General features: G+C 45.8%; 2 long non-coding RNA genes across 3 annotated transcripts; both read right to left on the bottom strand.

Moving 5' to 3' along the window:
* Nucleotides 1-27,516: 27,516 nt before the first annotated feature.
* LOC132655986 (uncharacterized) lies at nt 27,517-46,999 on the bottom strand. Of its 2 annotated transcripts, none has more exons than XR_009593940.1 (4): nt 46,796-46,999; nt 39,714-39,860; nt 34,482-34,669; nt 27,517-28,136 (listed from the first exon to the last, which is right to left on the bottom strand). It is a non-coding gene; the product is annotated as an uncharacterized LOC132655986 (long non-coding RNA). The 2 variants fall into 2 exon arrangements; XR_009593939.1 differs by lacking the exon at nt 27,517-28,136 and adding an exon at nt 32,473-33,798.
* A 1,682-nt stretch (nt 47,000-48,681) lies between these two features.
* LOC132655757 (uncharacterized) lies at nt 48,682-67,369 on the bottom strand. The gene is made up of 3 exons (XR_009593574.1): nt 67,184-67,369; nt 61,990-64,362; nt 48,682-51,804 (listed from the first exon to the last, which is right to left on the bottom strand). It is a non-coding gene; the product is annotated as an uncharacterized LOC132655757 (long non-coding RNA).
* Nucleotides 67,370-72,089: the final 4,720 nt, after the last annotated feature.

Below are 72,089 nucleotides of genomic sequence, written 5' to 3'. Positions count from 1 at the left end.
GCCACACATGTTCAAGCAGACAACTACAGGGTATCAGAACTCTGGAACTGGAATTAGGGAGTTGTGAGGTGCCGTGTAGGTGATGGGAACTGAACCCTGGTATTCTTGTTGGAAATCAGTTCAGGATAGCAAAGAAGGAGACCGCTACTCCAACGGAAATGTCTGGACAAGGCAAAACTTTGCTCCTGGTCAAGAGGACATGCGCTCCCGTTAAGCCTGAAAATTTCGAGGAGGAAGATCAAACTGACGGCTGTCCAGTTGAATCAAGCCTTTTAGAATACTGTCCGGGGAGGTGGACACTGCCCAGGCCCATACTTGGGATTCTCAGAGAATGGCACTCAGTTAGGTTGGTCAGGTGCTTATGAAGGCAAAACCCACAAGGCTGTGGTGCTCCCCACTTCTGTCCAACGGGGGGAGCATTTACCCTGACATACTTGTTCCTTAGCATGTGTCTCCTGCCGAGGTGAGATCGGGCACATCCGTGCAGTTGGGGCAACCAACCTTGTTTACTGAAGTGAAAACACGCGGCTTGTTACCCTCCATCAACAACAGCCCCAGCAATCCAGGAAGCTACATGTCCTTGGGTAAGTGCTGCTTGCAGGTTAACTTTAACCCTTACACTCCCAAGAGTGAGCACACAGAGACAGGAAATAAATGTCTCTAACTCGGGTGGTGTCTATGTCTTCTCTGTGGTGGCAGGGGTGGGACCTCCCAGATCTTTGAGTATCGTTTAGTTTTAAAAGAATAAGTGCAAAGGTGACACTGGGAGAAAGGATGAGCCATTTTGATCTGAGAACAGAGCAAGACCTTTGTACAAAAAAAAAAAGTTTTTACCAGTTTGGGGATAGATGAAAATATTTATATAAAAGTTTTTCAAGGTGGGAGAGACAAAAAGCTCTGAATTTCTCATCATAAAGTTTTATAGTATCTTATAAAAATGACTCATATATAAAATTTCTTTTAATTAGCCATCTGTCCATCCTTAAGAAGCTATTTTTAAAATATTCAACCAAACATCTGGGATTCAAATTTTTTAGCCCTGTGTTTATGTCCATAGATATTCAATATTTAAATTTTATGTCTTTTTTTTGTTTGTTTGAGATATGGTGTCACTATGTAGCTCTGGTGGTCCTGGGTCTGTAAACCAGGCTGGCCTTGAACTCACAGAGATTTGCCTGCTTCTGTCTCCAGAATATTGGGATCAAAGGTGTGTCCTACCAAGCCCAGATAAAATTATGTTTAAACATTGGTTCTTGGTCAGCTTATTTCTCCTCACTAGAGACTTTGTTGCCATGCAAAAAGGTCAATTTTAAGAGCATTTTAAAGACAATTTAACACAACTAGTATAACACTATAAATGTCAGCATATAGGAAGAATAAAAAATTAACAAGACTTTTATATACATTCAGAATTTAGATACATTCCTTATTGCCAAACACTTTAAATTATAAAATTGAATAGATTGCAAGAGATGATTGCTGTCTAGCTAGAGTATAGCTGTGGTTAAATGGAGTCAATTGATATTTGAAAAGAGGGATGTGAAAGGATAAATTGTGGGAAATTTCTTGAGTCAAAATCCCACCACTACCCCAATCTAGGAAGGATTCTAGGGGAAGTGTTGGTATTCAAAAGGTGCTGGCTGCTGCCGGAAGGACCCACAGCACGTCCTGTAGTTATTTTGAACAATGCACACACACACACACACACACACACACACACACACCCACACACACACACGGGAATAATCTTGTTGTTTCATTGGTAAAGGAGGTTATTGTGGTTAAAGAGTCCCAGAAAGTGACTTAAAAGCTACTGAATTTGTTAAAACGATCCTAAACACTTTCACAGATCCAAAGAAGAGTTGGCCAAGTTGGCCTGGGAAAGCCGAGGCATTGTAGAAATGCAGGCACCGTGCCAAATAACTGAGCCCCAAGGGCCGTGGTGGGAGAAGGAGACACAACACATAGAACAGTGGGCACCTCAAGAGGAAGAAGACACGTAACTTACCAGGCAGCCACCACGCGACGTGTTCAGACTCGAACTCACAGCCTCCAAGCTCACTGGGAAGCACACAGACACATACATGCAGAGGCATACACACTTCCCACAGCTTCTGGACGTAGTAGCTGTAGTTACCCACAGTTGTAGGGAAAACTGTTTTTTTTTTTTTTTTTTTTTTTTTTTTAAGACAGCTGTTTCTCTGTGTAGCATTGGCCGTCCTGGGCTTGCGCTTGCTTCATAGACCAGGCTGGCCTCCAACTCACAGCCATTCGCCTGCCTCTTCCTCTCTGAGTGCTGGGATTAAAGGCTCATGCCCCCTGGCCAGGCTAAACTGTTGATCTTTTAAGTCACGCAGAAGACAAACGGTACAGTTGGGAGCCATCGTCTTGGTTGTGGGCCTACCTTTTAGTTTTCTGAGCTCTTTGTGCTCTCATAGGGTTTTGTTGCTTTCTTGGGATGTTTCATTTCAATTTGAAGGACTCTTCCTTAGATAGGGTCTTGCAGGACAGGTGTGTCTAGAAAGCTGACTCTTCTTCCTCCAGCTTTGCAGTGTGGTGGTTGTTTTTAAAACTGCTGTAGGGTGTTTGTTGTTGAGGATCAGCCCGAGGCAAAACCCAAGGCTGCACCTTTCCTCAGTTGTTTGTGGTGACTTTTCAGTTCCTTCCTCCCTCGCTTTTCCCCCTCTCCTTTCCTTCCTTCCTTCCTTCCTTCCCTCCTTCCTTCCTTCCTTCCTTCCTTCCTTCCTTTAAAATGAAATTTATTTTACTTTTCTCTGAAGACGGTTTTTCTCCAACCCTTATGATTCCAGCTGTGCTCTTGGGCTTTGATGGAGGCTGTGGGCATCACCCGTTGGTCTAAATTTCGCTCGAGATGCCCTGCCTTTCCCAGCTTCAAGAGCTGGCTTTTCGACCTCCGCAAAGCATCGGAGAATCTTGCTCCACAGACAGCCTCTGTGGTGTTGGGAAGGATGAAGTCCCCCTGGCCTTGTCCCTGGGCTCACACCAGGAACCTCTGACGCAGCACATGGGCTGTAAGTGGCTGTGGCCCCCTTTTGGCCTGACCATTGCTCCTTCTTTGCCTGTTCATCTTGGAGCCAAGTCTTGACAGAATTGGATTTAGTTTCTCTTTGATATGTGGTTGCTTTAATCTTTAAAATGGAGTCTCTAACTGGGAGGTGGGGAGAGGAAAACAAAGCGGGGGCAGTGGTAGAGAGGAGGGTTCAGGGTTCATAGCAGTGGGGACAAAGATGTGGCCCAGTGGTCACAACCTCTTTATCTAAACCTGTGCGGTCAGAAGCAGAAACCAGAAATTAGAGTATAAATGTGGATATGTGCAGGATGAGGGTCTCTTTTGCACATATCTTTGCAAACTGTTGCTGCTGGTTAATATACCTGTTACTGTGCTGAGAGCTGAGACGGACTAAGATTAGTGACACTTATCATCCTGCCCTTTACCTAAAAGTTACTCCCACAGATTCTATCCTCAAGATTGTTCTGTAGGTAGGAGACTGGAACCTGCCACTTCATCACCTTCCTAGATTCGTTTTACCCTCTTTGTTTTTGAAGGTTATATTTTCAGGAATAAGGTATTTCTTTGCTCGTTTGTTTAGACTGGGCCGCTCTAAATAAATATCTCTATAGCCCAGGCTGGCTTCCCATCTTCCTATCTCAGCTCCCTGAGTCCTGGAAAAAGAGGCATACACCACCATGCCCAGCGAAGTATGATGTTTTCGCTTGGCTTGTGGCTTTGTGTTTTCTTTTACCGTTTTGAGTATCTCATCTTTATCTCGTGTGTCCTTCAAGACTTGATAAACACATTGACAGTCGTGTCTAGTTCCCATGTATGGGATAAGGTGGGGTTTGGTGTTGCTGCTTTCAAGCTGCTTTAGTCTCTGTCTTAGTCACTGTTCTATTGCCGTGAAGAGACACCATGACCAGGGCAAGTCTTATAAAAGAGAACATTTAATTGAGGCTTGCTTACAGTTTTGGAGCTTTAGTCCATCGTCACGGTGAGAAGCATGGCACATGCAGGTGTGGGTACGTGTTGTGCTGGAGCAGTAGCTGGAAGTTATATATCCAATCCACAGGAAACGGGGAGAGCGGGGGAAGAGGAGGAGGACGAGCAGAGGGAGAGAGAGAGAACCGCTGTTCCTCTGCTCCTGGCTTGGGCTTTTGAAACCTCACCCCATGTGACGTACTCCCTCCAGCAAAGCCTCCTAATCCTTTCAAAGAGTGCCACTCCCTATGCATTCAAATATATGAGCCTCTGGAGGCCATCCTTATTCAAACCACCACAGGCTTGAGACAATTTATGACGTCTTTCTTTTGAATTCCTATTACTTGATATCACCTGAGCCTCTGGAATCTGGATCTTCCCTCCCTAGACACAAGGAGTGTTCAGCCATCATTTCTTCGGGTAAAGCTTTTACCTTGGCTCTCTTGCCTCTTCTTTTAGAATATCCTCAGTGCACGTGTCAGTCCACTGACCCCCGCCCCCCAAGACGTCTTCAGTCTTTTCTAAGAGAATCATGCTCAGATAATTGGTTTGTGTTTGAGTGCACTGGCTAGATCTCCCGGATGATCCAGTGTCCTTTCCAGACTCGTGAATTTTCAGCTCAGTTATTTGTTCTCCCATTTCTTTTGTACTTTTTAAATATTTTCTCTCCCTTTCTCGAGATTCTCACTTTGCTCATGCATGTTTACCTGACCTCAATGAGAACATTTTTAAAGGGTTATTTTTAATTCTCTTTCAGCTAAATCACATGATTCCATTTTATTGAGGCCATTCTCTCCTTATTTCATCTCTTTGTTTGGAGTATCTTTGCCCATTTCTTCTACTTCCTTACTTCTATGTTACTTCCTGGGCATTGGCTAAAGTCGGCAACTCCATGAGGTGGTTTTAAGTAGGAACCTCGCCCTCCCACCCTGCTCCCCACCCCCACTAGCTGTCCTGGAGGTCTTTTAATCCTGCAGCAACTCTGTCTTTCTCCAAGGAGAGGCAAGCTACTGTGGCCCTTGTTCATTTTCTGTGTTGAGCCTGGTACTAGGGCAACCTGATGGTGTCTTCCAGCCCAAGCCACTGTCCTCACACTGGGCCCAGCAGAGCTTTCAGACTGGCAAAATGTTAGCCGCTGATTTTGGGAAACCTGAAGAACTGGGATCCAGGACGCACAAATCAATTTTTTTCCCCTAGATGTGCAGAGTAGAATTAGGATGAGTGTTGTTCATCAGCCCAAGCCCGCCACTTACATTCTCCCCAGGATCGCTAGTTTGTGTCAGACTCATCAAAGCTCCAAGCCTCCAGACAGAAGGCAGATTTTTTTTGGGGGGGATGATGGGGGTGGTGGAGGAAATGGGGTACAAACCAGTAACTTCCCTTGGTGAAGCTCTGGGACACCTGACATACACTGTTGTTCTTGAGACAATGTCCATGGCAAGAGGGTGCCTCAAAGCTTCTGCTGATTTCTCATAAAGGATTTCTGGGAAGTGTTGCTGAATTGTAGTGTGGGGTAGTTGAACTGGGAAAGAGGACAGGTGGATGACAATGAACAAAAAAATCTTAGCTAGAATATATAACAACCCAGAGGAAACAGGGGCTGTTTTTCATTCCAGAACATACCATGCTGTCTTAGTCAGGGTTTCTATTGCTACAGTGAAGAATCATGACCAAAAGGAAGTTGGGGAGGGAAGGGTTTATTCAGCTTATACTTCCACATTGATTTTTATCATCAGAGGAAGTCATGGCAGGAACTCATACAGGGCAGGAATCTGGAGGCAGGAGCTGATGCAGAGGCCATGGAGGAGCACGGCTTACTGGCTTGCTCCTCATGGCTTGCTCATTCTGCTTTCTTATAGAACCCAGGACCAGCAGCCCAGGGATGGCTCCACCCACCATGAGCTGGGTCCTCCCCCATTGATCTCTAATTTACAAAATGCCTTGAGCTGGATCTCATGGAGACATTTCCTCAAAGGAGGCTCCTTCCCCTCTGATGATTCCATCTTGTGTCAAGTTGACAGAAAAGCAGCCAGTGCTGTGGATAGTAAGTTCAGAGTAGCACGTGACGCTAGAGAGACAAGCAGAGGCATAGTGATGAAAATGGAGTGAGATCTCCTATTCTTAGGACAAGGAGGGTACTTTTAAAGCATTTCAAATACAGGATTTATGGCCAGATACTTCAAAATTACTCTAGGGACCAACATGGCGCATGAGATGGTAGCAGGACAGACATCAACTAGAAGAGCAATGGCAGTAAAGAGACTTGTTAACGGTGACCCAACACAGGCGGTCAGAAGTACATGTTGCTTGACACAAGAGGAGAAGGGAATAGGGGATAGAGCACTATTAGAGTCGGAGGATGCCATATACTGGCCTGGGAAAGTCTTGGGACGGTGTGGCTCGCTGGGAATAAGACAGAATGGACAGGAATAGTGACTCCAGCTTATGGCGTGCTGTGCTTTAAGGAAGGCAGCACTGAAAGGGGAGGGTCCAGCACTCATTACATGTCTGATCGTTGGAAAAGAATCTGGCACGGGGATGTATGTTTGAGAGGCAATGAGAAGAGCGAGGGGTGCTTTCAGAACAGCGCTCAAGAGCACAAGCTCTGCTCTCGTTTTGATGTGGCTCGAAACTGTCCTGCCATAAAGAATAGGTTTTATGAGTTGCTTCGCTGGGTGTTGGGGGGGCGGTTCTGATGTTGATTCTTTCATGAACCATGGCTGGTGAGACTCACTAATATAATCAGCCCAGGAGAACCAGAGCAGAGGCTTCCTTCCCCTTACTAAGCACTGCTAACACTCAAAGTATTTCTTTTCCATTTCCATCATTCCACAGGCTCATTTCCATCTCCATATCTGGGCCCTCAGTGTATCATCTGGACCATGCCCGTTTTTCCTTAAGCTTGGCATTGGACGGCTAGACTGCTAACTAAAGGGTTAACATTGACACCCTGAGCTTCTGGTGGAGCCACTGAAACCAGAGATTACATTTTACAGTCATCATGGAGACTCAGTGTCTTGACCAGGCCTCACAGTGACTGGCAAGGTCTCTGGACATCGTCGTTGATGACACTGAGGTCATGAGTGGAGAATGAGCCTCCCCCCCTGGTTTTTAGAATGTGGTGTGGGTGGCAGGCAGGGCAGGTTGGAGGCGAAGACAGATGGTCTAGAAGTTCTGAGTGTTTTAGAGGGGCATTCTTGCAAGCTCTCTGGCCTTTGGGACCTCAGACTTGTGGGAAAGATCCCTAAAGTTCTTTAGACAAATCAGCCTCGAGTTTCGTTTGTCATCCTCCTTGGGATACACTGATTTTTGGAACTTAATAATGATCACAGCTGGAGGAGGAAAAGCGTTGGCGGAGGGGAGCGTTGGAATTGTGTAAGTTGTAAGAAATGGACTACATAATCCAAACAGTAGTAAGGGAAACAAACTACTCTCTGTGCCTGAGTTTAAGTTGACAGATGTGTGCGGTTAAGAGAGTTCACAGGATCAGTTTCATTTTCACTTCCTTGTCTCCACTTTCCAGTGGACCCCTCTTCCACGGTTGCTAGACAATTACTAGAAACTACAAAGTCTTCTGAGCTGAAATTCCAAGGTTAAAAAATAAAATAAAATAAAATAAAAATGGAATCTTTGCTGTGGCATCTCCCCACGGAAGTCTCGCTGGCCCCGTCCGAAAGCTTGTCAAGAGCATGGGTAGATTAAAGGCTCTACGGTGAGGTCAAAGTGCAAAGCTGCCTTGCAGGGAACCATGCTTCTGCGGAGTGAAGTGTAGCTTCAGCTCCCAGAAGCAGGGGAGGAATGCCACATCACAAAAAAAAAAAAAAATTACGTGATCATTTCTGCTTTCTTCACCCATGGCAAACATTGCTAATCCCTTACTGAACCTTTTATTATGGGTGCGCTTGGCCGTGCCTGCCGCTGTGGCATTGTCAGGGTGGCGCTCAGGGCTGACACTGTAGGACGGCGTTGGTCTGGAAATAGAAACACCCAGAAAGGTGCGCTTTTCCTCACTGGGAGGTCCAGGCGGGAGCAGTCTCGAGTTCTGCAATTCGCTAGCAAGGCCAGAACTAATCAGCGGTGACCACGTTTGGTTACTTTATGTATGTTGGTTTGTTAATAAGAACCATGTTGTTTATAGGTTCCGAGAAGCTCCATGAAGTTGTGGAATAGCAATAAGTTTATTCTTTTCAGGGTGATCATCAAGAGCTTTGGAAACATTCTGTGATTTTAGAGGGTACAATATGGCCAAAATGATCTTTATTTTTCTGGAAAAAACAAAAACAAAAACAAAAAACAAAAAAACCAAAGCTAACGGAATCAGGCTCAAGCAGACTGGTTTCTCTCAGGGGCCCTCACAGCCGGGACTCTAGGGATGCTGCGCCCGGCAGCCTAGGCTCCTTACGTGAGCATGGAGCTTCTGAACTACACTGGTGTCCCTAGGACCCTGCCCTCCATGCTGCCATTCCAGAGCTTCTTGTACAGGTGCACTGGCTAGAGGGCCCCGCACCAGACATTCCCTTTTGTGATTTTAAGGCCTAACTTCCTCGGTCTCCTCTTAGATGACCTTTAGAAGGTCCCAGTCAGAGCAGGCTATTACAGCTCCAGCAGGGATGTTAAATGGGTCTTTGAAGAGAGTTTTGTTGTACAGGAACTGGGGAGAACATTGGGACTGGGATGCCACAAAAGGAGGAAAGTGTCCAGAAGGAGGCTGCCCAAGACAAATGGCCTTTCCCTCTTCTTGATGGGGCTTTATCCGGCAGCCTTGGGGAGGTAACTTGAGATGACCATTGACACCCACCACACCTCAGATATTTGGGAGGCTGACCACCGTAGAACACACTTTTCAGTGGAGGAATCTTACTTACTTAACCATATGAAGACCTTTCATTCTGTCAGTCCTGTGTCATGTCTGAACTGTGGCTTTCCACATGTGAAAACGAGGCGTTTGTCCTCCAATAGATCCGGGTTTATGCCAGCCCTCCCCCGACTCTACAGAAGAGACAGCTCCATCCGAGTGCACAACTAGAAATTACTCCAATTAACTGGTCTCTGCGATGTTTACACTACCAGGTCAGGCACTGAGGCATGGGGAATGAGCAGCAAGATGGAGGCCACCCTGAGATTGGTCTCCCTGGAGACCAGAACCATAATTACTCTGATTGGCAGTTACCTCAGAATGAAAAGGAGGGAGGGTAATCTCCCCCAACAAAGTGTGGGAGATGGTCCAGGGAGTGCTGTTATCAAAAAAACAAAACAAAAAAAAGGTGCACGGGCAGGGGGAAACAAAGCCAATGGCTGTCCCTGTTCATGTGTCTACAAGACAGTTATGTTCAAGATGTCCCCACACAGGAACGGCCTTAGGGACCGAAGGATTGCTTCCGGAGGATGAACAAATAATCGAGATCAATTTAACTCCACTCAACAAAGACTTGGCCAGTGGATGTCTCTGATCACTAAGTTAAATGTTTCACAGAGAAAATGAGGAGAATAGCCACTGGACCCGGGGAGGTGCTGCTCCTCTGAGCCGTTCGTTGTACAGCATCTGCACTCAGTGCCTGCTGGTTATGCTGGGTGTTGACCCTGTCATCCAGGGAGCCCCGCCCACCCCCAGTGTCCCGGGAAAGCTTACACATGCTTCCTCTTAGCTTAAGTCATGTGATGTGGTGATAATCCTTCAGGTTCTTTGGGGGGGCAGGTCAATAACCTGCTCACGCAAACCATCTCAGCGGGCTCTGGGTTCCCGCTCAGTGGGGCTAGCGAGGGAACCAGCATCGTGGCGGTGAGCAGAGGAAGTCACAGTGGGCGAACTGGCCTGCCTGCCCTGGATCGCGCAGGACTCTGAATTTTTCTGAGTGCATCACAGCAAGCACTCTTGCTTTGTGTCTCCTCTGTCCCTTCCTCCTTCACCTGTGCAAGATTCATCTTTGGCTCTCCTCCACCCATCTTCCTTGGCTTTCCAAAGGCATCATTTGAAGCAGGGAGTCTCAGAGTTCACTAACAATCACAATTTCCGCAGGAGACTCAACGTTCCTCCCAACGGCTCTCCCTGGTCCTCATCCCAACTCCACCTCAGTTCTTTATACGTTTTGATACAAGGTTCAGAAATCAGCTTCTGGCATAGGCTTGTGGAACACTGACGACGTTGAAAGGATGAGGAGATGTGTCTCCTCATCCAGGAGCCACAGAAATTCATGAGGAAGGATGGGCCGCTGCTACCCATAGGCTGACCAGGGGAGCGCTCAGCTAGACAGGTGACCCAGCTCTGTCTGTTGCATCGCTTCCTCATGCCATCCTCTGGGGACTCTTGAGAGGAATCTGACTTGATTTGGAAGCCCAAGACGCCAACAGCTGGGCAGTGAGTTTCTCAAACTGGACTCCACAGACCTCTTCGGTGTGTTGATGGTTCAATTGCTTTAAGCTTTTAGGTTTCACCTCAGTAATAACAACGTAACCTTGTTAAGAGCTGGGGTTAGTTTGTGGGATTAAGAAAACACCCCTTCCACAAAGCAGCCTAGTAGATTTCCTATTAGGTCATTGTTTGAACTGGGGAACAGAATGACTAGCTGCCCCTGGAATAAAAAAAGATGATGTCTTCAAAACATCCACAGAGGAGAGATAAATATTACCTCCATTGGAGAAACCTGACAAGTTGGAGCAGAGAACCGATGATAAATACGGGCTTTGTTTAAAATTTAATTAAGCTTCCAACTTTCTGGTCTGTTCGATGGTAAATATTGAATGCACTAGTGGAAACAAATTCTACAAGTTTATAGTTGGAAGATGAATAACTCTAGGGTAACAACGAGTCCTGGGTTTGGATTTGATGGACGAACACCATCTCACAAAAGAAGGTGGCTCCCTGTCCTGGTGGCGGCTGTCTCTGAGGTTTAGCGGCCAGTCCCAGCCTTTTCTTTTTCATTGTGGACACCGCTGGACTTGCCCTCGCTACTCCCAGCCTTAGGATGAATTTGGGGACTGAGTGCTCCAAGGAATTCTTCCCCAGCAGAGGACTGGGGACTGAATGAACCCTGCCAGATATTTCCTGTCAGCCCTCAGCAGCGTTTTCCCATGTTAAACCTCCCTTTTTATTTAGAAGTAACAGCCAAAGTAATCCTTCCTACTCACTTCATTTGACAGTGCAATTTAAAAATACATTTCCCGGGGGGGCGAAATATGCCTGATAAATGGAAAGAACTATCTTTTAAAAGGGGAATTTTAGTGCACAAACAGCTGGCTTCCATTTTTGGCATTAAAAGGGAACAAATAAAATGACTAATCTTGCTAGCTATTAACATTAAAACTGCTGACAAAGATCTTAAGTATATACCTCGCCTCTTCGGTAACCCTGTAATTGCAGCTCTGGCTAAGCACGCACGTGCCCACATGCATGTGTGCCCACGTGCATGTGTGCACATGTGCAGGTGTGCGCCCCTGCCGCCCCCCCACATACACACACAGCGCTCACCCGACACCCCCCAACCCAAGCGCACTTGTGCCCTCACACAGCCTCACACAGAAGCACAGACTCTGTCGAGCATGTTTCAGAGCGTGTTTTTACTGTCCACTCTCGCCACTGCCCTCTTCCCCATGGATGCATCATGCTGACGGCCCGCGTCCTTCAGTGGCTCTGACGAGCTCCACGTGGTTTTTAATAAGATGCCTGTATGTAGTGCCAGTCACAGCCGATGATATTCTGAACCTATAGGGATGGATAGACATGGATCAGAACTGGGATGTGATCCACATATCCGTGATCAAAGCATCGTGTCGAGCTGCATTTATTCTTATTTGTTTTTCCTCCACAGTGACCATGGGTTGGGGGGTTCTGACTAACATAATAGGATCCTAACGAGAGGCTGAGCCAGCGTGGCCTGAGATGCTGAGAGAGCGAATGTCCTCAGAGAGGTGGGAGGCAAGCCAACAGAGGGAGGATCCGGGGCTGGGGAAGGGCCCGGCTCAAGAGGAAGGCTTTCTGAATTCCTCTGGCCCAGACCCTCCCAGGTCTGGCCTTTCTCTCTGTTCTGGAATGGGAGGTGGACTTTTGTCTGTGAGCTTCAGCCAAGTTTCATCCCCCCAGGCACTGACTTCTGCAGAGAACTGAACCAGCGCCAGTAAGGATGGGGCTCGGCGGTTCAGCTAGCCAAGCAGCGCATCCACAAGGACACGCGGTCTGGGGATAGTGGCTGTGGTTATAGGGAGGGAGCACTAGCACTTGGGATACTGTAGCACCTGAGGTCTTCAGGTTTTGACAAACATCTCTTCGAGTTTGTTGCAGGAAGGAAGGGTGGTTGTGTGAGCGTCAGTCTCATTTAGCTGTAATTGCCTTTTAGCAAAATAATGTGACTCATACGGCCCATAGGATGGGACAGGCTCTGTCTTCTCTTCTTTCCTGGGCGGTGCCCACCTCACCTTGGCCAAGAGGAAAAAAAAATCATTTGGGTGATGGGTCAGTGCCCTTCTGCCAAAGAAAAAGGGTGAGTGTGAGGGGAGGTTGGGGGAAGGGATTGTCTGTAGACAGATAGTGATAAGCCAAGCAGCAATAACGGATAGCATTGATTTAGCAGTAGCTAAGCAGCTGCTGCTCTGCATATATTATTTCTCGCAGCACCCGCCAAAGCAGCTATTGAAATAGCTGTTGAAAGACTAGAGACAGGAGCAAAGCTCGGAGAGATGAAGTCACTCATCTGCCGGTCTGTCTGATGTCGGTCCTACAGGAGTTTGAGTGCCGTTGGCTGCTCTTCTAGATTGAGACCCTAAAAATAAGGGAGAACACAATAAGAAAGGAAAGAAGCCGGGTGGTGGTGGTGCATGCCTTTAATCCCAGCACTTGGGTGGCAGAGGCAGGCGGGTCTCTGTGAGTTCGAGGCCAGCCTGGTTTACAGAGTGAGATCCAGGACAGCCACCAGGACCGTTACCCAGAGAAACCCTGTCTCAGGAAAAAATGGGGGGGGGGAGAAGTTTGTTTTGGGGATGGAAGACAGAGCAAAAAGAATGGACAGTCACCGTGTCAGCTAGGATAGGAAAGGAGAGGTACAAGATGGACAGCCAGAGGAGGAAAAGGCAAAGCAAGGCTAGACCCTTCTGCTAAGGGAAAAATGAAACCTGGTTGGAAGATAAGGGTTAAAAAAATGCACCTTCTTTCCCCAGGATTACCTGAGTTCAAAAATGAGCATTCTCCAGAGTTCAGAAAGGGAAACCGAGTGTCCTTTGGCTATTTGGTCATGCCCCTCTCCCCAAGCAATGTACTTATCAGTGCCAGCATTCAAGAAACTGGACACATCATGGACAGGACTAAATTCATTTTTCTTTCAGTAGGTACACATGTGCAAGGCTGCAGGCAACAGCTGACAGGGCCCCTCTCTGGCCCTCCCTGGCCCTCCCTGGCCCTCCCTGGCCCCTCCCTGGCCCCTCCCTGGCCCTCCATGGCCCTCCCTGGCCCTGTCTTCTGGCCCATCCTTCTAAAAGCTGACCTGTGGAGACAGGCAGATCTAGGGCTATGTACCACACACTCACTCATACATGAGGTTCTGAGATATGAGCTCTTCTCTTGGGGCATTTATGATTTTTATGGGAAAAAAATCATATTGTATTGAGAAAAATTTGTGGAGACATACCTGTGTTCTCCTGCTTAAATGAGAAAGTCCCTGAGTTTCTCTAATTATATTGGACTACAGACTACACATCTCTCCGTTCACATACAGTAAGCAAGGGCAACCCAGGCATGCAGTTTTTAGAATAAAGAACGACATCTTATTTCAAAAAATGGCCACAAACATTTTCAATACTTAGGATAATTTTATAGGAGAAAGGTATCTATAGGAACATACTGCTTCTGCCGGTGGGATTAGTCAAAACTTAGAATCATTGTATCTTAAAAAAATAAATAAAATAAATAAATAAAATAAACCTCTTACTTTCATTTTACATGTGCAGGTGTTTTGCCTGCATGCAAGTCTGTGCACCATGTATATGCAGTGCCTGCAGAAGCCGGAAGAGGGCGCTGGATCTGCTGGAACTGTAGTTAGAGATGGCCGCCGTGCCCCTGCTGCGAACCAAAGGCAGCAGCCCGGCAGAGCTCACAGCTGCAGAGCCACCTCTGCAGACCCCAAGTTGCTGGATTTAATTCTTAGGTTTCCTTTTCCCCTCTCTGGAAGTTTTCATTTGCATTTCTCTGCTGACTACCTTGGATTTTCTCTGGTTAACTGAAGCTGTGCATTCTTGCCTTTCTCTCTACTTTTAATTCAATTATTTACCGCTCCCTTGATTTGTATGAGCATCTTACTTATGAAGACACAATCCCTTGATTTGTATGAGCATCTTACTTATGAAGACACAATCCCTTGATTTGTATGAGCATCTTACTTATGAAGATACAATCCCTTGATTTGTATGAGCATCTTACTTATGAAGATACAATCCCTTGATTTGTATGAGCATCTTACTTATGAAGATACAATCCCTTGATTTGTATGAGCATCTTACTTATGAAGACACAATCCCTTGATTTGTATGAGCATCTTACTTATGAAGACACAAATCAATGGTCAGTTTCATGTCTTGCTAATATTTCCTTCCCATCTGGTAACCTGTCTTTTTACTGTTTTTAGTGACTTAAATTTAGAACTTTCCTTTTTTGTGTCATCTTACTTAGCAATATTTTGGGGGCATCTTGATTAAAAATCCACCCTTAACCCAAAGTCTTAGAGATTTTTTCTTGTATTTCTTTCTGAAATGAAAAATTTTGTTTTCCTCAGTAGATATCTATCCCGTCATCCAGAAACCCCTCACATCCCTGCCGTGACACACCGTTTGCTGTGATCAGAGCCCCCAGCTTACTTCTCTCCGTCAAAAGATGTGTCAAAAGCCACAAAGAAGGGCATTTGGCAGAGTCAGCATCTGTTCACCAAGAAAGCTTGGAATAGACAGAGAACTCTAAAAATCCGACTTAAAAACTCGGCTAAGGATCCTACACCTGTGCTGGAGAGGCAGCCCGCGTGCATGCGCCCGTGTGTGCGTGCTTGCGGGGAATGAGCGTGGGGACCCCGCTGTGAGGGGGGCTTGCTCTGGTGAGGCCTGGCACTGAGAGACAAGCGCAGCCCTTGCTGGCTGGCAATCTAGCCAAGCTGGTAGTCCCCGGCTCAGTGAGAGACCCTGTCTCAAAGAATAAGAGGGAGTGTAACAGAGGAAAACACCACACCTAAATCTCTGGCCTCCACACATGCATGCACACGCACATATGTGTGTGTGTGTGTATGTATGTATGTATGTATGCATACACATATAAGTATATATGTGTACATATGCATACTGTATGCATGTATGCATATACTATATGTATGTACACACACACACACACACACACACACACACACCACATTTTCTCCTCACACTTCTACAGTTAATATCATAGTCAGTGTTAGAAACGGCAAGGTTTCTGCTGAGTATTGCTGTGACTAGCACCACTTACGAACAAAAACATCACTGTAAGACCAAGACCTCACAGGCTTCACAGAATGAGCTCACAGTGTGCAGCAGACACGCATAGAATACACAAAACCGTAAAACTCTCAGGAAATAACACAGGAGAAAATTAGAATGGCTTCGGATTTGGTAATAATTATTTTTAGGTAAACCACAAAGCTATGGACATAGGTGGAAAAACTCATAAGTTGGCCAACAATAAAGCTGAACACTCCTGTTCTGTGAGAGACTGTGACGGAAACGAGGAGGTGAATCACAGCTGGAAGAGCCTGTTTTCAAAAGATGGACTTGGTAAAAAGCAAAAAAATAACAAAAAACGAGCACATAGAATGTTTCAAAGCTCAAGACAAGAAAACAAACACCTCAGCTTTAAAAGTAGCCCCAGGATTTTGATAGATATTTCGTGAAATGTGCACACATGTATATACGCTGTATGTGTATTACATGCATATACAGGTGGCCGCCACATGTGAGATGCTTTACGTCACTCGGGGTCAGGGAAATGCGATCTTAACCAGTGGAGTATTGCCACACATCTGTAAGAATGGTCCACTCCAGAAAACTGACAGCACAAATGCCGAAAGGATTAGGGACCACCACGGCAAGTGTTGGCATGGCATGGAGATGTTGGTGATGGCATGGAGAACAGTACCACATCTTTGAAAGGCTGTTTGGCATTTCCTTACAATCTAAACCGACTCTTACCATGATATCCACCAACTGCTGTCTGGAATTTGCTCAAAGAAGATGGAAACGTCTAGGGCCACAAACACCAAATGACCTTCAGGATGCGCACATATAAGCAGCGATATGTCTCCACAGTGGGATGCTGTCAATAGAACCATGAAGCTATGAGGAATCTTAGATGTGTTTTTAAAAAATTGTATTCATTTTACATCCAGATCATAGCCTTCTCCCTCCTCTCCTCCCGTTTTCACCCTCCCCTTCTCTTCTTCTATTCCCCCCTCCCCTACTCCTCAGAAAAGGGAGCCTTAAACCCCATCAGGACTGAGCAAATCCTCCTCCTCTGTGGCCTGGGGAGGCAGCCCCCCCACACACACAAGGGGAAGTGATTGTAAAGCAGGCAAGAGTCCAAGTCTGAGACACACCCCTCTTCCCTTTTCCAGGGGACCCAAAGGAAGACCAAGCTGCCCGTAGGCTCCGCACATTTTACGAAGGGAAAGAATCCAGTGCTGAGCACCCAATGACAGATCAGGTTAGAAAGGGACCAACAGGCAGGACACACAGGGTGCCCAGAAACCATTCCGTGTCATGTCTTCACAGGGGATATGTAATAAACACTGTGTGGACCCACGGAAAGCACAATGCCAAGAGCAAGGCCTCGTATAGACCATAGGTTTATACTGGGGGGTGATAAAGTGTCCGTGAGGGCTCATGGACCGTAGCAAATGTGCCCCCGTGAAGGGTGTGCCAGTGAGAGACTGTGGATGGGAGAGCAGGTGAGGACGGGCTAGGGGTCTGCATTTTCTGTCCACATTTGCAGTGAGCTTGAAGCTAGTCTAAAACAGTCTGTTTCGATAATGTCCCTCTCCAGAAGTGTGACTACTAATGGTGTCACGCACACTCATCCTTCTGCCCATAGACTCTCTTCCCAGTCAGCTCGGCTTCCTTGGCGTAAACTCTTCATACTAGTCATTTTCCTTTTTTACTTTGCTGTTTCATTTTTGTTCTTAAAATGGATTTTTAAAGTTTTAAAAATAGTTTTGAAAATGTGTGTATGAGCGAGTGTATGTGTGTGTGCGTGTGTGTATGCATAGCGGTTCTGCACGTGCATACACGGGTGTTTGCATGTACACTGGCCCCGTGTTGCCCACGTTGACACTAGATGTCTTTTTTATTGTTGTCCACCTTGTATACCAGGGCGGGGTCTCTGGAGGAATGTAGCTTGCTGTTTGGTCTATTGAGTTTTCTCGAGATTCGTGTACCTACCTCCCCCATACTGACTGACAGGTAGCTGCCATGCCCTCTTGGCTTTTTTAAGGCGGCTCCGGGGATTCAAACCTCCACCCCACACTTACTCGGTGAGTGCCCTTTGCCTGCCCAGCCATCTTGCCAGCCCAACCCTATTTGTTTCTACATTGCAGGCCTTCCTTCCGGGTTTGGAATTCTGTCTCTCCAGTCTCATTTTGGACCTGAGAACTGAGGTCATCCTTGTGGGGTGCTGTGGAAGAGATTGGCTCTTCTTTTAGCTCACCCACAGATTCTCATCACCCTGGTCTTTAGGCACTTGGGTTTACTCAGTGTCCTTCATCCACAGGAGGATTCCATGAGTCCACACCTTATGGCAGATACCAGTTCAGCTAACTGTGGAGAGGCATTGGGGGTGGGCATGCTACTGTTTTTTCATTTTCATTTCTCAGCTTCATAAGTATAGTTTTTTGGTTTGGGGGGGGATTTTATCCTAGCCTCTAGCTTCTGTCCTCTGCTGGGCAGTCCGGTGTTTAGGAGGTGTTTGCTCCACTTTCTGCTCTCCAGTGAGAGGGGCAGGCACCATGGGGTTGTCTATTGCTGGTAAAGGTGTGAAGCTGGTTTATGCTCCGTTCTGTGTCTCCCTGCAATGCCTGGGTATCGTCTTAGGAACTTAGGAGGAATGTTAGAGTGACTTTGCTTCCTCCTTGACAAACGAGGCTTGGTTGTAGCCCTTTCTGTTCTACCGCTTCCTTGCCTTCATCTGATTTCCATCTCCCAAAAGGAAATAGTGATGCTCACTCAATTCTCTTTGTAAGTTCTCGCTTTTTATTTCTAGCGAGAGGCAAAGAAAATAAACATGTGATTTTAATCCACTGTGCTTCACCATGGATAATATGCCTGTCCTGTGTGTGCATACATGAAGAGAATACTTTTAGTGTGTTGAAAGATCAGGAGAGAAAAAAATGTGAAAGGAAATATGCCAAGGTTTATCTCCAAGCTGTGACATTATTCATGATGGTTTATTATCATCTCTAAAAACCCTTTAAGCATTTTTCAAATTTTATCCAATTAGCAGACAGTAAGAAAACTTAAAACAATACTTAAAACATCCTGCCTGCTCAGCAAGAACCATGAGCATTAGCGGCCTAGAGGAGGAAAAGAAGCTCATGTTTTCCAGATCAAATGTTAAAGTGTTAACAGCAGATGAAATGCAGGTGGTAGAGAAATGAATTCTGGTCTGCTACGAAGTGGTGGTTTTCTCTTCGCTGTTAGAGTGAATTCAAACCCTGTAGTGGGTGATTGCACTGTCCCGCTTGTAATTACAGAGGCATGGCTAAGGGATCTAACGGAAGAGTGTGTTCTTACAGTACAGCTTCTGCGGCACTGGGGGATGATCTTCAATACCTCGCTGCAAGCCAGAACCCTCCACAGTGTTCCTGTTCCTTGAACACGTAGCTCTGATGGGTTCTTGGCAAAGAAGTCATGTGATTTCAATCTGCCCTGCTGAACCACGGACAATATGTCTGTGGCTGACAGTCCGAACACACTGCTTTGCTTTCTCAGGGAACATATTTGGAAACTGAGATTGTGATTGTACTTCAATGAGGAAATTCAATTAATTTTTTGGTTTGCTTTCAGTGAAGTAAGAATCCTTGGAGGTTATTTTGACCACAAAGCCCCTTTTTCAAAAGACCACGTGGTTCTCATTGTTACTGTAGATGCCAAATGTCAAGTGCCCCATGGCTACTGTGTCTGGGCAATGATGATGTCTTTAGGTTTTGTAAGATGTAGAATGAACCCCACACTCGGTTTGCTCAGAGGCAGGAGGAAGGTCAGCTCTGTTGGCCACCTCACCCTCTGTTCTAGTGGCCAGGTCAAGGTATATTTTATTGCTGCCACATTGGAAAGAGGAGGCGCTGTCTTGTGTTCCTTGTGTTCGCTTTGATTTTCTGGGCACATCTTCGGAGATTCCTGGCTGTTTTCCGGTAGCCACAGCCTTTGTGAAAACCTGCAGCATCTTGTGGAAGCCTGTCGGCTAACATACGTTTGTAGGTACAGGCTATTGTCAAGTCCTGCAGCTGGAGCCCCGAGATAGGATGCTTTATTGTCTAATTTCCCAGCAAACACAGTTTTAATGAAAGCAATCACTCAGGAATTTTCCTTATCGCGTTCGCTTTCTATGCCCAGACCACTTTCATGAAAGGAAATGGGAAAAATAGTCTGGGAATCTAAAGTAAACCAGACTTTATGTGTTGATATTGGTAATCTTGATGGTGTGTGCCCACGTATTGCTGGGAAATCGTCGGCAATCCTATCGGTTTTCATAGCGCTGCGCTCTAGGGACTTCCATGGTGGAAGGCACTAGGAGATTGGAAAGAGCTACTAGTTTCCGCCCTGTGTCTGCGCTGTTGGCTGTTACTGTCAGCATGGCTGCTGTAGCACCTTTTATTGAGAGCTCAGTACCTGCAAAGTTTCTGTGTCTGCTGTCAGGACTTGGCTCCACTGTAGGGGCTGGGGCGTCAGGGAGTGTGGGAATCTCATGCTTCACCAAGAGGGATGGAGTTCCGGCGAGCCTGGCAGGGAGCTCAGCGCCATTTTCCATTCCAAACCCATTCACAGTCGCCGGTGACCTATGTAATAATCAAACGCCGGAAGTGGCTGTGTCTGCCGGAAGTGGCGCTCTGGGCACCCGGAAACTTTACGCTGCAGAGCTTCGTTTTCTTTCATTACAGTTTGTTGCAACTGGGTCAGCCAGAGGTGGCTTGTATTCCATTACCCATCAGGTAGGGACTGAGGTTTGACAATGGACACATCAGTTCTTTCAAGAGAGTGGCATTTTGAATCTCCACAGAGTGGCTCTGTGGCCTAAGACAAACTATCCATGGCTTTCAATGTATCTGGTCTTGATCTCCTTAGATTTCTAGTCTGAAATACTATCTTGTATTGTTATGGGTCTGGAAGAATGTAAGGGCATTTGTTTTCTTGGTTTAGTATGGGCCCATGCAGAGGGCACAGGGAGGAAAGACAACCTCGTGGCTTATTTTCAGCTCTAACCCAGCAGCTGATGAGTCACTGCCAATGATATGATAGATTTTGCTCAGTTTCTCTTCTTTGGCAGATGCAAGAGGCCATCTTGGCACAGGGCTGGCTTGATATGCAAAATCCTACATACCTGTCTTAAGTTACTGCACACTCATGTGGGGAGCAGTGTGTCCCTTCTGAAAGGATGACCCCTTTTGGAAGGTACACAGTCCAATTCTGTCTTCCTGAAACAGCCTCACACACACTCAGTGAGTTTCTGGGAGGCTGAGCCGAATCTGTTAAACTTGGTTACTGTCTGAGACCACCCATCTTCACGGTTACCCTCCTGGCTTGTGAAATGCTGCGATGATGGAAGAAGAGTCTTCTACTCAGGCCCTGCTAAGGTCTCACCACTTCTCACATTAGCAGATAATCACACGTTAAGTAGTTCAACAACAACAACAACAAAAATGTAGAATTCAGGCCCGCTTAATCAGATGGGGTTAAGAAGCTGAGTTGAAAGCCTTCTTAGCTTTTAAATGTGAGACTTTGTTTTTTTATTTATAATTAAATAATTTATTTATTTTCAGGGTCTTGTTTGCTTTTGCTTTGTAGACAGAATCTCACACTATTGTCCCGAGTTGTCTGAAAATCACTGTGTGGTCCACACTGGCCTTGAAATGATGGTACTCCTCCTGCCCCAAATTTCCAAAGTGCTTGTATCGCAGGCATGAGCTGTGATGTCTGTCTGGAGTCATTTCTGTAAAGACTGAAAGATGTCTACTTTCAAATGATCTCAGCATCTAGAAGACTGCTGGCCTCCTGGGGTCTGAAAACCGGGGTTGGGGGGTGAGTGAGGGGTGGCAGCTGTTACAGAACTTGGGAGCACATCTCAGCAGCATAAAGGGCCCCATAGTCAGAAATGTATTCCTTTTCTGGCTCAATGTTTTGCACCTGGAATGTTATGCAAACATTGTGGTGACGAGCTTTGTGTGCTCGTCAGAACCTCTCCTGTTTCCAGTTATGTTTGGAGTGGGGCGAATGGATTTGTGCGCTTGCGTGTCGATGGGCGCATATGTGTGTGCGTGTGTTTTGGAGGCCATAGGTCAACACTGGTTTTTTCCTCAAGCTCCCCCACCCACCCAGGCCCCTGTGGCTTTAGACTCTCCTGATGTGCCTCGATCAAGTGTTGGTACTGACTGGACAACAAGGTTTGAAGACGAAGACTAACTGTGGCAGCGAAGGAGTTAAGGGTCATATGTGCCAAGCGGATACGCCAATGATTTCTGAAACCACCCCCCTGGTTTCAGAGAAACCACCCCCTCTGTAACTTCAGAGAAACCTTTGACCTATGTTCCCTAAGTTCCTGAAGGTCATAAAGTGTATCTCAGGAGGGGTGTCGTCCCCATGCCAGGCCTGGGGTGTAGCCTCGGTCACGAGAGACTGGAATGGGAGCTGCAATGAAGCTGAGTAAACAAACGACAGTAGCCCTTATCTTCCGAGCCTTGGCTGCCCTCATTCATCTCTTGGAACATCCTTAGAATTTATTACCCTAGTTCACCTACCCTTTGGTCCTGCCATTGTTTCACAGATGCACTGTTCTTTGTCTGAAACCACGAAATAGCTCCATTCTATCATCACTTCTCCAGCCCTTCTTCCCTTGTAAAGATCTCCAGGCTTCTGCTTTTCTCCTGTTCCTTAGGCTTTTGATTAATTGCGTTCTCTATCGATTTTCTCCACAGTAGGGTATGTGGTGGTGGTGAGGGGTGAGTCTGGGAAAAGACAGCTGTTGGGATGTCTGTGGCTGAAAACGAAAGATGAGTGGGGCCTGTTTCATCATTTATTCAACAGGCGTTTAGTGAGAATTTACTGTGTGTGAAGTACTTAGTTAAGGGATGGTGTCTCAGTGTTTTATTGCTGTGAAGAGACACAACAGCCACAGCAGGTCTCACAAAAGAAAGCATTTAATTGACACTTTCTTATGTTTTCAGAGAGTTAGTCCATTACTGTCAAGGTGGGGAGCATGGCGGCACTCAGGAAAATAGGGTGCTACAGAAGTTGCTGAGAGCTACATTCTGACCCACACACGTACAGTCTGAGCACAAGTACTTGGGTTTGGCTTGAGCTTTTGAATCCTCAAAGCCCACCCTCAGTGGCACACTTCCTCCAACAAGGCCACGCCCCCCAATCCTTTCGAATAGTGCCACTGCCTGGGATAAAGCATTTGAATCTATGAGCCTATGGGAGCAATTCTCATTCAAACAACCATGGCTTCTGGGACCCCAGAGCCGAGGTCATGTCCATGGATAGCTCAGTACTGTGCAGAAGTGTCACAGTCATGCCAGGTAGAGACAGTGGTGGGATCCCAGGTGGGCTATTGTGGAGAGGAGCAGAGCCAAGATGGTGGATGTTTGATTTGGATTTACAAAGCAAATAGAAATGTTTGCCTAAAGGGCAGTAGAGAGAGGCAACCACGGAAGGGTATCCTGGGCAAAGGGCACAGTCCTAAGAAGGAGCTTGTGAGTAGCGAGTGAGGAGTACTAGGGAGATGACATTCAATGGTGTCACCGAGTCCCTCATGCTCATTGTGGGGTTAGGGATCATGGGGCAGTTCTGACCAGAAAAGGGAGGGACTAGACTTTTGTGATTGAGAGGTGCTTCTTGGCCACCTTGAAGCTGATGGACAGAAGACTAATTTGAAAGGAGAGCGGGGTATCACTGTGATTGATTCGTGTGTAAGCACACACTGCTCCCTTCACTGTGGAGCAGAATGGGGCCACATAACTGCTGTGTCTACAATATGCAAATTTTAAGAGAATGTTTTGGATGTTTAGTTTGCCTCTTTTTTTTTTTTTTTTTTTTTTTTTGAGACAGGGTCTTGTGTAACCAAGGCTGGCCTTGAACTTACTGTGTAGACAAGGATGGCCTTAGACCCCTCATCCTCATGTTTCTGCCTCTAGAGTGATGGAATTACAGGCGTACATTTAGTTCTTACGATGTAACTCAAAGCCTCGTAAAAGCCAGGAAGACCTATTAAGAAAAGGGAATCCAATGAGTTAAATGCCAGGTGAGTGACAGTTTTATGCACAAGTGTTATTATTTGATGCCAAATGTCTTTAGGCTATTTTTAGTCCATTTGAACATCCCACAAACACAAGACTAATAACAATGTGAACTTGTTTTTATTTTATGTGCATTGGCGTTTTGTCTGTGTGTATGTCTGTGTGATTGTTGGATTGTTTTGAGCCTCCATATGGGTGCTGGGAATTGAACCCAGGTCCTTTGGAAGAATAGCCTATGCTCTTAACCACTGAGCCATCTCTCAGTTCCCACCAATGTGAACTTGCGTTAAACCCACTCTAAATACTCGCCTAGTACTGGGATTTAAGGTAGGTTTTTCTAAAAGATGTTTTCAAAGAGAGCTAATGAGAGGGTTCGATTTTACTAAAACCTTGGACTTGAGACATCCATTTAGATGTAGTTTTATGAATATGGTGTGACATCCAAACCCCAAAGACACCATTCTTGACCAAAGATGCCATTTGTCTTCAGAACGAAGAAGGGTCCTACTTATCCAGGGCCTTTTTTTTTTTTTAACTTTCTTGCCCTCATTTGGGCCATTTCCGTGACTCAGACTCAGAACAGGGAGTGCTGGGGCAAGGCTCCCGTAGCAATCCATCAAGGTCAAGGGTAACAGGCAGATAATAAAAAGTAAGTATTTAAAGGCAACAATCTTGCAGAAATGAGCGCAGAGAGGCAAGCCAGATCATCTCGCTCTGACTGTGAGGTGAAGACAGAACAAATGGTGGGGCTTGGGTCAACGTTATTAATAGACTGGGGATTCCAATGAGGAGCACGCTGACTCTGGGCGTGGAGAACTAGAGCTCCGGTAAGCAGCACAGCTTCAAAAACCACCTTCAGCACAGAGTGGCTCCCTGCTACCCGCTACACTTTCCTCCTACCTCATTTATGCCTGGGCCGGCCATCAGCTTATTCTGCCTTGCGTGTTGGACACACGCTTGCTTGTCTCCTTCCTGTTGGGGTTGAAGTCGATGTGGCATAGAGCAGCCTTTAAACAGCCCTGAGTGTTGCCACTCCCATCCCATTGGTTCTCAGTAGCCAGGGCTTCTAGAGAGTAGGTGCTCACTAAAATGGCAGATGATAAGGTCTGGCTCTCGACAGCTTAGATTTCTTGGTTCTGCTGCTTAGACATGCGGCCCAAAGACAGTTCAATCCTTCTCTGTCTGAATTCTTCCCATGAAAGGAACTTCTGTGGATTTAGTTTTATTTTTTATTTATTTTTGAAATATGGCTTCACTCTCAGCCTAGACTGGTCAGAATGCAACTTGCAGCACAGGCTGGATTAGAATTTATGGTAATCCTTCTGTTTCAACCTGTTGAGTTCTGGGATTACAGGCCTGAGCCACCTCATCTGGCTTGAATGATGTACTGTAAAAACCCAAGGATGTTGTATAAAATGTTTTTTCTACTGTCTACTATTTAACATTGGTCCACTACTGTTATAAATACCCACACCTTTAAGAGTATAATAAATGGAAAACGTTGTCTCTCTCATGTAACAGAAAGCCACTTGTGACAGTCTTCTTTAAAACTCTATTTGGGGTGTTTAGGCCTCTACCTCCCTTCCACCAACCCCCAACCTTAAGTAGAAGAGAGAAGGTTACTGCATAGAGGGAACCCAGACCTCTTTCCTTCTCCCGGTTCTTTTAGAGTCCATCCCAATCTCCGTCAACTGCAGACGCAGCTAGCAGGCTCCTCCATGCCGCTGTGCCCCAAAGCGTTTCTCTCCGTCTGTTTGCTCCAAACCACCACACCGCCTCTGGTCTCTGCTTACTGCTCCACGCCACACACCAACGCTGAAGGCCACACCAGATGCCCCACGGTCTCTTTCTTGGCCTCATATTCATACTCTCAGAGTCCTAGACCACGCCCACAGAATCAACAATGTAGCAGCTGAAGAAGACACCCCATAGCCATGGTTAGAGTAGCCAATAAATGATGGAAGAAGGGTACGGCTTCTCAAAAAGCCTCACGCTCACCTTGGACACACAGGGTCTCCTTTTGGATTAGCAGACATGTGTTTTTGTGTGTGGTTTTGACAGCATTTCTGTATTTCACACACAGCCTCAATGGTTGATGACTGGAAAGGCCTGCACTTCCTTGGGGTCTGTGATGTCGCGGATAGCAGCCCTCTCAGTGTTCTGAATTGCTGGAGTCAGGGAACTCTGCCTCAGCTTTGGGATTCCTGTGCAACCTTCGATAGCCTCTAATTTCCTTCTACTCACACCAAGCTGCCCCCAGAAAGGAAGAGCCAGAGAATGAGCTTTTGGGGTGGTGTTGTGTTCCCTCAGGACTTTGCAGTCTCCTGACTCATGTGCTTTTCATTTGGACTTCATGTCATCCCGTGAGCTGGATTTTCCTCTCCTCTCAAAGAGGGCGAACACAAGGCCAAAGATGTAAAGATTGCCCAGCTCATAGGTGAAAAGACACAAGTTTGTTCTACACCAACAGCTCCTCTCCACTTTCTGCTCGGCCGCCTGCACACGCAGGCAAGTTACCGGCCAAAGGCACCAGCGCAGCCTTGGGTTGCTCGGTCATGAAGTCAAGATAGGATTTACGTTGCAGGGTTTCCGTGAGAATACATTTACTCAGGTGGTTACCTAAGAGTGTTCCTGTCTACCCATGGGCAGTCACTCAGGCTAAGTGGAAGTTTCAGAGGGAGATCTTAAACAGACAACCTGGCTTTCCCACGGCACCATTGCAACAAAAGAGAACTGATGCAGAGCAGATGCACCTCTAATTGTGTGTGTGGTGCACAGCGCAGGGGTGGGGGTTCTCTAGGAAATGCACCTTCGGATGCGGCTGGTTGGCAATGCAGGAAGCACACACTTCTCTCGTGGAGGAGCCCAGCTCTAGACGGGAGGCAGGCAAACAAACAGCAAATCGGTGTGGTGCATGGATTACAAGAGCTATTGCTTAGGAAAGGACTCCATGGGCTGGGCTTTAGAGGTTCTATGAGAGTCAGCCAGAGGGGAGAGGGAGAAATGTGTGTGGGACCACTATGGGCAGGCAGGAGGATAGCTTTAAGGGGGATCCTGCACGAAAGCAGGGAGGGCCTGGTGAGATTCTGGTCCTAGGCCCTGAATGCTGCACTAAAAGATGTGGATGGTGTCCAGAAAGTAATGGTCCAGTCCCCGAAGACACTATTGAGGGGGGCACCAGGGCGCGTTTTTGTTTTAGAAAATCCACATTAATGGGGAATGAGCAAGATGGTTGGAATCTGGAAAGATGGATACACAGAGTTAAAAGGTTTTAATGGTAGTTTGGGGGTGGGGAGAAGATATGAGCCTGAGTAATTATAGCAGAGACAGAGAGGGGAAATTGACTATGGTTGTGTTTCAGAGGACAAGGTCATCAGACTGACGGTCAGATCCACTCTAGAGGAAAAGAAGAAACAATGTCTAAGATGAGTCCCTACTTGGAGCAAGGAGATAATATTAGAGGCAGACACACAGTGTCTCACTTGAAGAAATTCAGTGTTGAATAGGAGAGGGAGAAACAAGTTAAAAAAAAAGAGCAAAGCATGAGTTAGAATTTGGGAATTTCCAAGTCTATGTTATATGTGTGGCAGTCTGAAAAATGCTTTGCACAGGTCATCCCATTTTATATTTACACCAGTCTGCAAGACAGCCATTCCTAGTCGTTAGCTGTGTGTGGGTATGAAGCCTTGGATGGGGTTTGGCATGAGTGTTGAGGCTCCAAGTGACTTCTCTTCTGAATTTAGTTTTCATATATATATATATATATATATATATATATATATATATATATATATATATATTGAAGCCTGAATATCTACATCGGAAATTCATCCTTTCCTTTTTTTTTTTTTTTTATTCCAAAGAAGAGGCCCAGAAAAACATCATTAGTCGTTTGCCCATGAAAAAGACTCACTGTCTGAGGTCTGGTCTTGTTGGAGACCAAGGCAAAGGATGAGTGAAACGTCAGTCTTCAGGGAGAAAGGCAGGAACATACAAATTACATCAGGTTAACCATTCTTCCAGCTCAGGTTATTTAGTAAAGTATAGGCAGACAAGAACTTAATTCATAAGTTTGTTCTTTATCTTTTGTTATAATTTGGGCTGGCCAGAGGAAGGCACAGCACCCAGGTCCTGAGCTCTGGCCTCTGGATATCCAGCTGTTGCTCCTTGTGGCAAATCTGGGATAATGATGGATCTTCCACTGAGATTTGGGCATCTTTAAAGCTATGCCAGTGTTAAAAGGATAAATTATTACTTTTGTTGTTATGGTCATTGACCTAACTTGGGTGATGGGCAGGATGCAAGGCAAGAGGATAAATGGGCACCGCCCAAGACAAGTAAGCTGTCTGTTTAAGTTACCTGAAAAGTAAAACTATATGTGAGGTGAGGACTCTCATGATCATGTGTGTTGTTTTTTTTTTTAACCATGTATGGAACATGCAGTGACAAGAATGTGTGTGATGTTGTCGGTCGGGCCACTGAATTCTCTCTTCATTGCCTCCCGGAGTCTTCAGAAGTTTCATTCTCTTCCCTTGCACAAGTGGCAAGAATTTTTGCCTCAGGAATGTTTGGGGTCCTCTCTCCTTGACGCTTTATTAACTATACTCCTCACTCATTCCTAGAGAAGGGCGTCACCTCTCTTCCTGCACAAAGGAGAAAGGCAAAGGTGAAACATCTAAATCTCTAGTTGTTATTTTTAAGGACTAGGGCACAGCCAAAGGGCTGAGCAGCATCAGGGTGACCTATGCCAGGTACCCTTGAACTCCGGATCCTCCTGCCCCCACCTCCTAAGCGCTGGGTTTATAGGCACATGCCACTGTTCCAGGCCCAAATCCTTCATAATTGAGGAACACGTTTATTCAGAGATCTAGCAAGTATGATACAGTCTTGGTATCCAGTAAGCCTACTTATAAAAAGTACTTATAATCTAAAGTCTACTTATAAAAAGTACTTATAATCTAAAAAACCCCAGAATTTTTGTTCAAAGCTTACAGAAAATTAGAGCTCCTTTTCTTCATAATCATCATTATTTTTTAAGCCATGCGGTGGTAATTAAGGTGAACCAATACCCACAGTGGCCGGTATTAAAGGGTAAGCTTCCTTCCACATCCCTTGTTTGTCCTTTTGCCACTGGTTGCACTTTCCGTTCCTTCAAAGGCCTACAGAGATGGCTCGCAACTTTTGATCATCAAACCAAAGCTCCTTATGAGAATTGTTTCTTCGGTGTAACACAAGACATGCTGTGGGTAATTTGATCGGCTCCGTCATTTCCATAATTAGAACAAGATCATATCTTCCTGAAACGTGTGCTAGGCCCACTGTGGAAGCCACACAGAAGCGATGCCCACAGTGTGGCCCCAAGCCAGCTGTTGCTTAAAAATATTACGCACGTAAGTAGGCACGTACGTATCACCTCTCAAAGCTTTCCCACCATCCCAGCAGGCCAAATTTGCCGTTCTGCTCCATGCTTGGCTTGTTAGTCAGTGATGAACAGCATGCAAGTCAGGGCATTTCAAAGTCTTCTCTCAGCTCAGTGGCTGTGTTGTGGATGCCCACCCACAGGGGACACCCACCCGTTCCTGCGACCCTCACGGTCAGGGGGGCTGTGTTGCAGTGCTCAAGAAAGAGGTGCCCACCACACATGAGATTCTGGTCAGCCTTCCCCGGCCTCGCTTTCCTCCCAGCCACACTCCACACAATAGTTACAATAAAGTCCCTTGCACACAGTCATCATGTCACTCATTATTGTCAAGTTGTGAAATTTAGACATCTCAGCTACCCTTATCTCCGGCTGCCCCGTGGTTGCCCAGCAGCAGCCTGGTTTGTACGTGAACCCCTTAGGTTTTCAACCTTCCCAGTGGCAGCCAACATGAGTTCCTGCCCTTTTTCCCCCTTAGACAAGAATGAGAACTCTTCTTCTCCATGTTCCTGATGTCTCCCTGCTGGTGTTGAATGCCTTTGCCTAACCATTTAAATGCTGGAGAAGTAGGTTTCTAAGTTCACAGCAATGTCAATAGGAGTTTTAAAGACTCCGCTGTAGCCACGCTGTCCTGACACAACTCCATGTTTGAGAATGCTCCACGCTTCCTTCCAGGTTTTCCCATGTGTGTTGTAAAGTTTGCATGGCTGCAATCCATGTAACTTGGGTGATGCTGCCATCCAAAATAATTTTATAGTTGTTTTTCCATGTGAACATTTTTAGTATGGAGGTCCTATACTCATCTGTGGGAAACGGTTGATGGAGGGAAGGGAATAGGATTTGTAGTCCTATGGGAAAGCCGCACAAAACTTTTGAGTCTCAGTTCTTTTCACGTGTGAAGGACGACAAAATGTGTGCGAGGCTCACTGTAGTGTGCCTGACATTTCACAAATGTGTCTTCTCATTTATTAGCTACTTTGAGTAATTTGATTTTATGGCTAATGGCTTTGGAACTTGCCCGGGATGGTTTGATTAGACATTCCCAGGACACCGCTCAGCTCCTTTAAACTACTGCTGTCACCTTTGGGTTGTTTGGTGTCACTTCCTTCCTACGTCCTGTATTGAAAGATAGGCACAGCCTGCCATGGGTTTTCAGTGATATGTCAGGATTGTTTCAGTTGGAATGGCTGTGAAGTTTGTATGCCCCGAGGCCTGGTTGTCTTCATTGAAGTAGCCAAGATGGGAAAAACAGGGTTAACAAAATTTCCTTATTCCCTTTATCATTTCTATACACCTGCCAGAAGGCAAACTTAGCTCTCGGTCCTTCACGCTTCACATTATCTCAAGTTCCTTAGTGCTAAAACCCACCCCAACCAACCAACCAAACAACCAACCAACCAAACAACCAACCAACCAAATAAACATCCAACCAACCAACCAACCAACCAACCAACCAACCAACCAACCAAATAAACATCCAACCAACCAACCAAACATCCATCCAAACAGTCAAACACACACACACACACACACACACACACACACACACACACACAATCTCCTAACTACAGACCCTGCCTCCCTCTGCCCTCTGTGCAAACTAAGCTACCTTGGACAATATTGTAGCCTTTATCAGACCCAAGTATGTCCACTGTTTGGAGTATCTGCTCAGGGCACTTACATTTTTTTCTATTTGTGGGAGTAGCATTTGATCTGAGGGGCACTGTCAAGAGCCTTAGTGTCATCCTGACCTGTATAAATGCCCCTGTTTTTGATATGATACTGTGGCGGAATGCTGAGTTTTGGTCTTGTCTTTATGTCAGCCAACTGACCCCTATCCTTCTGGAGAAAGGCACACCTGCTCACAGCTGGCACTCTCATGCCAAGTCTAGGACATTCAAGTCAGGCTGACTCAGGTATATTCTTATCTTTAAAGCTAATGTTTGCTATTTTAGAGCTACTCATTTTTTTTCTTATTTCCAACATGAGGATTAATCACAGCACCGCATGTAGTTCATGGGGCAAAAGATTGTATCTCTAGAGGGAAAAAGTATCTGATCCAGGAATTCTATCCCATCATCTCCACTGTCACTCTTGTTCTCCAACACCCCTGTTGACAGTTGCTCCAGAGCTCTTTGCATTTTCAGACAGAGTCTCCTTTAGCCCAGGCTAGCCTTGAACTTGCTATGTGGCTGACAATGACCTTGAACTTCAGATTCTTCTGCCTCTAATTCCCAAGTGCTGGCATTAAAGGTGTGTGTTACCTCACCTGAATCATATTTCCCTCAAAGCGGCACTGCGTTCATCAGTCAGTAGTAGGATAATGAAGCTGTATGTCGGTAGGAGGAGGAAGTCATTCCTGGAAACCAAACCCCAAGTCTCTCAACTGCTAGGTGAAGATTCTACCCCTCGTCTACCTAACCAGCCTGTGTAGGAATTCTTTATGTCAATGTGGCCATCTGCTATTTTAAGAAATTATACTTTTTTTAAGAACACCCCCCCCCAAAAAAAAGAAAAACCTTTCTGTCTGAATTCTCAAAGCGATTGAGGAAGGCTTTTGTGATGGTTGCTTAATCTTCAGCTCAAAAAAAGAAAATCTCGACACCCTGAAAACAGCAAAAGGCACCCTCCCCGTGTCAACCTGCCCAAATAGGTCTGCTTTACGTGTGCTCTCTTCTTCCACCCCTGACAGCTGGTCTGCCTGAAGCTAGGAAGCAGCGTGACCCAAGATGACAGGGTGTGTGGCTCTGAGAGTCCACAGGACACAGCCAGTTCAGATCTGGGCTTTCCACCTTCAGAGCCGAACTGATTTCATCTTGAAATGCTCTGAGTGTTAAGCAGAATCATTTCTTGCAGGGCAAGGTTCTATCACGCCTGTAAACAACTTCCTGTATGCTGACAAAAGCAGTACACTTTCCTATTAAGCTTGAGGGATGGAGCCTTGTGTTTAGGAAGCAATTATAAAATCACCGTAGAAAACCCCAGGACACCAAATTCCTCATTGCAAAGAACTGGATATTTTGTTTTGCTGTAGTTGGGACTTCCACCGGCGCCTGTCAAGCAGAATTTATCATTTAGGTATGGAAAAGGATAATGTCACTGGGAGAAGAGATTAAGTCATTGAGACAAGCAACAGCAAAACCTCTACAGCTCTTGACAGGCCCCAGCACGTGCCATGGATGGGCAACACCACATGCGTGCTCAAGCACGGGCAGGGCTGGAACCCTGCTTTTCCTTACTGGCTGTGTGTATTCACTCCCTCTGTACCTTAATGTTCTCACCTGTGGAATGGGGATAGCACTGCTGTTACTACCTCTCTCGGGGGCTAGTGCAATGGTTAAACGAATCAACAGCTATAAAGTGCCGAGAATCCTGCTGCGGCCTAGAAGAAAGGCGACGAGCCAGCTGCTACTGTCACCACAGATAAAGGATGTCTTTACTTGCACAAACTTAGGACGCATTGCATTTATGATATAGAGCATGAGGTTTTGAGACAGACAGTGCGGAATGGCTAAACTGAGCCGATTAGCATATATTACTTTACAGATACTTTAGTGGTGGAACATTTAAAACCCACGCTCTCAAGTAAACAAAACTTTCACTATTAATCATATCCGCCATTGCTCGAGTGACTTTTTATTGCGGTGTGATAAAATGCCATGACCAGAAGCAGCTGGAACAGGAAAAGGCTATTTCGGCTTACGGTTGTACCTGTCATACAGGGTAATCAGGGCAGGAATCTGGAGCAGAGGCCAGGATGCAAGTCACTGGCTTGCCCGGCATGGCTTGCCAAGGCAGCTTCTTCCTTCTACCCAGTGCTGGCTCTGATCAAGGGGTTCTGGCATAGCCCCCCGAACCCCAATCAATCGTCAGTCAAGAAGATGCTTTACTGACTTGCCTACAGGCCAATCTGATGAAGGCGTTTCTTCAACTGAGGTTCTTCCTCAAAGAAAACTTTAGCTTCTGTCAAGTTTACAACCAAACCAAACCAAACCAAACCAAACCAAACCAAACCAAACCAGAACAAAAACAACGAAACGAAAACCATCCAACAAATCCCAATAAAAGGAAAACAACCAGAACAACAGATCTCTTGGAATTTTCCTCTTGCCCGAGACTTTTTTACTCTTTGTCGGCATCTCCTTTATTCTCCCACATACTCTGCTCCAGTTCCTGCACCCAGCATTCTGCTCACCGTCTCTATGACTTTTGTTTTTTGGGTTTCACGTGATATTTGTTTCTGGCTTGTTTCATTTAACGTGTGTGCTCCAGGCTAGGTGTACAGGGTTGTCAGTAAGCAGGCCTGAGGGTCTTCTTGGGAGAGTTGTTCAGTCTTGCTCTTTCTTCTCTGGTTTTAAATACGTGCCGACATTTCTCCAGCCTCACACAGTGCAGATTCGGTTGTGTCTGGAAATCCTAAGTTGAGTCACTGTTTAAAGTGACAAAAGTGTGCTGTATTGTGGGAGTGCAGTCTGTGTCAGTCCGTGCTCACACACGGGTTAGGGAACAAATGAAGGTGCCCAGTAGTGAAGACATAGCATTTCCTAGTCTCATTATTAGGCTTTAAGCCACAAGCGCAGCAAATTGAGGTCTGCTCAGCAATGAAGCCCAGTGACCGACATGTGACACGCAGTGAGCATTCAAATATAGTTGTTAAATGGACAGATGAAGGCGCAGCTTGGTAATGACTCTCTGAAAGTTACTGTGGTTATGTGCTAACCGAGAAAGAAGCCCATGTGCAGTTAATAGTGTTATTTACACTCGTCCCCCCCCCAAGAAAGCAGATTGCTGATGGAGAAGTTGAGGTACAGTAAGGACTCTTAACCCAGCAAAGAGGTGGGCTTGAACCAGAGCCTCCAGTCCTGGGAGTCCCAGTTTGCATGTTTCTAGAAAATAAAAAGGGATTTAGAGAATCAAAAAATATGAGGTGGCTCAAATCTGTAATCCCAACATAGCGAGGTGGAGGCAGGCACTCAATGCACATAAGCAGCACATCACATACCACACACACACACACACACACACACACACACACAGATACACACACACACACCACATACACAGGAGCACACACATATTTGCGCACACATTTGCACACACAAACAGGACACACACACATACACACACAGGCACACACATATGCATCTTCTCATTCTCATTTTCCCTTCAGGAACTTGGGATCTATAGATGCAGAAAGGGAGACAGGAAGTTGGTGTGTGCTCCCCTGGAAGAAACTCAGATATCCAAAGATGCCTGCAACACAGAGCCCTCCTCCCAGAGGCTGGGTTGCCATGACATTTCCTGGAGTTCTGATAAAATTAAAGTGTACTGAGCCCCAGGAAGCTAAGTGTCTTAAAAAATAAATGCAAATTAATTGTAAAAAGTGGGTTTCATTTTACCAAACACACATATAATGTGCTTTTATCATGTTCCTACCTCACTCACTACCTTCTCTTGTCTCTCCTCCTCCTCCCTGGACCTCTTTCCTCTTCCCAACCTTCTAATGACAATTAAAAATTAATGTAGCATCTTGTAGACTGTTTACCAAGTAGGCAAATGGCTAACTTACCTCGCTCCTGGATTAAGGTAGTAGAGCCGATTTCCTCCTTTTGATGCATTTACAAGCCACACTCTTTGGTTGCCCTTTGTCCTCTTTGACCCTCAGTCATCCTCTGATTTTCTGTAAGCTCCAAGAGCATACTCAGACACAAATGCCCATGCTCTCCTGCCGCTCTTGATACAGGAGGATATGGCTTCCTGAGAGAAAGAGGATTCCTTAGACACTTGTTTTTCACAGAATCTAAATTCCATGTAATCAGAAAGAGGTTTTTCTGTCTCTAAAATGTATAAATCAAAAACACAACCTATCAACCAGTCAACCGATCATTCAATCAATCAGACAAACAACAACAAAATCGAAGTAGGTCAGCAGAGTGCTGGTCTGCGTTGGCTGGTGGGATTTGATGCTACGCAGTTTTAGTAACTATTGTTGTGGCATTTACCCCCAGCTGGTAGGTCAAGGCAGAGGCCTGGTTGTCTTCTGGACAGGCTGCCTCTGTTCTGGAAGGCTCCACAAGACCCTGATTAGCTGGAATGCTTCAAGAACGAAGATTTGCGTTTACTTAATTTTGGTTAGCTGAGGTTTAACCAAAGGCTGGCTTGAGTTCTTGATGGAAAACTTTCTAAAATTATTTTCATTTTTTTTTAATCAAAAGGATAGGGCAGTGGAAAAGTTTGTCTCTGATAGTTAAGGACATTACAAGTCTCTTGGGATCATTTTCCAGCTACTAAAAAAAAGTCACAGCTAGAGGGGTGATTGGTGGACAGCAATGTGGAAACTAGTTAAAAATGAGATTCCTTGGGGACTTTTAAAGATAGGTCATAAATCATACTTACTGATCCCTTACTACTTTATATGCCTCAGACCCTTTTCTTTAGAAGCCTGTATTTGAGGGAGGGGTTTACATTGTTATTGCTCAATGTAATTACTTAAAAGGTATCCAGAAACTGCTACTAGAGCTCAGAGCAGAGAGCTGTGGGAGTCTGGAGATGGTCAGGACTATCTTCCTTGGAAGATGGGCTGGTCCAGGATGCGGGCAGGAGTGCACAGTCTTTGAGGATACAGGGACCTGGCGTGCACATCTACCTACCAGGACAAGGAGATGCTGGTGGGCTGGGGCCAGAGAGCAGGGCTGGAGCAGGCTGGGAAGCGTTATTCTATAGGTTCCATTTAGTAACGCTTTAAACAGTTAGATTCGTGTTCTGGAATGTTGGCTCTTGTGGAGGTGGGACAGAGCTTTGGGAGAAAGAGACAGCTTTGATTAACTACTCAGTTAATATTAAGAAAAAGCTTTCACTGTTTTAATATTTATATATTGACCTGAGTTAAAGTTTGTAATTCTGTTTTGATAACATTTATGAGTCACTCTTTACTTTAAGTGTTGGGAAACTGAGGTACTTCAGGCAAACCTGAGTTTTGTTTCTTTTTTTTTTCTTTTAAGTCTTGCAGGTTCTTGCAGTTACTGCTAGACCATTCCTCCCCCAACTATTACAGCACATTTATAATATAATTAACTTGCAGAAATCCATATGGTTTTTGTTACAAAGACTAAAGGAATGTGCTTTTCATAACAAATGGCATATGGCCTCCAATCCCACTCAGCTTGCGTGTTTTAACAATGAACAACTACATAAATTAGATGCCTCGGGTCAGCTAGCAAACTGAAGCTGACTTTCTTTCACTCTCCCTAATTGCAGCTGCATTTCTGACAAATATCAGGGAGATTTCGGCAGGCTGTGGGTGTAAACACACATAGCGTGGTTTGAGCAATCTGTTTCTCCCACGACCTTTGAAGTCAGCCTTTGTTCGTACCCCCATAGTGGTGGTAGCCATCTAAACTCTGATTTGTTGTTTTAATGCAGCTTCACGCTTTGGAAAAATTTAGTTGACTTAAGTGATACAACTACAAACAAACAAACAGACAAACAAAACCAAAACAAAACACAAAAACCAACCAAACAACCAAAAAAAATACACATTAAAATAAAGAAGAACCAGTGAGCTACAAGTTGACTTTGTGCTTGTTCGAATAGTACAGGGAGATTAATTCATGGGAGATGCTTCCATGCTGGACAGACTTCAAGCGGACATGCTCCTTCTTGATCTCTGGAGTTATTTAGGAATCCTCCTGTTTGAGGTGACAAGGCTTAGGACTCTGCTTTCTTAGTCCACACGCTACCTCATCCTTTTGTTGATTTAGCAGGTTTTCCGATGGAGCCTGAGAATGAGCCCTTTGCAACTTTCACATTATCATACTATAAAATCCACCAGCGATTATTTGTACTTGAGGTCAGTGACATTATCCCATTGGAATTCCCTGGACTCTGAATTTATAAGATAGTCCAAACTGCTTTTGTCTGTGATGGAAAAACACAGCACAACAACTGCAGCCAGTCGGCTTACGAAGTATTTGAGGTTCAAATTTAGCTACACACATACTGGAACATTGCTTGCTTTTAAAAAGTGCTTGTATTTATATTACACTAATAACATATTTGATTTAATTAAATAGAAGTGCATCAGCAATGAAAGGAGATTTAAAACAGATACAGTTCTAAATTAAAGTAAGCAAAAAAGAACATGTTAATTAATATTGAGATATATAAGCCTATTTTCTATTCAAAAGTCCATTTTTAGGAATAAAACCACATAATTTAGGACAATTAATTTACTAGGCATAAACCCAATGGCTCAAATAATAAAATGTTAGTGTCTGTTTTCTATCTGAAATGGCATAGCTGGCTGTTGTGTTTGTTGACTTACAGTCTAGCTTATCGTATATTTACTATAAAGTATAGCCCTTTGTGGGCAAGGCATAATTTCTCCTCTCATGAGCTAATAGCTTCCACAGTTTCTCCTCTCACAAGCTAATAGCTTCCACAATACTCTATTTACAGATGGTAGACGCAGGCAGTTGGTGACCCAGAGGCCCATAAACTGGACCCTCACAATTGTCATGGACCCCAGGGCATCTCTAACCCAGGACTGAGAACATGAAGAGTCAGAGACTTTGCCAGAAACCTGGGTTTAGCCTGCCAAGATCTCCCTGGCATTTGCCAGAAGCACAGAAATGTGTGGAAAAGAAGTAAACCCGGGAACTCATTTCCTCCTTAGCAAAATACTTCTTCCTTCCATTTTCTTTCCAAAAGGTGATCTTGCCCCAAACTAAGAGAAAAACCAAACAACAAAAACAAAAACAAACCAAAATGCACCTCAAAATCCTGTTGTAGGTTCACTTCATAGTTGAGGGTCAGGTACCAGTATCTGATACTGATACAAGGTCGTCAATGCTAAGCACTAAGAGTCTACAAAGCATAAAACCAGCTTGTCAGCACAAAAGTTATAAACAAACCAATGCCACGGACCTCTGTGGAAAGCCAACAAACTGGAAGAGAAGCAAGCAGGATAACATTTATTTGCTAACGACTCACTTGGAAACGGGCATAAACTGCTCTTTTTCTCAGCTCTTACAACTCACTCATATTAGGATGGCTGCTGACTTGCTGACAATCCCCACAGCGCTTCAGAGCGTGCCAGATAGCTGCGCCAGCCTGGCTCGCTGTGCGGAGAAGACAGGTCAGAACTACTAGCAGTTGGGATTCGTGGCTGTTTAAGCAATGACCCTTTCGGTATTGAGCAGACATGGCCATAGAAAGAGGCACTTGGCTTATGAAGTTGCCTCGTGCGTGTACTAGGACATTTGAATTTCACAGTCTAAACAAGTAATGACAACAAGCAGAGACGTCAGGAGCCATTGCCCTGTATTCCCAAACCCTGCACCAAACTGCGCTGACAAAATGGCTCCAGTTTAAAAACCATGACCCAAACCAACTGCAACTGGCTCTGTTCTTGGTTCTTCTGAGAATCACGCTGCTCTGACTGTGTCAGGTGGTCCAGATAGTCATGGAGGTCGGACATGCTGAACCTGAGTTGGGAAGACAGGAAAGGAAGGGTAGACGGAGAGAAAGAGTCACGGAAGGGGAGAGGAGGAGACGAGTTGGGAGAGCGACATCCTGTGAACCCCCAAGGTACGGGTGAAACCCTGAGTATGGAGTGGCTGAAGGGATCGTAAGAACAGACGCGTTTGATACTTCACAGCCACGCTTCTGATGGGCACAAGCTCTTCGCCTTTGCTAAAGTCACTGTAAGTTTTCCTTCTCTGAGGACTTCCTTTAGTTTTTGGATCAAAAACTACGGAGGAGAGTGGACAGGGAAGGGCACAGACAGGAAGAGCAAGCGACGAGCGAGCAGAGGGATACAGGCAGAGCCCAGGACGCTGGTGGAACACACCACTCCCTCCTTCTGCCAGTCTGCCCTGTCCAGGTTACCCCAAACGGCAGGCAGCTGGCTAGAGGCTTTCCTTCTCAGGCAACGCATGGAAGGAGGATGGAATCAAAGACAGCAGATGCAAGCTGAGGCTCCTTTGTGTTTAAGCAGCCTGGAAAGGTGCTTTTTTTTATTAAAGGAGAAAGGAGCAGAGCATCTCGTTCTCCTGCACTGTGCTTTCTGTCCTAACGTTAATTATTTGTGGCACACGATACAGTTGGAATTTTAGGAGATGAACACGCCAGTCAGTTAGCCATTACCTTGATTTTTAGAAATCAAGTCAAAGCTAGTCAATTATGCATACCAAACGGACCGTTGGAGTCCGTCGCAATGGTTTTGAAACCATTTTGTGCTTTTGTATTGAATTTGCTGAAGCATAATTGTTAGTTGCCTCTCTCTAGCATCTCCTATGGGACGGAGGGGGATTTTTTGTGCGTGGAAATCTTTGCAGGAAGTAGCACTGTAGTGTGAGGCTTGTTGATGGGTACCTATGTGTTTAAAGAGGCCACAGTTTGGGGCTTGTCATCACTTAGGAATAATGGCCGTGGTATATTGTAAAAGCCATGACCAACTGCTTGAATTTGTTTTCTGAGGCTTAATTCTTTACATTACTTCTGTGCATGTCCTGCCATTGATAGAAATATGCACATAAAGGAAGTGAGAATCTCAAGACAGAGAGACAAGGAAAGGCAGACCTCTTATAAGATACCGAAAGTGCATCTGGCTGGGTCCTCTCTCTGGGAAGCCTCCTTACTGTTTCTATCCGACCTGCCCTGCGCTGACATGGGTGTTGGGAGAAGTACCCAGGGAGAACTTTTTTATTGGAACGATTCCTATATGGTATGTCTTGATATCTGAGAACCTTCTAGAAAACACTCCGAGTGTGCAAACAGAACAAGTGTTCTGACTACTCACCTACATTTAGCCACAGCTATGTCAGTCTGCTCGTTTATGGGGAAGGCTGGCTGCCAAGTTCCCGGCTGCAGCTCCCTCTGGTCGAGTCCCTGCATGCTTCTGTGGAGATCGGGCCAAGACTTCATTCTCTCATGATTACAGAGCTCGCTGTTCAATGGCATGCAATTATATTATTATTATTATTATTATTATTAGCTCAAGGAGACGATGACACAGCCCAACCAATTTCATGGAAATCATGAGTGGCAGTCACCTATTAGGGAAATCTTAATCCAAGCATAGCCCACAAGACCTGAAGATTGTTACTAAGTTTGGGAGAGCGTAACTTTGTAATTTTCAAGGTGTGTGGAGATACTAAAGGCGTGAAGACTCTGCATTAGATCAGGGTTTAGAGGTGGCAATCCTGTGTGGCTTCTGAAGTTTGTCCTCAAAAGTCTGCCTTTTGTCCTGTGTCTGCCAACCTTCAGTGGGGCTGTGTTGGGGGACAGGGGTGAGGGATGGGGGTGGATTCGTGCTTTTCATGTTAGCGCGTATAAAAATTCACCTCCTCCTCCTCCTCCTTTTCCTCCTCCTCGTCTCTCTCCTCCTCCTTCTCAGCTGTCAGGCTCTTGGAGTATTCATTTTCATGCCTGTGCCTGCAAGTTCATGATTTATTCTTCCCAGACTGTCGCCATTCACAAAATAGCAAGTGTGACGTAAACAGACTCACTGAATCACTGGTGAAAAACGATGTGGAAACTATGGCACAAAGAAGCCAGCAGCATGGCACTGGTGCCTGCCATGCTGGAACCTTCACTCTGTGGATACAGTTGTTTAGCAGCTTAAAAATCATTTATTCAGTCAGCTTCCTGGCAGCTGACTGAACCAGGCTTCGTGGGATGAAGCTGACCCTGTCCCTAAACCTAAGCAGTCCAAAGGGAGCAAGGCCCAAAGGGAACAAGGCGCCCAGATCCAGTGCCACTTCAAAGCTGGCCTGGGTTTGCCAACAAGTATATGTTTTGACCTAAAAGTTTACTTAATAAAATAAAATAAGTTATAACAAAACATCAGCCCAAGCTAGCCTGTAAAATGTCCTGCATCAGCCTCTGAAACGCTGGAATTTCAGCTGCATGCCATTATGCTGGGCTTCCCAATACATTCTGGAAGACTTTCAAGTACCTAGGAAATAATTCAGCTGTATTTGAAAGGGAATAACTAAGCTGTGGCTGTGGATGAGACAGGGCAAACGTTAGCATAAATGGCGTGCTTATCTACCGAGCTGCGCTATTGCAATTTGTCAATTTCTCGATAAATAAACCAAGAAGAGTAAGACAATTCTATACAACTTGTTCAACACGCATCCGTTTTCTTCTTTCAAAAATATCAGGAACAGCTCATTAAATCACCTAGAAAACCCTATTAGAATTTGGACCGTAACTGCAATAAAACATCAAATTTTCCAATTCAGTATTTTTTTTGTTAGCATTTGTTTACTGTGTATGTGTATACACTTGTGAGGACAACTTGAAGGAGCCAGTCCTCTTCCGCCACATGGGGTGTAGGACTGGAAACCGGGTCGCTAGGCTTCTTGGCAGGTGCCTTTACCTGCTGAGCCAGCTCACGGTTCCCAAGTCCGTGTTCCTGACCAGCAATGTGATGTAATGTCATGTCACTGTCGCGTAGAGGAGAAAGCAGGCCGTGGGACGCGTGACTAAGAGGACTGTGGTGGTCATATCTGCACAGGGGCGGAAAAGGGAGAGCAGACACGGTGGAGAATAATCATCCCGTGGCGCAGCTTGCGCGTGGTGTCTCTGTGACGTCACGCAGAGGCAGACCTGATCTGGGAGCTGGAAAAGAAGAGCAGGCCAACCAGGCTTCCGGCCCGGCATGCTGGCTTCTCTGGAAGCAGGGACAGGTTCAGAACAAGAACGGGCAGAGCGCAACGGGAGAGCTTGCGTGTGTTTGCCCTCCCCTGCTTGCTGCCGCTGCCATAAACACCGCGACCGGAAGCGGCCTGGGAGCGGAAAGGGTCCGCTTGGCTTGCCCTTGCCCATCCCCTTCCGTCTCTGAGTGAGTCAGGGCGGGAACGATGCAGGAGCCCGTGTAGACAGAGACCTCGGAGGACCGCCGCTCGCTGGCTTGCCCCCAGGTCCGTGGTTAGATTCTGCTCTCCTACAGCCCAGCCTCGCCTGCTTAGGGGATGGGGCAGTTAGCAAATAGAGGAGATGCCTCACTGACACGGCCGCAGCTCAGCCTGGCAGCTCTTTGGAGGCTCCTTCTCCCCAGCTGTCAGGGTTACAAGGTTAGGCAGCATAGCGCCCGTTTGAGACCCTCCTACAGATGGTTTGTCTCGGTGGTAGTGGTGACGCTACTGTGTGTGATGCCTTGTGTGTGCCGTGACAGCCACCAACTCCAGAGACGTGCTCATCGGACACGTTTGAAGGAGTCTATCCTCAAACCATCGGCCCCCTTTCAACCAGCGCGCTGGTTTGTCACTGTGGGCGTCGTGGAGATGAGTCGTCAGCCCAGGTCCCCTGGGCTCTGTTCGCCCGTGTGTGTGTTTTTCATGCGCTGCGTTTGAGCGTGTCTCCCGTGGCCCAGACCTGACTCTCGCAGCTCTCCCTGTCTAGCCATGTGCTCAAGGTCACCAGCGCGTGCATGCTGTGTCCACACGCCTGGCTATTTCTATACCTGCTCCAGAGCTCGCTGAACGGCCCTCGACTCTCGTCTTGTTTACAAAAATACCAGATAAATATGTACACATGCCGGTTGCTCTCCTTTCCCAGGATATATTTGGCTTTAAACCGAGGACAAAAGAGGCAGGCGTCAGCGTGTGGTCTGAGTCCTCACGGCCAGCGCCCCACCCGCCGCCTGAAGAGCCAGGCCTGAGGCTCCGACTCCGTAATTTGAGAGGAGAGGTGAGAAAGAATGTGGATTTTCTATTTTGTCACATTCTTGTGGCGGCATAGATATTTTCATGAAATTTAGCCATGAAATTTCTCCTCTCCTGGAAAGATAACACATGCGGAATTATTTTAAAGAGTAAACCATTCAACCAACTACCCGTGTGTGCGCCAAATAAAATCACGCTCGACTGTTTGTAACTAGCTTAGTTGGCTGACGTGGGGCCAGTAAAGTTTAATATGTTTCTGTGATAGTCAGCTATTTCTGCATCAACAAAGTGGACCATACTCCTTTAAAATGCCCTGGAGGGTGAAGTTGTGTTTATAGAAACAGTAAAATGTTGCTTTGTAAATGTCCTAAAATCACTTCCATATGCTATCATTTATTTATTCCCGAGGAGATTACAAGCAATCACAAGAGCTGTTTTTAATCCTCCTTTATTGCAAAATATAATGGTCTATGCACAGAACAGTCGCAGCTGGCTGGTTGACCCAGCACTCGACAGAACTTCTTACTCAAAACTCAAAGGTTGTTCTAATGTTTGGATGGAAGGAAAGGGGCCTGAAACATTTAGAGCATTTCTGTTAGGGTAACCAGGAGCGATGCATTGCAAAAACTTGAGATGTAGGTGGTCAGTGAACCTCAGTGCTCCGAGATCTAAGCTTCCCAAACCGGTCTTTGGAAAGGTCGCACCCTATTGTCTTTCATGATTTGGCCAGCTAAGCAGATCGGTTGTCATCAGCCTGTGGCAGAGGGCTACACTCATCCACATGATCTTCATGAGATATATTTGAAGGCCTCATCAGGTGTGTCCCTGCCATGGCGATGGTTCAAAACAGAAAGGTCCGTTTAAAAGCTGGGACAATCCAGTCTCTCACGTCTCTTTCTCTATCAAAAAATTATATATATATATTCCAGTCTTCTAGAATGACATTTTCTAGATGGTACCCACCCTCTAAGTGTGACTGTTTGGTATCTGGAACTTGGCAAGTCTGAAATGATCTGCCCTGTATGAGCAAGGTCCACCTGGGGCAAAGACTATACACAAATGTGTGAGATGTACCGTTTATTTGAAAATATCAGTACAGTGTAGAAACCTAAAACTTGGGATATGTTTGGCTACCTAAAATATCTGTTATTTAATTACCTTGAGCCCTGTCTTTTCCTTCGTGGTGAGTCCAGGGCTGCCGGGCATGTTGCGGAGAAGGATGTGACTCACCCTAAACTTTGCTCTGCTGCAGGTTCCCACCTCAGCCCTGCTATCATTTAGGGACAGGTAATTCTTTGTTGTGGGTTCACCCCGTGCTTTGTGGGTAGAAGTTACAATTCCTTCCATTATGAAGTCTTGGAATGTCCCTAGACTTTGCTCAGGGTCCTCGGGTGCAAAGTTACCAGGGCTGAGAAGCATACAGACGTCTATGAAATAGTTTTGTACAGGCACTTACTATGGTTTGCTCTGTACATGTCCAAAGGTTAGGTTCTCTCTCTCTCTCTCTCTCTCTCTCTCTCACACACACACACACACAGATCTACCTCTGTGACCTGATAGATCTCATGCATTTATGGAACCTCTTTTTTAGCCTCACTGTGCTGCTCTCTCTTCAGTGGGAAGCGAGCAATTGCTCTCTAACCATTCAACATTTTCCGTGCTGGTGTCTGCACCACTGTGTTTTCTGCTCAGCTCCTTGGGGAGAAGGGGCCATTGCTCATACATTAGTCTGTTCAAATTGTGACATCTGAAATTGGATGTCAGTCAGGACTCTGAGTCAATCAATCACCCCAGGCTCGCTGCAGGGACGACGCCAGTGTCCTAACTTTGGAGAACAGCCGGGACCCCCTGCCTTCCTGCAGAACAAAGAACCTCATACAGAAGCTCACTAATTTTAGAAGAAATAGTTTCTTATTTTGGTCACAGCTGTTGGCATTCCAAGGGGCCCTTGTTCTGCCCAATGAAGTGAGGAGGCTCTCAGAGAGGTTTGGTCCTGTCTGAGGATTCGGTGACATCATTTTGAGAATTACCAGGCTGACAGGAGTATGTTTTATGTATGGTGGATAACTTGGAAATGGCTTGTCTGAATAAGGATGAGATTCCCAAGCTGACTTTAGAGTTGGTTCTCAGAGAGTCCCCTCTCTCTGAGAGCGCCTGCCCCACCCACCTGAAGTGGATAGATGGCTTTGCTGGAACACATCCAACGTCACCGGCCAGCCAAACCAGGGGCTTGCTGAGGGACCTAGCAAGACTCACTGTCCCAGCGGACACATCACCAACACTCCTTCCCTCTCAAGTTTCAAGCTTTCCACTGCCTTTGCTCACAGTTTACAAAGTTTCAGGGTGACACTGCCTTTTGAATATCACTGCCAGCAAACCCCTGTGACTTCAGAAATACCCTCTATCTGCTGCTGCTACACATAAACTCCACATGGCTTTGTGCAGCGGCCCCCACCAGGTCTAGCTCACAGTAGAACTGTGTTTCCTTTCAGGGCCTTTTGGATCACTACTCAGTGAAAAGCCTCTTCAGCAGGAGATTTGGTCACTTTGATTGTTGTAACAGACTCTATGGGGAACTGTGCTCAAACTTAAATTTCTCTCTCTCTGTCATATATATATATATATATATATATATATATATATATATATAACATTAATATAGTTGGTCTTTTAAAATATTGTATATATTTTATTATATATACATATATATACATATATAAATATATATATAAAATCGTTACTCTCCTAAAGGCTAGATTCCTTGGGTTGCTACAACTTTCTTCTGAAAGATATCTAGTTCCCTTCTTGTTATCTTGCAGGCTGGGGTTTTACAGACAACATTTATTACCAGGACTTTAAGTCTGGCTGTTTCACTACAAGCCTCTGACGACTGCCATTGTTACCCTGTGGAGGACAATCCTGGGGAAAGCTATCTGCAGAGTGAGATCACCTTGAGCAGGATCTCAGAGGCTGCGGAGTCTAGCGGTTGTTCCATTGCTTGCAAACGTTAGCGTAGCCATTTCTGCTGACAGACGGTGTGGGCTGCAGGTGAAGGGCGCTCTTGGTGCGTGAGTGTGCACAAACATTGAAATGCGCTGTTCCCCGATCAGTGGACGTGTCCAATTGCTCTCTGACTATTCAACTTTCCAGTTCTCTACCCGACTTTGTTTCCTATAGAGTTAGTCCATTATATAGTTTAATTTTTTTTCTCAGGAAGCATCACATTTGTCATGATATTGGAAAAGCAGAGAATCCACAGAGGCAAACTAGGCACACTATAGGATCCAAATGTTCTGGAGCTCATGTCTAACAGACCACACTGTCATCACTCAGCTGTGGTCCTAAGAAAGATGGAGACCCACCGTGGTGAACTCTTTCACTTGTCTTCGCCAATACAGTGCTTGTCTTAAGAAAGAAAGAAAGAAAGAAAGAAAGAAAGAAAGAAAGAAGAAAGAGAAAGAAGGAAAGAAAGAAAGAAAGAAAAAAAGAAGAAAGAAAGAAGGAAAGAAAAAAAGAAGAAAGAGAAAGAAGGAAAGAAAGAGGGAAAGAAGAAAGAAAGAAAAAGAAAGAAAGAAAGAAAGAAAAAGGAAGAAAGGAAGGAAGGAAGGAAGAAAGAAAGAAAGAAAGAAAGAAAGAAAGAAAGAAAGAAAGAAAAAGAAACCTTGGAAGGGATGGTCTGGCTTTATCAAACGAAAACTTACATCCTTCTCCCTCACCAAAGAACACCACCTTTACTGCTTTTTTAGCCACGTGAACCAGATAGTTGAAAAGTAACACTGGGAAACAGTGAGACTGGAAACTAAATCAAGAAAGCCTTGTGCCAGAAAGACTAAGAGGGGTCCTGGTCTGAGGCTGGTCATCAGCCCAGTGTATTTGGAAATCACTTGACCATTTGACTGTACAGAATACAGTTTTCTATAAGTTAGGTGATTTGATTAATATTAACCTATAACTGCCAATGTGAGTTTAAATACTAGAGTTACAGTAACATTTCAGGAGCCACACGGAACTGTTTACTCCAATGTTAGTAAATCACAGCCTATTCTTTAAGCAAGCAAATAGGCAATTTTAAAAACAGCCATCTGTTACAACTAGGCAGCATCTACCTTTTTTTCTTGGTTCTTCTCAATTTCTACAAGATTATCTTTTTTGATAACCAAGTGATAATCTTTTTCTTGAGTCATCACGGGAATCTGCGTGAGCGACGTACCTTCTGGGTTTTGAACTGGTTGTCTGAGCTTTCCACTTGCTGTTGTATTGTCCCGAACCACTTCCTCTGTGCAGGGCTGCCCTCCCGTCCACCTCAGTGTCTGAGAAGCTTGCACGGTTCCCCCTGGTGCCATCAGGGTCAGTCCAAGCACACAGCTGACCCAGTGTTATCGCATTACCAACAACAGTTTCATAAATGTAAGAACTTTTGTTGGTTCTGTTCCCTGTTGTGTAACAGTACATGGCATAAGTCTTCAGTAAATATTTTTTAAAGAATGATTGTTTTAACCCGTGGTTCAAGAAAAGGCAGAGAACAGTTCATTCCGGTAGGTACTACTAAAGAATTTTGGGAACGCCTAAGTTTAGGGAATTATTCACTCCTTTTTAGCACACCGATTTAGTTGTATTTTAAAACCATATTTTATAACTTACCTAAGAGACCTTTGTGTTTGCTTTTGCATCAGTCTGGGTCTGGCCTTTGAATCATCACCCAAAGAACATCATGCTCCAAGAAAGAATAAGGAATCATCCATCGCAAGAGGCAGCTAAATGAAACCTCTGTCCCCTGGAGCAAACTTAGAAAAGAAAGGGGGACACAACATGGAAGCCCACAGTGACTTACTCAGGGAGAATTCTGTCTGGAGGCTTTACAGGATAAGCAGCAGCTGAGCTGGATAACTAATCTATCTATCCATCTATCTCTCTACCTACCTAACTACTAATCTATCTATCTACCTACCTAAATACTATTTATCTATCATCTATCTATCTAATCTATCTATCTATCTATCTATCTATCTATCTATCTATCTAAATATCCATCTATTTATCATCATAATCTGTCATCTTCCATCTATCAACAGAAAGCCAAGATTGTTCTCATTCACTGATTTTATGTACTTTCATATATGTGTGTGTGTGTGTATTTCATGTGCCACCCATTATATAATTATAACTAAATTATTGAATTTTTTAGTATGAAGTGCAGTTAGAGTTTATTAAAAGAGATTTTAATATACATTTTATACACCAGGAATAAGAGAAGGAAGCAATTGGGAATAAAATAGGGAAAGTACAAAAGTAATAGTTATACATAGATTTTTTTTTTAAGTTACTGTCTTCAAAGACATGCTGAAGAATTTCCATGAGGTTACAGCATGGGATCTGAGGTGAATCTGGTGGGATTATAATTGACATACGAGAACTCTAGGTCATAGACATGCATATTTTCTATAAACAGAATTATTCTTACTTGTGAGATCCCCAGCACCATCTAGGAGAGGAGTGAAGCTGTCCCTGGGGCCCTATATAGCCTGACATAGTGTTACTTTAACACTCTCAACATAAACATAATTATCAACAGTCTGACCTACGTATGGACCCTGTATGATTGGTGTGGCAAGATTTGCCCATGGCTGCAACAGTGGCTTAAGTATTATGGGAGTAACCAACTGCTTTCTGATTTGAAGTTTAACCCACAGAAGAAAACTCAAGTCTGTGACTGTAAATTTAATCCAGAACATATGACTGGGGAGCTCATAGACCCCAGGAGGAACCTATTTCTATTGTCCTGTTAAATGAACATAGTTATAAAACTACTTTTTAAAATTCATATTTCTATACCCACAGATTGGTGCAGGCCTCAGGCCTCATCAGAAATATGTCTTTATGTAGTAGATGGTGGTTAATGCAGAAACTCAGAACTGCTTGACATGCAGAAAGTGTCCCTAGAGTGCTCAGGCGCAGATGGACATGTATAGTAACCCTCACACTTACGGACCCTCATCCTCACACATCTGCAGTGACCCGCAGGGACTGTGTTGGAAGAGGGCAAGGGATGATCTTAAGAATCAGAGGATGGGGAAGGACCATAATGAAACAGCGTCTCCTAGGCCCAACAGGGCTTCTGCACCCGTGGATTAACAGCTTTGCTTTCCTCACAAGGCCTGCGCAATACCAAGCCACCCAACACTCAAGCATGAATGAGGAGCGGCTTATGAGCCTCGACCACTAACAAAGGAGTCGACAGCTTCTGGAGGAAAGAGAGTCAGTTTTATTTGAAGGTGTGGATCCGAGTAGTTAATCCCAGTCCATACCCAGGAGTATACAAACATGCAGCACAAATTGGACTCAACTGGTCCTTTTAAAAAATAATAGAGAGAGAGGGAAATGGGGGGGGTAAGAGGGGGCATGAAAAGGGGAGGTCACGCTGGGAGAGTTATAGGGCAGAGTGGAGGGTAAATAAGATGAAAACACACTGTATGAAGTCCTCAAAGAATTGATAAAAGTATTATATAAAAAACAAACAAACATTCCCATGTTGGCAACGTTCACGGCAAGTGTTAACTGCAGTGGAAGCTTTTGGTGTTCAGCCGGTGAGAAGCCTCAAATGGGCCTCAGGGTGGGGTTCCGTCTCACTCTCCACATCCCTGTCATATCCCTGTTTTCCTATACTGCCTCAGAGAGTACAGTTCACAGGCCCAGTCTGCTGCAGCCGGCTAAAGCACTCTCTGCATCTCGGAAGGCTCGTGTGTTACAGCAGGACCGTAGCTGCGTTTGGCGCATAAGGAGCCAGTGACAGCCTGCATCAGGACACAGAGGTCTCACATTTACTGACTCACCCACTTCGGAGGCGTAACTATGTCAGTAGGGCTGCTGCACATGGGCGTTTTACAGTCTGAGCACAGCAGGCCACATACACACCCATTTCCTGATGCAGAAGTACGCCTCGTGTTCACAGTACGAAAATGCTCATTTCTTCAAGGCAGGCAGAGGTAGGCAGGGCTTTGTAGGGCAGGACCGTCCAAACGGTGGGTCTCCCATAGAAATGCGATGAGTTGAAAGTGGAAGAAATGTGAAAATAATTTTAATGATCATTTTGACATTCTGTATGGAAGAGAGCATGCGATGGCCACGTGACATGTAAACTCACACGCCTTTAACCCTGTAAAACCTTTGCATAATGCGTAAAGTTTGGACACACAGCTCTGCCCATTTCTACTAAGATACACACAAAATTAAATGTGCTAAAATGACTTTTAAATAGTTGCTTATAAAGTGATTATTTATAGACACTAACACCAACAGAGTGTTCTTAGGGCAACTTTAGGGTCTTTCATGTATGGGATCAGATGGTTTGCAAATAAGAACATGTTGATGTCTTCCTTTCCTGCTTGTACCCTTTATCTGTTTCTCTTGCCTTATTGCTCTAGACGCGACTTTGATGACGCCCTTGTCTGCTTCCCAGGGTTAGGAGAAACACTGAATTTTCCTCCATTTAATACAATGCCAGCTATAGGTGTGTGTAAAAGTATACTGACTTTTTGTTTTTCTGGTAAGTGTTGTTTCTTCTGTTCCAAGTTTCTTCAGGATTTTTATCCTCAAAAACTGCTGGGATTTTTCTTGCATCTATGGAGATGACCATGTAATTTATATCCTTAAGCACATGTATGTGGTATATGATGTTTATTGATTACTTTGTGTTGAACCATCCTTGCAGCCCTGGAATACAGCTGTTTGATTGTGGTGAACGTTCTTTCTGATATTTTCTTAAGTTTTGTCTGTAAATATTTTGTGGGGGGTTTTTGTGTCCACATTCATCAGCGGAGGAAGGGGGCAGGCACCAACTCACCCACAAAAACTTCAACCCAAAACTTAGCCTGCCTACAAGAGGTACAGGGATGAACATAGAGCAGAGGTTGAGGGAATGGCAAAGCAATGACTGGCCCAACCTGAGACCCACCCCGTGGGAGAGAGCCAGTCTCCGACACTATTAATGATGCTCTGTTCTGCTTGCAGACAGGATCCCAGCATAACTGTCTTCTGAGAGGCTTCACACAGCAGCTGATGGAAACAGATGCAGAGACCCACAGCCAAACAATAGGTGGGGCCCAGGGAGTCTTATGGAAGAGTCAGGGGAAGGATTCTTCCATAAGAGGGAAGAGGGAGCCAGAGGGGTCAAGCCAAAGAGCATGGATGGGCTGGATCTAGGGCAGATGTAAGCTTGTTCTTCGTGTGGGTCCCCTAACAACTGGAGTGGGGGCTGTCTCTGACTCTGTTGCCTGCCTTTGCATCCCTTTCCCATAGCTGGGCTGCCTTGTCCGGCCTCAGTGGGCGAGGATGCGCTTAGTCCTGCAGCAACTTTAACATGATGTGCCAGGGTGGGTTGGTACCCATGTGGAGGAGGAGGGATGGAGGGAGAGGGTGTGAGGGTGGGACTGGGAGGAGAGGAGGGAGGGGGCTGCGATCAGGCTGTAAATAAATAATGAAAAAACAATAATAACCGAAACACTTTGTCCTTGGATTCAGCAGATTCACTCTTCCCAAGACATATGGTTCCCACAGTCGTGGTGTCCAGATGTGGGGAAGCAAAGATTTTAAAGGCTATGTTGGCACTGTGTGCAGGGTTGGCCCTCTCCATCTCTCCAGTCAGATCGCCTGTGGCGGGCATACGCCATAGCCACAGGAGTGGCAGCAGGGCCCAGGCCGTGCAGCCGTGGGGCTCGGCCGTCTATACTGAGCCCCCTCCCTGACCCCTCCACTTGCACGTGCTTTGGCTGCGGTCAGGACCAGGGCTGCCTGTGAGCTGTGATGCCCTGCACCTACTGCAAGAGCCAGACAGCAGGACGGAGACAGCAGGACGGCGTGGCCCTTTGTGGTGCGTTTGCACTTGCGTTGGATTCCTCTGGTGACTCCGCAAAGGCATCTTGCCATGCATCTGGACATGGCCGGAAGTGTAGCCACGGAGGTCCCCTCAGAGCCCAGTGGGCCACAGGTATTCAGGTCCTCGAAGTCGGCATGTCCCAAGCTTGCCTGCCCCATCAAATGTTCTGAAGAGCCTACAGACTCCCGTCAAGGAGGTAGCCAGAGGCTACCAGTCAGCTGCTGGCCTGGGGATCCAGCTGCAAGCATTAGCTTTGTCTCACAGCCTGTCTCGCTGGGTCCAGCTGTGGGCTCAGGTGAGCCTTCTACACCCTTATTGAATTCTCACCGCTCACCAGCTATCTTGATCTGGAATACAGAGAAAACTTCATTTAATCCTTAGAATTCATAACATCGATAGCATTTTTGTTGCCATTTGTTCACAGACGGGGGAATGGGCTCAAACTGTTGATATCCTGTGCCTGAAGTCTAATAAATAACTAACAAGGCCTTCAAATATAGGAGTTTTGACCTCACCGTGTGGTATTTTAATGTACGGAAGCTGCCTGCAAGCTCTGATATCGTTGGGTCTAGTGTTTTTCTCTCTCTGACTTAATTGGCTTAACTGAGATTCCTGAAGGAATGGAATGGATTGTCTTAGGGGTTCTGCTGCTGTACTGAAACACCATGACCAAAAGGCAAGTTGGGAAGCAAAGGGTTTATTTGGCTTACCCTTCCACATCACTGTTCATCTCGGAAGAAAGTCAGGGCAGGAACGCAAACAGGGCAGGATCCTGGAGCAGGAACTGATGCAGAGGCCATGGAGGAGTGCTGCTTACTGGCTTGCTCCTCATGGCTTGCTCAGCCTGCTTTCTTGTAGAACCCATGACCGGGGATGCCCAGAAATGGCACCACTCACCATGGGCCGGTCCCTCCCCCATTGATCACTAATTGAGAAAATGCCTTCCAGCTGGATCTCATGGAGGCAGTTCTTCAACTAAGGCTCCTTCCTCTAGTTTGTGTCAACTTGACACACAGCCAGCCAGGAGATGGATTTGTGTATTTCTCTACTCCCCACAACACCTTTCACAGATAAGCACCTTGAATGCATTGGAAAGATATCATTGAGAAGACCGTGATTGCACAGTTGACATTTGGGAGGTTGTGTGTGGTTAGCAAATGAGCTCAGGTCCTTCTGATATATCTTATTTGCTTGGCTGTATTTGTGGAAATACTTTATTTTTGCAAATTAAATAAATTCAGTCAGGGAAAGAAGAGGAGGAAGAGGAGAGGAGGAGGAGGGGGAGGAGGAGGAAGAGGAGAAGAAGGAGAAGAAGGAGAAGAAGAAGAAGAAGAAGAAGAAGAAGAAGAAGAAGAAGAAGAAGAAGAAGAAGAAGAAGAAGAAGAAGAAGAAGAAGAAGAAAAGAAGAAGAAGAAAAGAAGAAGAAAAGAAAACTTGCTTGCCCAGTTTCAATGATTTTAACTGGTCTTCCTCTTGCTTTGATCTTCTCTCCTCATAGAGAGGACTGAGAGGCCAGATTCAAGCAGGGGGACTTCCAAAAGTATCTTCTACCAGTGATTAGCCTGAGCATTCTTCCAGAGGGGGAGGCTGGCTGTGGTTGCTCTTCCAGAGTGGAGAACATATCCTGCCATAACTCCAGGCAAGCTGGACTCAAATGCATGTTCTTCTCAACAGCAAAGTCAGACAGATAGCAATTAGCCAGCAGGGTTTGTGCTCAGTGGCCTTTCCCACTCTGGGCCTCTGCTGGTGAGACCCTGGGGCAGACTGAAGCTGAGTCTGTGTACTGATTTTATAAATAGGTGCCCATGTCACTCGCCACACCTACACGAGGTACATGCCTCCCATGTGCTCACCAGTAGGCATCACTGCCCTGAAAGGAGATGCTTATTCGTGCTTGCACCGGTCTCTTCTGCCTCTGTAGTGATGTGTGAGTGAGGCTGAGGTCCCGAGAGTCGTAGCAAGGTTCCCACATTCTCCTTCATTTGCAATTAGAACTCTATTTAGAGCCCCTGAACTTGAAGATGGAAAACTCTCTTGGCTTCTATGGCCCCCACTGAACCTTCACAGGGGTCGTCGTCTGTGGGGTTTCTCCAGTGTGTGCAAGGAAGGAGGAATGCTGGTGGAGGGTGATGTGTGGAATTTTCAATTCCTGGTCAATCACATCTAAACAGTACTAATTTTATCTTAGTCACCACCAATATTGTCCAAATTTCATAACATTATTCCTGACACTCTAAAGTTAAGAAAATGTAAATAGCGTCATCTTATCATAAATCCATAAACCACGGTAGGGCTTCTATAATCACATGAGGAACCAGGCAAGCACTGGCCGGAAATAGGATAGATTTTTAGTGGAAGGAGTTTTATCAATGCAATTAGTTATTTAACCCCCAAATCAGATCTCTTCCATTCCTGGATGTTTGTTTGGTGGAAATTTAAAAAAAAAATTCCAGGACTAGATGCATTTTGGAGTGGAATTTGGTGCCTACTATGGACCATGGTGAGCTGGAGAGGTAACAGCAGTGATTTGTTGACTCATTTTGCGCATTGCAGCAATGGATAGCATTTGGAACTTCCGTTTTCCCACCCACCAAGCAGAGGGATGGGAAGGGCAATGCGTGCTACTTTTATTTTCCTGGCCAGTGCCTCACACTCAGTGTGTCTGGGGTTGGGGTATGTCAATTTGCTTGCTGAAAAAAAAAAAAAAAGATTGGATTTCAGAAACAGAGACTTTTTTTTTTTAATTGCTTCTAACATTCAATAGTCTCCAAATCCTCCTTTTTTCCATTTGGAAAACAGAGCCTGGCATTGATAGGAGACTAGCTTCTCAGCTTCGGGAAAGCATTTCTCATCCTCAGCCCCGGTCAGCTGAGCGGATGGTGACTTATTACCTAGTCTCCTCCATTATCAGCCTCCTTCACCTCAATGACCCAGAGAGGAACAGTTTTCTTGTGAACAAAGCAACAACAACAAAAACCCAGACACGGCTCTGGGTCAGGTGTAACACTGCACGGGTATCAGTGAGAGCTCTTGGGGCCTGATCCTGAGAGCCACATAACCATGAGTTCCCGTGAGTCCCCGTGACAACATGGATAGAAGCACGCCAAGTGCATGGTCCAATTGGTAGCCGAGGGGTCTTCCAAAAATAAGTGCATGCGGCTAGCTCTAACTAGGTGTGTGCTTCTGAGGTTTGTGGGAGCCCCGTGGTGAAACACTGAAAACCGAGAGACTGCGCCAGCTCTTCCTGGCTCCTTCCTCTCTGGATCTCTGAGTTAAAATAGCCCGAGGCTTGGCAACGAGCTGTCCTTGTTTGTCCCTTCTCTTGTTCCGTGGGCCATTGCTTATTCTGTGTACTTTTCAAAAAAGGAAAATATTTTGTAAACAGAGCTCCTAATGATGTGTAATTTTAAACCTCGCACACAGACTCACTTCATAGGAGTTTGTAGCTGTGTTTAAATCTGACCCTGGTTTCCCCCCATTCCCTGTCTCAGCAGGGACCCCCCCCCACCGGCCTCTGCTGTGTCAGAGGGAAAACTTCCCCCCTGGGCTTCCTCACAGTGATGCGTGCAGATAAGGTTATTATCCCTAGTGTTGGCGAAGCTGAAAATTCCCATTTATTTCCTAGTTAGGAAAAAGCTAACAAATCTAGCAGGTTTGTTTCTGTGAGTGGTTGAAAAGGGGCTCCATTGTAGTCAGGGTGTAAAATCTGGACAACAGTCTGTCTCTTCGATTCTAACTTTACAAAGGGTGCGATCACGTTAACCTTGCCCATGGACTCTGGTTCCATGAGGGCAACACACCTCTGGGCAGCAAATACAGCTTATCACACTGAAGCCCGAGGCCCACGGTCTTCCCAGGTCTAAAGACAAGGACGACATGGATAGAAGAGCTTTAAAGCCAGAAATCTCTGGATGTTCTATAGGCAGCCACACTTTAACCATGGGTCTGCCTCAGTGATGATGGCCTCTGGCAGAGCGAGCTTGAGGCCAGGCCCCCACTAACCTAACGGTTACACAATGCTGCTGGTCAGGGAAAATCCAAAAGAAACACAGCGCTTGGAGAACTTGTGAAAATGTTGGCTTGCTTGGGAAAGACGAGATCTAACATGAAAGTTACTATATTTAATTAACTTTAAGGTAAGGATAATTCTCAGCTTCCTGCCACTTTTTACATCACCATATGCGTGGGAATGATAAACTTAGAGCATCTGGGGCAAACGTGGAGGTAGTTGGGACGCGTTCCTACATGAAACTGCGGAGAACAAACATCAGTGTGTAGTTACGATGGCAAAGGATTCCAAAGACTCTTCTCACGTGTTTTAGAGAAATATGAAATTCTTTTTGGAACATCCTGTTTTCTCATTTGTTCTCGAAGCGGCTCCTTGCCATCCCTAATGAAGACGGTAACACTAGTCTCTTCGGGTTCTGGAGAGCCACTGCTAGGGAGAAAGACTGCAGAAAAGCGATGCACTGCAAAAGCTGAATGCTAGCAGGCTTCATCGTACACAGTCATGAAACTATTTAACGATGCCAGCGGCTTTCTCTCCCTGACAAATGTGATATCACAAATGTGAAATCTGTCAAACGTGGTGAGGCTCTAGCTCGCCCAAGTCTTGCCAGGTTGGTTTATTTTTCTTTTCGGGTGAAATTTGTATTAAAACATTCATATTAAAAAGATATATTTATTTTATACTTGCATGTGTGTGCCCGAGTTTATTACGTGTGTGCGTGTGTGTGCAGGTGCTGTGGAGGCCAGAGGACAGCTTTGGACACTCTGGAATTGGAGTTACAGGCTGCTGCGAGCCACCAGATGTGGGTGCTGGGAACCTAACTCAGGTCCTGTGGGGGAGTAGCAAGCACTCCTCTGTTTAGGCTGTTGATTGAGTTTGGATCAGGTTTTGAAGCTGCAGTGCCTCTTCAGTGCCAGGTGGCTGTTCGGCAGCATCCTTTGAAGAGGTTGCTTCCTCCCCGGCTTAGTTCTGGATGACAGTTCTAGCCTTTCTCCCTGCGTGTCTGTCCTTGGGCTAGCTCACTGCCCCCGTGACTGTGACATCACAGTAATCTCGAGAACTGGAAGGAGTACACACTCCAACTGCCTTCTTTTGACAGTATTGGCGTGGATCTTCAGGGTCCCAGCAGTCCCACAGGAATCTGAGCAAAGGAGGTCATTGGAACTTTACCGGAAGCCACACTGGGTTTACGGAAGAGGTCGGCTAGGATTTCCTTCCTGAAGTTACATCTCAGTCCATGAACATGGGCTGCCTTTCCACTTGCTGAGAGCTGCTCTTCCTTCTTTCAGCAATGTTTGCAGTTTCTGTGTACAAGGCTTTGACATCTTTGATGCGATTTTTTCATGAGCAGTCTGGTGCTACTATCGGTGGAATTGATTTCATTTTAGTTTTTTTTTTAAATCTTTTTAGTCGTATTCACCCTCTACCCCAATTCTTCCTCCAAGATCCTTCCCTTCTCTGCATCTCCCTCTTCCTCTCTCTCTCCTCTTGAATCCAGTTGGTGTTGGGCCATTAATTCTGGGCATGGGGCCTGCTCTGGAGTGTGGCTGCTAAACCAAGAATCACTTGATTAACAAAAGACAAGCCTCCCTCTCCCAGGAGTACTCAAATGCCAACAGCGCCTCGGCTAGGGGTGAGAGTTGGAGCCCACCTTCCTGGACTTGTTTTCATAATCTCTTTCTGATTCTTTTATTGCTGGTGTGTAGAAACTCCTTTAATGAGCTGAATAGTACCCGGTAACAGGACTGCATTTGCAAACCCTGGCAATTCTTTTTGGATGTAGGCTTTGATGTTTTCCGTGTGCAGAAACAAACCATCTACAGACAGGAGTCATTTGCCTCTTCCTTTCCAACTTGGATGCCTTCAACTTCTCTTTTCTTGCCTAATAATTCTGGCCAGGACTTCCAGTCCAATGCTCAATGGTAGTGTTGAGAGCAGGAGGCCTTATCTTATTTCTGATCTTTGGGGAAAGCTCTGCCTTTCACCATCAGGATGTCTTAGCCGGCTTTTCATGCTTGCTGAGGTTTTCATCGTGTTGAGGAATTTCACTCTATTCCTGGCTTGCAGAGCGCATTTTCTATAAAGAACTGTTGATTTTGTTAAATGTGGATTTTCGCATGTGTGTGTGTGTAATGATCTTGGTTTCCACTCATATCCTGCTAACAATAAATTGCATCCATTGCCACCCCACATTCCTCAGGAAACTCACATTTAAACACAGGATTTCGTCTTTGTAGCATGCTACTGAACTGAGTCATCTATATGCTTGCAGACATTTTAAAATCTGTATTGCTAAGAATATTTTCCTCTTTGCAGCTTTCTTGTGGTATCTTTGCTCAGGTTTCATATTAAGTAGTATTAATCTTGAAGAATGTGTCTGGAATTTGTCCCTTTTCTGTTAGGAAGCACTGAATTGGATTGGCATCAGTTCTCCTTTGGATCTTTGGTAGAATTAATTCATTCCTAGAATTAATTTTTTAAAATTTCCTAATTAAATATAAATTAAACATTTTAATTAAATATGTTAAATAACTATGCATAGTATATAGTGTTTTGAAATGTTTTGCTATTATGGAATGTCTCAATCAAGCCAATTGACAGATTTATCACTCCTAGGGTTTTTGTTTTTTTTTTTAATGTTTTATATGTGAGGAACAAATGTACTTTCTTCACCATTAGAACATTGGAGAGTCAGCAGGGACTGGGAGGCAGTTTATTTTACAACTTTTGAAAGTCAGGCATCAGCCCAGGAAGGCAACAGAGAGAACTGAACGGCCAAGAACAATTTGTAAGCCCTGAGAGAACTTCTCCCCACTGTCCCCTGGCTGAGTGAGAGGAGGGTTGCTGCTCGCACACAGCGCAGGCCTTATCCCTCCCTTTGCCTCTCACGTCGGTCCTTTTCTTAACACGACCCTTACATGAGTTCATTTCCACATTTTATATCCTGTGTACCTTAAAGTGTATCCAGCTCAGGTTTTTGTCCTGTCTTTAGGTCATCAGGAAAGCGTGGTTGTTAGCAGCTTTCCATTCTAATTGTCTAGTTTTGGGGGGTGGAGCAGCTTGACTAGCAGTCGTTAGCAGGGTCTAGTACTGCTTGTCTGTAGTTGGATCTAAGCTGGCTTAGGTGACCCATCAGATTTGACTCCCCGCATGTCTGTTGTCACCGACTGTAACAGTTGCAGAGCTCTTGAACTGAACCTTTCTGCGTAACTGACATTTTGTCCTCTTTCGACAACGTCCCCCTTCTTGCCACACGCCCCCTCCAGCCCTGGTAACTGACATCCTGCTCTCAGCTTCTGTGAGTCTGGTTTTCTGTATTCCACCTGTAAATGAGACTGTGAGTTGCTTCTCTCTGTGCCTGGGGCGGGTGGCTGGGTCGTAGGGTAGCTGCCTTTCTAAGCTTTTCTTCAGGAGGCTCCGCAGACGATGGCTGCTCTCTGCGCCAGTATTTGACTCTTCTCTTTGTAGTCACATCCTCACAGTTCTTGTTATCTTTTTGGATCATATCCAAAAACCTCCTTATCAGACGAATGTAGTGGAAACTTCTGCTTTGCGAGTGCTGGGACCCTCCAGCTTCGAGACCGCTGAGACAGTCTTGAGTCAGCTCGCAGTGTTCGTGACTGTGCCCTGCTTATCTGCTTTGCCGTGGACAGTTGCGCACGGCCCTCCCCTGTCCTGTTTGCCGTTTCTGTAAGGTCAGCCGTCAAGTCCACTTTCCAATTGCAGTGTCTGTCTTCTTTTTTTCACTACCTTTGTTGACTGTACAAACAAATGACTGCTTTAATTTCTCTGATGCTTTTGTACTCTCTTATTTATCTCTGCTTTGGCCTGTCTTTTCTCCCTTCTGTTATCTCTGGATTTGGTTTGTTACTCTGTCAGTTCCTTAACATATAAAACCAGGTTGCCAATTTGTGATAATTCTTTTGTAAAACGAATATTGACAGTTCTTCATTTCCCTGTAATTGTTTGGGTTTATCGTGTATTGTTTTCATTGTCTCAAAGTATTTTATGTATTTTTTTTAAATACATAAAATACATAAATACATTTTTTTTAAAAGCAGTGATTTCTGCTTTTGCTCACTGGCTATTTAACAGTAATGAGTTAATTTCTGCATATTGCTGCATTTTCTAATTTGCTCCTGTCATGGATCTCTATCTCTATTCAGTCATGTGATTCAGTTGTATGGCATCATTTTAAAATTGCTTTTGGCATCAGATTTCGGCATCCCGGAGAAGGTTCCGTGTGCATTTGAGCAGATCATTTCTGCTCTGCTGTTGTTGGGCAGTGCTGTTTCATGAGCGTCTGTTAAGCCTAGCTGGTTGCAGTGTTGCTCAAGCCTTTACTGGAGGTACCGGCCGCTGTACTGAGGTCGTGGGCCGGAGTGCGTGTGGCTCCCTTCTGCTGGACTGGCAGATGGGAGCCGGTGGTTGGTTTGCACAGTGCTGAAGGTCGCTGGAATTTACTGGTTCTTCTCTAAGCAGCCGAGTCATTGGTTGCTGTAAATGTCCGAGTGGCCTGTGGTGTTTGGATGGTTCTTGCCAGCTCAGTGGCTGATTTGGGGGAATCAGGCATACCTCTTCATACAGGTTTAAAGAAGCCATTTTATGGAGGCCTGTTGAGTACTGTTAGATGGTAGCATTAGCCTCAGGTGAACAAAATATTCAAAGTAGGCGAAGGTAGAAACTTACACCCGATAGAATCTCCTGTCCTGCCTGCTCTGATTCTCAATTAACCCTTCTACAAATCGTCAACCTTGAACTAGTCTGTACAGTTTTGGGCTCCAGGTCTCATGTGCGATGAGCAGGTTTCCTCTTGGCTAGCTGCTGGCACGGCTGACTCGATGATAGACACTTTTCCACTGTGCTTAGCATGCCGGACCTATCCAAGCAAGTGTGGGAGACTGCTCATCACCTAGCTCTCACAAGTGCCAAACAGTCTCGTGGCAATGTGGGCAGCCTGGTAGGCCCTGCCCGCGCCAGCTGCCTCAGGCTCTTCCTGCCTTCCCCGAATGCCAAGAGATTGATTATGACCAATGTCTTGGTCACGGGAGTGCCCCAAACGTAATCTGGGCAGCTCTGAGTTGGACAATACATTGAATGAGCTAGCTGTGTCATCTCACCTCATGGATAAGTACCACCCAAAGCCCAAAGGCCAGGCAAAGAGTACATTGTGACCTCCGCTCTGCACATCTTGCAAGTGCTGCCTCTATTTTGGATGAAGAGGTTTCAAGGACCAGGGTTTCTGGGGAGGGAGTCTTGGACGAAGGATATGTTGAGCTTTGAAGACTGACCAGACCCTGGAGGAGCGTGGAGCAGGTGGGGTATATTCCTGGAAGGATTCCGAAGCTACTGAAATGGCACTTGAAAACAAAGCAGGGAAGAGCAGCCATGATGGCTTCTGGTTGGGCGTTCCTTCTCCATCGCAGTGGCTTCTTTCAGTCAATAGCGCTATTGCATGATGTTTTGTTATTCACCCAACTCATACGGCTGTTATTGAAAGCAGCACAAGAAACGCTGGAGGGTAAGCCTGAGGACAGAATCTACTCTGACTGTGCAGTCTCAGGTAATCCATATACCTCTAGTGTTTGCATGAACAACCTTCTGTGATGTCCCCGTGAGGCTTGTAAATTCAGTTCCTTTGCTTCTCAGAGAGGCGGACCCCAAACAGACCTCGGCAACTCTGCTGGCCACAGCTGCTGTCCTCAACCTGACCAGCTTCAGCCCATGGAGGCTGCTGCGCCTGGGCTATGGTTTGAGTGTATCTTCTCCAACTCCCAGTGCTCACATGCTGATATTCAATCCCCACCGAGGGCCCAAAAGAGTGTTAAGGGCCGGGGGACATTAGTCTGATTATGGTGTTTAAGAGAGGGTCATTTGGAAAGCAATTAGATGTAGACAAAGTCATGAGGGGAGAGGATCCATGCTTTTATAAGAAGACACGCCATGTGGGCATGCATGTACAGGTTCCCTGCCTCTCGACACATGATGCTTTCACTCCTCAGACTTCCTCCAGAAAGAATACCATCCTGAGGTACAGCCCTCAGAACCATTAGCTAAAACATTCCTCCTTTCTCCATAAAAAACCCGTCTCAGCTATTTCATTATAGTAATAAAAATGGCTCAATAAAATAAGCCAAGACTACAGATAAGAGAAATATAACTTTCTAGGTTATTATTTAAAATGGCTACAAACAGATAATGTTGACGTAACTACCAAGTGTCTACAACACAAGCTGCTCTTGTTGAAGTGATTATTACTAGTGGGTATTCACTGACATGGCACTGGTTACATAAGTGCGTCTTTATGTAAGTGTAAAACATACTTTATTTTAAAATACACCGTCAGTCCAGGGATGTGATTCAGGTAAGGCACTTGCCCAGTGCATGTAAGGTTCGGTTCTAAGTTTAAAACTAAACAAAACCAACCACCAACCACCAACCAATCAACCAACCACCCAACCAACCAACCACCACATCCACAGCAAACCAACCAGCCAGTCAAGCACAGCAGAAACCTACTCACCATTCTTAAGTTGCCAGGACAGAAAATCCACTATTTAGTGAAAAGGTGCCTGCTCCCAGAAACCTCCTTTGTCATGTTTTGTCCTCTGTCTCCTTAGGCAAAGAAGGCAACTCCAACTGACCAGGAAGCTTGTTGGTGATGGCATAAGCACTGTGGTAAATAGCTTGTCTGTTGAGGAGGCTTTAGCTTTGGGAAGGTTTCTGGCCGCAGGAGGAAGCTCAGGTCCTTCTATTGCTTAGTTGAGGCAAATTGTTATGATCGTTGCAATGAACAGTTTGGCTGGGGCTGGAGGCCAAGACATGTGTTTTTAATCAGAATCGCATGACTAAGGATGGGAGAACACACACTTCTTGCCAGTGAGATGGAAGAGATTATACTTATGAGTTTGGAATAATCAGAATAATTTTCAGAAATTGATGAAAGCTCAGGACTTAACAAATGTGCAGGAAAGTTTCTGCTTAAGGATACCGCTACCAAGTGGTCCCGCCAGGATCCAGTTGCTTTGGGTCCCTGTTCCCTATGGATGAGACTTACTCTGTTAATCCTGTCACCCACCTCTGGCAGACTCCTGGGCCCTTTACCTACATACTTCCTTCTTCACCAAAGGATCCTGGCAGCCAAGAGGGAAGGACCTGGTTTGGAAACCATCTAGAGGTTCAACCTCCCGGCTGCCCAGCCCCCCCCATAGCAGCACACCCAGGAATGGCCTATACTGTTTTAAGGGTGGAGAAAGCATGGGCTGTCTCCTGCTGAGCTACCACCTCAGAGGCCTGGCAGCCTTCCTTTGTTGCTGGGGAACAGGTGGAGACTGAGCCCTGAGGTTCTGAGCTCCATCTCTGTGTCTGGTGACAGTTGCTTTTCCATTCTCATTTCCACCTAATTTAAACTCATCTGAAAAGTAGAAATACCTTTTCAGCTCTATCAGCATGGACGGGTGCAGTGTTCATTTCTCATTACTGTAACAAAATGCCTGGTGCATGCAACTTAAGAGACGGAAGGTTTGTCTGGGCTCAGGCTTTCAGAGGATTTGGTCTATGGTCAGCTCACGGCAGCATTGCAGGGCTGTGATGAGGTGAGGCATTATGCTGAAGAGTATGGTGGAACAGGGCTACTCCCCTCATGGTGGTTAGGAAGCAGAGACAGAGAGAGAGACAGGCAGATAAACAGACAGGGCTAAGGGTGAAATACTCTTCAGAGACAAATACTCTTCGTGACCTACCTACTTTCCACTTTGTAGTAGTTTGCTCGGACTCTAAATCCTTCAGTGAACTAATCCATTGATAAAGGCGGAGCCCTCCTGAGCCAATCACTTTCCTCAGATTCTCCCCTCTGAACACAGCTTGCATCTGAGGCCAAGCCTTCAATGTACAAGCCTTTGGAGGGATTTTTGTATTGTATTGTATTGTATTGTATTGTGTACAAACCACAACAGGTGTTTCTGGGTGACCCACTGTGGCTAGATTGACCACTGAGTGATGCTTTACCCTCTGTCTTTAAGTATCGTAACCATGACGACAAAGATGAATTGCATGTGACATCATCAGCTCAACTTAACCTGACTGGGAAGCTTCTATTCCAGGTAAGCTGCTGAGCTGTCTAGCGGGAAGGGCCAGAGCGCAGCTGGAGAGACTTTGGCGTAGAGACACACAGACTGACGTAGCTATCTGCCATCCCTGTGATCTTAAGCAGGTTATGCCATTTCAGTAAAGCTCAGGTTTGAAAAACGGGGATTATAGCACTGGAATCCATCCGGGAGATTAGACTCTCTTTCTGGTTTGTCTGTGATGGGTTCTTGTGTCTGCATTCCAAGAATGCTTTCCAGATCACATCCAAGCATCTAGTCAATCCCATCTCTCCTACAAGGTGGACGCGGCGGTCACAAGGGACTTCTCACAGAAGACAGTGGTGGAGGCATGGCATTTGCAGGGTAGCAGTGGTGGCATTCACTGTCCCGTATTATGGATGGGAGTGGCCTAGGCTGGGCTGGCCGCCTCCCAGAGCACGGTGGTCACCTTATCAGGCTGACTCAGCGCTGTAACTGTGTGCACCATCATTGCCTGGAGAGCCTCTTCCTGCTAATACTGTAGCTATTTGATAGCTCAGCCTGTTGTGGGGATCTCTCAGGAATCTGCTTTCCAATGCCAGTGAGAGCAGAAGAGAGTCCACCAGTGGACCGAGCCCAGGACAGCTCCTGAAAGACCTCAGTATCCGCTTCAATCTGCATCCTCATTTTGTACTCTAAAACCATAAGGTGGGGCCCGGCAAGCAAGCAAGGTTCTATGGAAGTATGTGTCAGCAGGTTGATAAGGGCAACCACCCATTGTTAAGGCTCTTTCTCCGGGTCATTCTGTTCCAGGTAGCAAGTGAAGTCATCTGAGAAAGATCCAGTACAAGAAGTGCCTTAGGCAAATCATAAATAAATCAATAAATCAACATCTAATAATTGGTCTTTTCTACCTTATTCTACTTTAAGCCCATATTGGTCTCCATACCCCACCTCCACAAGTTCTGACCGGCACACATTCAGTGGGTATTAAATGAGGTAATCACACAGAAACTGCATGGCTAGGGCCTGGCATGCAGTAGATGTGTGTATTGGATGCCTTTCTATTTCGGTTATAAAATACCATCGTCATGCTCCAGATGGATAAAAATCCATCACGGCATGGAGGCAGGCAGAGTGGCCAGAGCTGGAAGCCAAGAGATCACATCCTTAATCCCAAGCATGAAGCAGATAGTGAACAAGAAGTAGGTAAGGCTCTTACCACCCTCTCCCCAAAGCTCTCCCCCAGTGCCTCACTTTCTCCAACCTGGTCGAGGCTTCTAAACTTCCCCAAACTGCACCACCAACTAGGGACCAAATGTTCAGCTAGCAACGCATATGGGGGTGTGTGGGGACATTCTCATTCAAACCACTACCGTTTTCAAGGAAGATTATGCAGAGAGTTGCAGGGGGAGAAGTAGGAAGCAAAGCCAGAGACAAGAGATTGAAATCATGTCTACTGAATGCTGAGCATTCTAAGGAGAAAGTCTGAAGGGAATTGCTGGAGAGAATACCCAAACTTTAGGCCTCACAGAATTAAAAGGATGTTGCCTTTCTTCCTCATTTAGAAATGAGGAACCTCTGGGTCCTGTGAATTACTCACTCACTAGAGTGACAGAACTAAGCTAGGACCCTGTCTCTTGGGTCCTTGTTCTTCATCTCTTTCTTCTTCAGTGGAAGAGGTAAAAGCAGATAAGTTTGGTGTGGGTTAGGTTCTGTGGGGGAACTGAAAACAGTGGCTCGCACGCTGAACTCTTGTCTTTTCCTAATGATCAAACCTGGAGATGCAGAGTCTATACAGACACACCCAGAACGGCTGGATACAAGAGAGCAAGATGAGGGCATCCTATCTGTGAGGAGACACAGTACAGGATGGCCATTGCAAGCTCTGGTCAGGGGAGAGCCACAGGGACCTGGGAAACTGAAGCTGATGGGCCAGGTGGGGTGGGCTAGCTCTCACCACTGAGATGTGGTAAGCGTCACTAAAATAACCACAGCACATACATTTAGGGTAAGACAAAATCAGAAATCACCCCATGGTTTACGGTTTGTTTCTCAGAGGATATCAGGTTAGAACCTAAAACACACACACACACAAACACACACACACACACACACACACACACACACGGTGAGGTGGGGAGGAAAGGATAAGAAATGAACAGTGATGCTTAAATGGGAAAGCAAGTCTGTCTTGTGAACTTTCAGAGAGCTGTGCTGTTGGCCAGCTATGTTGGTGATCCTCAGGATTCTAAGTCATATTCATTCACATCTGATGAAAACACCACAGGAGATAGCTTTCTGGAATTAAAAAAAAATGTAAGTTAGTGGTCTTTAGAAGATCTTTATGTGTAGGACCTCTGATCACCCAGAAAGCAAAGGTGAGGTTGCCAAGTCTGGATGGTTTCTAGTCTAAAATTCTGTTAAGAAAGTCCTTCCCTCAAACCCACACGTCTAAAAATTAAACAGTGGAGTCAGACATGGAGTGGCAGGCCTGTAATTCCAGGCAGGAGGGATCACAAGTTCAAGGCTTGCCTGGGCAACAGAGTGAGTTCAAGGTCAGTTTAAGCAACTTAGGGAGACCTTGCCTCAGAACAAACAGTAAGAGGGCTGGACAAATAGGTCAGCGGCAGAGCACTGTCTCAGTGTGTGTGAGGCCCTGGGTTTGGTCAGAGATGGGTTGGGGAGAGAAGGAAGGAAAACTCGTGTGTTGCTCTAGTATCCTCTGATAGGACAAATGTGAGCGAGGGGTCAGGTACCCTTGGCTGGCTGTGCCAAGGTGTACCTCTGAGAAACTGCACCAGGCCACAGATCACTAGAGGTTTATTGGGGAAGGGCAAAAGGCCACTTCAGGATGGAGACACGAGGGAGAGATACAGACAGACAGACAGATAAAGGGAATGGAAGAGAGGCACACACACAGAAGCCAGAGAGAGGCACGAGGGCAGAGAGATGGGGCAGAAAGAGAGGAACAGGAGAGGGTAGAGAGAAAGAGAGAGAGCCAGGGTTCCTGGGGGCCTTTTGATGCCTGGCACATGCCTGGCGCACCTGGTGGCGGCAGGTGATGATGTAAGCAACTGCTAGGTCCCTGGGAGCAGGCCAGTGGGATCACCTGCTTGCTAGCCCTGTCTAGTTCAGTTTGCTGGGATCTGCCTCTTGCTTCATTTCAAAGCTGCTTTGTGTGTGTGTGTGTGTGTGTGTTTGTGTGTGTGTGTGTGTGTGTGTGCTGGCCACAAGAGAATTTCTACACAGTCGACTCTGAGCAACAGTGAAATGAGCTGGTTGGGCTCCTGGCTACTGCCTGGCAGGCTCTGGGCTCCAGCCTGTGGAGATGCTTGCATGGCGCCAGCTGCTGACTGGCCCACTCTGGCCCTTCCTCTTGGAGCTGCCTTGGGTTGTGGAGAGATTTTTATTCGTAAGGCTGTAAGGCTAGGCAATCCCACCTCTTGAATTCTGCTCAGACCTGCCGAAGGGGAAAGAGAGCTAATTTGTTCTGAAGACAGTGACCTGGTTCTTTTTCTTTTTGTAGGTGACGAGGAGGAATTGGAAACTGGAGCCTCACCCAAGTGGAGAATCACAGGAAGTCTTAGTTGGCTGCTGCTGTTCTCTTTTTCCCTCTCACTCACAATATTATCCCATTCTGACACTTACCTGTTTACAAAGAAGCTGCTAATTCTGCTCTGTCACCTGACTGTTTGCATCTCTCCCCGCTCCTTCCTGAGATTCTCCGCTGGCTTCAGTCTTTCTTTCGGGATGTCCTGAGTTCCTTCCGGGTGCATGTGTTAGCTTTTAGGCAGCCTGCTCTAGGTTGCCTAGCAACCTATGATGTCATCACATGCCGCTGCCAGGTGTGTGGCAGATGGGGTTCAGCTGCACACCAGATATAAAAGGACCAATTTGCCACCTCCTCTCCCTCTTGTGCTCTCTCTGCTTCGATTTCTCTCCTGGGGACCCCCACCATGCTCCTCTTTCTCTTCTCTGCTCCCACTGTCTCTCGATGCTTATCTCCGTCTCTCGATCCTCACGGCCCACTCAGGGCCTTTCCTCTTTTCTTCCCCTAGATCAATCTATTCATAGGGAGATCTGCTGAGTTCATGGCATTTTAAAAATGTATCCTAACAGCCTGCTTCTCTATTTTCCTTACTATTCTATCAAACACTAAAACTCCTAGCAACGTGCTTCCCAATTTTCTTTAGTATTCTGTCAAATACTACAACTCCTAAAGGATCCTTTTTGGGTCCTGCTCTCTTCTTGCTTTTTCTTCTTCAGGCAGGCTCTGTGACCCTGTTATCATAATGATTAAGAGGCCACACAACAAATCTGGTATGAAGGAGATTTGTTGTGGAAAAGGGGGAGAGGGGAGAGAGAGGAGGGCGCCCATAACACAGAGACAGAGAGACAGACGGGGAGAAACAGAGGGAATGAGAGAGTGTAAGAAAAAGAAGAGCAAGAGGGTGCTGGATGGTAGGTGGGTCTTTTTTATCCAGCACACCCTTGGTGTGCACCATGCGGTGACAGGTGATGACATCATAGGTTGCTAGGCAACCTAGAAACAGGCTATTGGAAACGCCTGTATACTATTAGCAGACGAACTGAACTCTCACCCACGTGGCCCTGCCTTTCAGATTAATTTCCTTGTGCAACTTTCTCCTTTAAATTGTTGGGTGAAGCCAAGAAAACTCACTTCAGAGACAGAAGCTTAAAAATGCAAGCTTTGTTTTCTGCACTAACAGGGAGATGGTCAGCCCTTGGTCTGAACCACATCCCTGGAAGGGATGCTGTATTGCACGTTTAAAGAGCAAGGGGAAGCAAGGCGGCCTGTAGGTGTCCAGTCATATTTTGACAAAAGGGGTTGAGCAAGTGAGCTTCCATCAACTAGAATAGGAGTAGGTTCCCGGGCCTGGGAACATGAACTTGCTGGACCCTGCCAGCAAGATGGAGCTGTTCTTGAGGTGTCTGGACAACTGCTTCCTTAACAGAAGCTGCTCAGCTTATTGGGAAGTCCCCGGGTCCCCCAGGGCCTGGGACCTTGAATTCACTTTCTCCTTAGGGTTAAAGGGAGTCTGGAGGTGAAATGGTAGTACTTAGAATAAGTTTCCTTTGCTCATTCCCAACAGAACAGCAGGCCAGCTACCTCCTCATTTAACCACTTGATGGTCTCAGAAACATCTTAAAGTCAACACTAAGAAGACAGTCATCATGTTCCCTCCACTAATCCTCACTCACCCGCTCTTCCTCAACTTCAGTGTCTCGAAAGTTACAGTAAGCAAGGCACCTTGACCCCTCACAACCCATTCTCAGTCTCCCAATTGTCACAGGCCCTGCATCAGTCCCCACTCGAACCTGTGGTTCGAGTCCAGGTTTCAGGAGCAAGCAATATCTGTATTCTTAAAATTGTGTTTAAATTTTGAGAATTGTATATGTGTGTGTGTGTGTGTGTGTGTGTGTGTGTAGTCTCACCAATCAACTTCCCGTCTTTTGTCATTTTCTTCTTCTCTTTGTTCTCCTCCTTCCCCTTTTTATATCCCACTAACACTGTTATTGCTGCAAACATGCACACAATGAGTGAATGTACATGGAACTTAACAGCAGTCACACCACCAAGGAAAAATGACTCAACTTGCCCCAGCCACCATCAACTGCCAGTGTCTCCTCAGTTAGAGGTGGAGTCTCAAGATCCTCTCCTGATATGCTAGAACTTCAGTTGGCTTAGTCTCTGGTAGGCCTTATTCAGATAACTGTAGCTGCTGAGTTCATGAGTATAGGAGCCATGTCATAGCCAGAAGATAATGCTTCTCAGCTCCCTTCTTGGTCTCCATTCTTACATTCTTTCCACTACCTCCTCTTCAGTGATCCCTTAGGGAATTGGGTTAATACAGATGTTTGATTTAGGGATGAGCACTCAAGATCACTTATTCTCAGCATTTTAATGAGTCTCTGCATTATCCTCTGCCCACTGCAAAAACAAGCTTCACTCACCAAGGTTGGGAGAGGCACAAATCCATGGACATAGACATAAATATTTAGAAGGCAGTTTGACAAGATGTCCAGTTAGCAAATAAAAATAGTGGGTTTCCCTAGGGCCTATGACCTCATAAGTCTGGTTTTCTACCAGGTTTATAGTATCAGTCATGAATTTCCTCTTGTCAAGCAAGCCTCAAATCTAATCAGAAAGCAGCTGGTTACCCAAATAACTATGATGCCACTATTGTACCAGTGGACATACGTTCCGTGGTAGGTCAGTATTGTAGCATGCAGAGTCCAGTGCTGGGCTCTTGATGTCCTTTCTTTCCCACAGCCTGTATAGTCACTACCATTACTGTGAAAGCTAGCCAGCAAGAGGAAGTTTCAGAACTGATGTCTCCATGTCCTTCAACAAAAACGGATTGTGTCTTCAGCAACAGGGTCTAGCCATCTAGTAATAGGGAGGCAGCCAAGAACACGGTGCTGGCCTTGTTGTTTAGGGGACCTCTGCAGCATCGTTGAACAACAACTTGTGGGGAGCTATCCCATGCCTGCTGCTCGGATTCTCATTTACTAACCCCTATCTCCCGGCAACACATTGTGCATCCAGGTAGCAGATCTTCTTTTAAATTCCCTAAAAAAAATAAATTATGTTTTCCACTTATCTTACAACCTGCTGGATTTCCAAAAGTGGTTAACTTACTTCCTACTCACCCTTCCAGTTTTTTCCACCCTTATCTCTGTCACAACCTTCAACCTCCAGTCTGTCTTGTCTTTCATATCCCATGTGTTCTACTGCCCTGTCCTGTTTTATTTTTAATTGGGTTGTGAGATAGTAGATTTTCATTTAGTTTTTTTTTTTATTACTCCTTTCATGTTAGTTAACACTCTCTCAATTCTTTCTCCTATCTCCCTCAACCGTCACTGTGTATGAGTGTTTCCGCCCCCCAGTGTTACCCTTTCTGCTTTAATTTTCGTTCTGTCACTCCCATTCCCTTAGCACATCCCTCTCTACCTTTGACTGCTCCATGCTGGCTTCCATGTGTGCTCCAAATTAAGTGCACGAGAAAAGAGATTCAGAGTAGGACCCTTGCCTGAGTGAGAACTCCCAAAGTTTGTCTTTCTGGTGCTAGGTTACCTCACCCAGAATATTTTATTTTTTCTTCCATTCTATTTATTTACCATCAGATTTTATGACTTCATTTTTCTTAACAGCTGAATAAGATTCTACTGTGTCTGTCTACCTGCAATGATGATGGTTTTGTTGTTGTTTGTTTGTTTTAATTTGACACAAGTTAGAGTCATTTGGAAAGGGGCTATCTCAAGTAAGAAGAACGCCTTTATTAGGCCAGTCCGTAGGCAAGTCTGTGGGAGCATTTTCTTGGTTAGTGACTGGTGAGGAAGGGCCTATCCCAGCTAGGGATGATACCATCCCTGTGCAGGTGGTCCTGGGTTGCAGCCTGGGCAAGCCATGAGACCAAGCCAGTGAGCAGCCCTCCTCCAGAGTCTCCGCTTGCTCGAGTCCCTGCTTCCAGGTGCCTGCCCTGCTTGAGTTCCTGCTTTGGCTTCCCTCAGTGATGGACTGTGATGGGGACATGTAAGCCAAATATGTTCTTCCCTTCCCAAACTGCGCCATCACTCACAAACACAAAACACACACACATAGACACACCCCCATACATACACACACACACACAGACACACCCCATGCAAATACACACACACATACACAGACAGACACACCCCATGCAAATACACACACACACATACACACACACAGACATACCCCATGCAAATACACACACACACACACACACACACGTGCGCATACACTCATACACACACACACACACACACACACACACACACACACACACACACCCTGAATCACTGTCCATTTGGACCCAGGCACTTTGCAAATATCTGCCGGATAAATGAACGTAGCAGAGCCAGCTACCTGTCAGGTCTGAGCAAAGCCTCAGCAGCTTTATTTTCATCCATAACCCGAAAGTGAAATCGCCACAAAACAAGCTTACCGATGAATCCTCTCTAAAGACTGCTCTTCAAAACTGTTCTAGGAGAGCCTTTATCCCATGGTTCCTAGAGCGAGTCATTTTGACACTATCCTAATCTGATTCCCAGCTCAGAGTTCTCAGAGTGAATATTTCAGCTTTTTACTTTATGCATCAGGAAATATAAACACAACCAAGCATTGGGGCACTGCTGAGTCCAAACTTTGTAAAACTATCGTCAGGAGAAGGCAAATAATTGCACAATGGGATACTTTCTTTATGTCTGATTTTCCTTACTAATAATTGTCTTCTGAATCAATTATATTGTTTTTAAAAAATGGAAGAACTGACTCTTTTTGGTAGTTCAGTCTTTCCTGATCACAAGCCCTTCCGGCAGGCCCCTTTGGTGGAGCGGAGCAGCCACACTAACGGTGCTTAGGAAAACGCCAACTATGGAGGCTCTTTCAAAGGGAAGGGTTCAGCTTCCCATCACTGACTCCAAGCAACAGTGACCAACGAGGCTCCCAGAACATCGCACTCTTAAGGCGGAGAAAGAGTTCCAAGATTAAGGAACAGAGGGC

Source organism: Meriones unguiculatus, chromosome 8 (assembly GCF_030254825.1).
Source record: "Meriones unguiculatus strain TT.TT164.6M chromosome 8, Bangor_MerUng_6.1, whole genome shotgun sequence".
Taxonomy (NCBI): domain Eukaryota; kingdom Metazoa; phylum Chordata; class Mammalia; order Rodentia; family Muridae; genus Meriones; species Meriones unguiculatus.
Note: the sequence above shows the minus strand (reverse complement) of the source record. Positions and strands in the feature narration are given on the sequence as shown.